This window comes from Vigna unguiculata, chromosome 8 (assembly GCF_037176805.1).
Source record: "Vigna unguiculata cultivar grain cowpea cultivar isolate G323 ecotype 2 chromosome 8, ASM3717680v1, whole genome shotgun sequence".
NCBI classification, from domain to species: domain Eukaryota; kingdom Viridiplantae; phylum Streptophyta; class Magnoliopsida; order Fabales; family Fabaceae; genus Vigna; species Vigna unguiculata.
In genome coordinates, this window is record NC_140799.1 from 12,271,894 (window position 1) to 12,343,982 (window position 72,089).

The window sequence follows — 72,089 nt, forward strand, 5'->3', positions numbered from 1 at the left end:
AACCATAACCTCCAAAGATGATTGAATAGGCGGAGTAAGGGAGTCAACAAGTACAACCTCCGGTACAATGTTTGTAATTGGTGCTAAGACAAGTTTTAGAGTTGGTAAAAAAGTAGGTGTAGTGTCATAAATACCAAAATGATCAATTTTAATGAAATCAGATGTAGTCAAATAATATGAGTTAGCCGAAATAAAAAAAGAATGGAATATGTTCTAAAAACACAACATGATGTGAGACATGCAATTTTTGACTAACTATATATAAACAATGATATCCCTTTTGACCAAGACCATATCCCAAAAGGACACATAAAGCAGACTTAGTTGATAATTTAGTACGTTCAACATGTGGTTTTAGAACAAAACAGGTACATCCAAAAGTTGTAAGAATAGCTTCCCCCAAAAGACACTTGGAACATTGACAGATAACAACACTTGTAGTCTAAACAAGATGACGATTTTTTCTTTAAACAACGCCATCTTCTTGAGGAGTATCAATGCAAGAGGTTTGATGTATAGTTTCATTAAAGGCAAGTAAAATGGTAAAATCATGAGAAGTGTATTCACTCCCAAGTCACAACGAAAGGTTTTTATGGTGGTAGAGTAATGGTTTTTCCAAAAGCATTAAATTTTTTTAAAATTGTGTGAAAATCATATCAACATTTCATAAGATAGACCCAAGTGAAACAAGTAAAATCATCAATGAAAGATACATAATATCTAGAACCTCCTTTGGTGGATACAGGAGGAGGTCCCCACACATCAAAATGCACAAGATCAAAATGAGCAAGAGAAGAAAAAATACTTTTATTAAAAGGTAAAAAAAAAATTTACCAGTTTACAATCACTATGATCAGACATATCATGATTGTCCAAAGTACCCAAGACTCCTGTAGACGCTAAAAACTTTAAACATGATGTAGAAACATGACCCAAATGAGAATGCTGCAAATAAAAAGGTGAAGAAGCAGAACACAAACGAAATGAAGATAAATCCACATTAGAGATTGTTACTATTAACTCCTTAAACTGATTCAAGACATAACGTTCACCTTATCTACGACCTATCTGAATTACTTTCTAAGATGTGCGGTACTATACAAAATATTCAAATAGCGTGAAATATACATTATATCCATTATCACAAATTTTCCCAACAGAAACAAAATTCATAACCAAATATACGGTAAACATCAAGACAAAGAAGAAGATTCATAATAAGAATCACGTTAATTACGTAAAATGTATTTAAATGCATATAAGAAAAAGCATTATTTCACGTGACAAAAAGTATATATTCATAAGAAATTACGATATGAATATATGTTTTTACTATGGGATAACCTATCCAAATTAATGACTTAATCTACTTAAATTGACAAGACAAATCTTAAAAGAGTCCGATGATACATCCAAGTTGATAAAGATATTTTTATTTTTTTTAAACATATATATATATATATATATATATATTATCTTTGAATTTGTTTAAAAAATTATTTATGTTGTTATTAAAGATATATTTTGTGTATTATTTAATATGACATTGTTTTAAAATTTGAACTATAAAATTTATTGCGTTAAATTTCATAACCATCTGACCATTGATCTATGGTCTTGGTTGAGTTAATGATCCCACCACCGGCTGTGAGCATCGCACTTTACTCCATCCAAGCCAAGCACATCAGCAACTCACATCCTCAGTCTGATTTCACATTCCCGCGTTTTTGTATACTCGTTCTTTCACTTTCTTCTCCATCCAAACTCACTCCACAATTCAAATCTCTTACCCCAAATTCTTTTTCTTCTCCATAGTTCTTCCTCTCCCACGAAAACGAAGGTGAAGTCGACGAAGATGTTGAAGACGAAGACGTTGAAGACGAAAGCATTCCAAGGCGCCAACGTGTTCATGTCGCGAAACCTCGTGCCGCCGGAAGTGTTCGACGCGCTGCACGATGCTGTTAAAGATAACGGTGCTCAACTCCACCTCTGCTGCGATCCCTCCCGTAACGGCCCCGACGATTACCACATCATTGCTTCCAGTAAACACGTAATTAGTTCCTCACTCATGCTCTCGTTCATTAATTGCTCTTTCTTTTCTGATTCCTCTATCTGTTTCGCAGGAGAAGTTCGATGATCTCAAATCCAAGGGCTGCAAGTTGCTCGGTAATTTTCCGTTTCTATTTTGCTTCGATTATGTGTTTGAAGTTGCCTTCTATTGTTAATTGAACCAGTCTGGATTGTAATGTCTGAGTTAGACAATGGCAGTTCTAGGTTTCGGTGGAGGTATACGAGAAATTCTTCCATTGTCTTTCTCAATCTTCACGTGACACATAATCAAGTGTTATTAATTTTTTTTGTTAATTTTAAAATTTAAATAAGTTATATACATTAGTTCGGACCAATGCAGTAGTTCAAAACCACTTAATGACTCCACACACTCTTTATAAGTGTGCCTTTGTGTTGGGTTATGTAGTTGAAATTGAAATTGGTGTTGTTCGTGAGCTTTGTTTCTTCTTTATTATTCAACAGGTCCTAGATGTGTTCTTTCGTGTGCCAAAGGTGGAAAGCCTTTGCCTAAACAAGGCTTCACTTGTTGCCTTGCCATGGATGGCGTCAAAGTACTTGCATCTGGCTTTGATACGGAAGAGAAGGTATTTTCGTTGTTGTCCACGTTTGTGTGTTCCTATTTTCATTGTAAATCTTCGTTTTGGATGTTATGATTGTAAAGACTATTTACTTACCACGTCTTTAAAAATCTCTCGATCCAATTCAATCCCTGAACATGAGAAATGTTCCAAAATTTTGTTATCTTTTCTTCTTCACTAGGTTTTCTCCATTGCCATTAGGGGTTAAGATGAATAAAACATTACTGCATATTATATAGTCAGGGACTAGAGGGAAAGTTTTGTAAACTGAGGGGCTAATGTGACCACTTACCATCTCAACAACCAAAGTCAGATGTTTACTCAATTGGATATCGGCAGAAGGATGTGATCATATATTCTCTTTTGACAACGGCCTTTCTAGCTCTCCTTCTTTGTCAGCATTGCCATGAACTACAATGTGTCTCTCTTTTTCCCGGAACATTCTTCAACAGAAAAAGGGAAAATAAAAAGAATCAGAATTATGAAAGGTTTCTTGAATATAACCAACCTTTGATTCAAATATTGTTACTATTTGTAGTTAAGTAGTTATGTATTTAAATTCATATTTTGTATGGCCTTCCCTCCCTTTTCATTTAATTTTAACTTATCATATTTTGATGTTTTCATTCTCTTTGTTGTTTTTGGCTTTCTTATTGTTCGTTAAAAAGTTGTTACCATTGTGCTTAAGGTGCTCTCAGTTTAGATCCTGAGAAAAATTCAATCTTCAAATAAGTAGTCCGCTAAGGTCTGTCTAACAATAGAACTTCCAGAGGCCTGCTTTCAATTATTTTGATCATGGATGTTTGTTTGGAGAGCCAAAGGCTCAGAAACTCAACAAGCAATCCAAGAACCAAGTGGTGATAGCCCAAGGGAGATAAATATTTGGCTTTTAAGAAAATATATTGAAGGAAGATAATTAAAAGGTACAATGTAGTGCTAATTTCTTTTTAGATGAGATGTCTAAGAGAGTTTGGCTGGCTGCTAATGTAGTCTTGTGAATGAAAAGGTTTTGAATTGTGAAATAAGGAATCTTGATGGTGGAATGAAAATGTTCAATGCAATTTAAGAAACAAAAGAGAGTGCTTAAAGCCTTATAATCGTGCTAAAATGTTAAGAATTAGACAAGGTATTGGAATACTTGAAAGGAAACAAGGAAACTATGAGTGAGACACAGTCTTTGAAGAGTTTTAACAAGATATTGGAACAAAGAATGGAGAATGTAAGATGTTGTTAAAAGTAAATAATGGAAAATAGGATATTTTATCAACTAAAGTAGGTTCTTCTTAGGATTCAAGACAAAATAAGGATCTGATTGTTAAGTGTGGTTGATCAATTGACAGGATGTTAGAATGACATCCCCCAAAAACGTTGTGGGGGCATTACAAAAAATAAGAATGGTACAAAATTGTTTCCACCAAGTGACGTTGTTGTGCTCAACAACCCGTTTAGTTGTGGTCTATGGCTGCATAATGTATGAAGAAGAATCTCTTATGAATTTAGAAAATAGTGAAATTAGGAGGACCAATATTCTTTTGCATTGTCAATTTGTAAAATTTTAATAACAAACACCTGAAAGGATTAATATGAAAGAAGGAAGATTCTTATTCAGTTAATTAATTTAAAACAATACATGAACTTCTATATATATAGAACTCAAACCCTAAAGTAATGATTACAAGAATCTCTACAATCTTCTAACAACTTCTAACAACTTCTAATAATACATTTAATATCCTACTAACAACTTTCACTATTGCATTTAATACCCAACTAACAACCCAAACCAAACTGATTTTGAATTTAGGTAAAAGAAACCATGAAAAATAGACAACACATAAAAATAATTTTTCATTAGAAAAACTTTAAGTACAACTTAAATAAAAGTATCCCGTTGTTAACATACTCGAATGGGGCCATAAATATCAAAGTGAGCTAAAGCAGAAAGATGACACATGTTTATTGACAAGGGACCATAACTGGTACAAGTGTGTTTGCCTTTGTCGATTGACACAACTCACACTGAAAGGGCTTAACATAAAAAAACCTAGGATTTGAAGTTAACACAATTTTTTTCTCAAAATTAGAAGAAAATAAATTCTCTTTTATTCAGTCTTATTGAATACATTAAGAAATGAATTTTAAGTTTATTTCAACCCTAAAAAACCAGTTTGTAAGATTAAGTTTGTATTCACTCATACTGTAAGTTTATCTTATATCTAGTCAATGTGAGATCTCGAATATATCTCTTATGCCGAGACATACACTTTGAGCATGAGACTAGATATTTGTGGGTGTTCTGATAGTGGCTTGATAGGCCCACCAAACAACAAATCTTGTTAAAATATGCTCTAAATGACTCTGAGTCCATATTAAGAAGTGGAGTTTAAACTTAATTCAACCATATAAAACTGGCTTGTAAGATAAGGTTTACACTTATATATTGTAAATTTATTTTATCTCTTATAGATGTAGGATCTCTGACAACATACATCTGATATATGTGTGTGTGAATAAAACCAAGTTACAACCAATATATAAAATTTAAACCAATAGTAAAAAAATTTGAAACTTTCTAAAATATCTTGACCGAATAGAATCTTAAAATTCCTAAAGTATCCCAATATTTTTCCACACTTTGGTGGCCAAGACATTGATGATCAAGAGTAATAGACATAGATGAGATAGACAATTGGAGAATGAACTGATATAATCCTGACTCATATCATATCTCCCTATTTTGCTATAATAAATTCATATCTCTAACATAATTAGATCATATCACTAACTTAATCAAATCATATCTCTAACACTAAATTTAATTATATGGGATCAAAACTAGGAAAGTGGTGGGGAAAATAACAAAGATGATATGCATTTGATACAGACGGGATGATTAAAAACGAAAAAGACGACAAGGATTATTTGTGATTGAACCAAATTTAAATGAAAGTTTTATTGTCCTACTGGATCTTTTGTTATATTCTAGGGTAGTGAATATTATGTTTCAAAGGAACAAGAAAAAAGTGGGAGTTATGGATAATGAGAAATGATAATAATGAGGAGGTATTGGTATGACACCAATTAAGTGAAAGATGGATTTTTTTTAAAGTGGTTTAGACATGTGCGAAGAACCTTACTAGAAGCTTGAGTGAGAAGGATTTTATAGTTTTTACCCTTGTGAAGAAGGGGAGATGGTAACCAACGTCATAAAAGAAAATTGTGAAGAGGGATCTCATGTTGAATAACATTTTTGTGAATTTGTTCTTTAATTAAGCTTGATGGCATCATGTGATTCTTGTTGCTGGCCTTACCAAGTGGGATATAAGATTTTGGTTGTTTGTTGTCTTCTCATATAATTCTTCCTCATTTTTTTTAATCTCAATTGGCAGTGTTTAATGTGTGTGATCTTGCAGGTTAAGATAGAAGAGTTAGTGGCTGAAATGGGGGGAGTTCTACACACTAAAACATCATTGGATTTGAACTTCGTCATTGTGAAAAATGTTTTAGCTAGGAAGTACAAGGTCTGGTACAAGTTTTTATCCCCTATTTCTAGTTTATTCTTAGTTATATCACACACACAATGTTATTGAGTAAATATTGTTGCAAGTAGGTGGAATTTTCTTTCTATCATTTTATGTTGCGTTGTATTCCTCTTCCCTATGAACTTATGTGTATGTTCTATCTTGCATCTTATTATCATCCCCTCCTATGAGATGTAAGAAATAAACATGAAAAGAGAGTCATGTGACTGAGAGAGAAAGTGTTTAGTTACAAAATAAAAATGGAGATGATAGTATTCACGTTTTGTCTGTCACAACACAAATACATAGGAGAACTTCCTAGAGTAGCGGTTGGAGGAAGTTAGAGGCAGTTACAAACTAATGTAACTGCCTAGAGATACAATTACAGAGAAAAAGAAAAATAAAATACAACAATAACAATAATGGACAAAACGGTAAAATAATAAATAACAAGCAGAAAAACAGATAACACTAATAGGCCCCTCAAACTGAAGGTGAGGGATGAAAATGGCGGAAGTCCATCACGTTGAGTATGGTATGCAGCAGAAACCAAGTGGAGGAAAGGGGCTTGGTTAGAACATCAGTCCATGGATCAACACCAGGAATGTGGTAAACACGAAGTTGCTTGAGAAAACACCTAATCACGACTAGAAAAGATTTCAATCTCCATACGTTTGACCTTGGAGTGGAAGACATAGTTATGAACGATGGCAATAACACTTTGGTTGTCACACAAAATGACGGGGTGTAGAGAAAGGAATGTGGAGTTCTATGAGCAATGCTTGAATCCACGTAAGTTCAGCAGAAGCGTGGGCTAGACTGTGGTATTCAGCCTGATTAGTGCTAGAACGTGAAGTGGCGTGTTGTTTATTAGACCACCATGAAATGAGAGAAGGCATCAACAAATGGGATATAATGGAGATAACCCGAGGTCGAGGAAACGTGAAAGGGACCCCATAAATCATCGAAAATTAATTCAAGGGGTTTTGTATAAACAGTAGTAAAGGGTGAAGATGGTAAACAATGAGATTTGGCCAAACAACAAGAAGAACAAAAATGGAGATTTTTATTAATAAAAGGAATATTACATTGAGTCATAACCATTTTAAATACATTAATATTTGGATGACCTAATCTAGAATGCCATAAATTTATGTTGGAGAAGAGGGTCAAGCAACAGTAGACATGATAGCAACATGAGGACCAAACTTTGTCAGATCAGAAGTGGAGGAGCATCATGGAGATTGGAGGGGAGAAAAGGAATAAAGACCATCAACATCAACAACACCATGGAGGAGAACTTCATGGTGGCCTGAGATTTGACAGTACAAGAATTAGGAAAGAACTCAAAATAAACACCATTATCAAAAGCAAATTGGCGAACACTAAGAAGGTTTTTAGTGATGGAAGGGACAAGTAGTAAACGATGAAGATGGAAAGTTAACGAAGTGTTTGTAGCAGGGTGGAAGGTAGTAGAACCAGAGGCAAAAACATGCAATCTTCACCATTACTAACATAGATGTTGTCAAGACCATCAAAGTGCTTGAATTATTGGATGTGTTGAGAGTCATTGGTGACATGGAAGGAAGGAAGCACCAGAATTTGGAATTCAAGGTGTGATGTTGTCAAGAGTGGCAGATGATGTCAACATAGTACTAGGAAAAGGATGGACAAGTTGTGTGGCAGTGGATAAGAGGAAGGAGTGCCAGAGGAAGCAGCAGTGGAAGAGGTTGTGTTTTTTCTGTGGGATTTGTAGTAGGATCATAGAGAACCAAAGAGTCAGGGGGTTGAAAAGTGGGGTTTGCACAAAAAATGGCTAACATTGGCAGTATGGCCATACTTGAGACATATTTGGCATTGGAAGTTGGCAAAACGGCCACCACAGCCATGGCCACGACTGTGAGGACGGCGAATGCCACCATTAAAAAGATAGGGAGGAAAGTTGGTGTGGGCTTGAGATGGAGCAACATTAGAAGTGTAATGAACTGATAGAGGAGGAAAGAGAGCCTTTTGATGACATTGAAGGTGTGCTTCATGAGCACGAAGAAGATCCTCCACTTCAGTAATGGGGGAGTCTCAAATTTGCTCTCAACAACGGAAATAACAACATACTCATGTGAAAGACCCTCTAGAATAGCATCAACAATAGATTTGATGTGGCTTAAAAATCAGTGGGAAGTTGGTGCGCACGAGCTTTAGTTTGAGTGAAAAAATAGTCATGGACTTGGTCCCAAACTTGATAGAGACGAACAACACCAATAACACAGAAGAGCACAGGTTTGGAGTCTTTGGCATTATTCGAATGGACTCTTGTAATGGTTGTTACAAAATGATTTTTAATCATTTGGATGGAGGTTTTGAAAACTTGGCTGACTTCACTTTTTTGTTTCGGAAATACCCATGAAACTCGAGTGCAATCATCAATGAATATGACAAACCAACGAGCCCTAGATAAATTAAGAATACTAGAGGATCCTCATACATCCACTTTGTAAATTTACAAGTGTCATAGTGAAACATTTGTTTGTCAATTTTTTCGAAATAAATTGTGAAACATAATTTCTAGGGTATTGAATGACGTATTACCTAAATGAAGGTGGTATAACTAGATTTTTTCTACATTGGCAAGAGTTGTTTGACATCAAAGACAAAGAAATTTTACTCTTAGGGCTATGCATCCTCTAGAAGGTAGAGCCCATTGTCTTCCTTAGCAAGTTTAATCACCGTCCCCATTCTCTGATCTTGAAATGGGCTGGTTGTAGGATTAAAAAACACCAAACGTTGTAAATCTATTGTAAGTTTATGAACAAAAATCAAATTGGTAGATAATTTGGGAACATGCAGAACATCCTTCAGAATTAGATTATGATTTATCATAATATCTCATTTTCCAGCAACTGTAATGAAAATTCCATCTACTAGTGCAATTTTTTAATTGCTTGGATAGTCTCTTTAAGGTATAACCTAGTAGATGATTAAGTCATGGGTCGGTGGCTCCATAATCAATTGCCCAGATACCTTTAGAGGAATTTAAAGTATTGATTGTACAGGAGTAATGAATATATTACCTGTAACGGCTAAGGAGCAATGAGTCTGTAGGTTTTATTAGTGTGTCCAACAATCCCTTTAATTATAGAATGTCCTTTGTGCTAAACTTTGTTGTGGGTCTGAGTTTTCAGAGTATCAGACATTTTTGAGATTTGAACCATGGCAATGCAAGTCTAGGAGGAATATAGTGGAATAAAGAAAGGATTGTGGTGTTGAAGCAATGCTGACTCAGTAGGTAAATACAATGGAAGAAAGAATGTGGTTTTGCAGCAATGTTTGCTACGCATGAGATTACACAGGATCCCAAGGAATTTAGAGTTCTGATACCATGTCAAAGAAATTGTTTATGATATCATTCATTAGGGAGCAGTTGCTCTTAAATAGAATAGATAGATATAATAATTGAATCCTAATATATGATGGATATAATCTATCCCTACAATTCTTGATCAGTGATCTTGTACAATGAATATAAAATATATTTTTAGTCTATTAATCATCGTAATTATCCTCCTAGTTATGAAATGTAATTAAATCTTCTAATTATGTCATTAAAACCGTACAAGGAAATATTAATTGCAACATAAATCAAGGGATTTTGACAGAGAAAGTAATATTAAAATTAGATAGAAAATCTTAAACCAGCTTATAATATGGTTTTGGTTTAACTTTACAAAATCAGTTTGTAAAGTGAAGATTGTCACCCACTTATAATCATATTTGGCTATATCACTAATTGATATGAAATTGCCAACACCCTCTTCCTGTTTATTAGACATCTTGAGCATGAAGTTTGCAACATTCGGCATCAGCAATTGGTTTGATATGACCCAATCATGGTGGTCCAATAGACTTAACAACAATAATTACATGCAAAATAGACTTGTTAAAAGAGAGAGAAAAAATAGACTTTAATTAATATGAAATTGTATGTGTTTATTACACAAAATGTAAATTTATATAGGCTTATTGCATTTACTATACCTAAATTGAGGATAGTTGAGATTAAAACAGACAAAATATGTTTGAGGGCTTGATTAGAATTCCCTCTACTATTCCTGATATTTATATATATGATGAAGGAGATACAAAAAAGGTGAAAAACTAAAGGCTGCAGCTAGGTGCTAGGTTAGAGGTTATCCAACACTCAACCTCCTAGCCTACACATCATGATTGCCTAGATATATTAATTACTCCTACACTCCCCCTCAAGCTGGAGCATACAAATTGTATGTACCCAGCTTGGAACAAATAAACTCAATTCGAGGTCCTCTTAATGACTTGGTCAACATGTCTGCGAGTTGGTCATTCGATCCCACAAACTCAGTACATATTTCCTTTGCCAATAACTTTTCACGAACAAAATGACAGTCTATTTCTATATGTTTTGTTCTCTCGTGAAACACTGGATTTGAAGCAATGTGGAGAGCAGCTTGATTATCGCAATACATCTTCATAGTCTTGATGTCACAAAACTTAAGTTCTTGAAGAAATTGCTTCACCCATATAAGTTCACATGTTAGTGATGCCATGGCTCTATATTCAGCTTCAGCTGTCGATCTAGCTACTACACTCTGCTTCTTACTTTTCCATGAAATAATATTACCTCCAAGGAATACACAGTATCCAGTAGTAGATCGTCTGTCCATAGGAGATCCTGCCCAATCCGCATCACAATATCCAGAGACATGAAAGCTTCCTCGATCTTCATATAACAACCCTTGCCCGGGAGCCTTTTTTAGGTACCTTAGAATGCGGATGATAGAATTCCAATGGCCAACACATGGAGACTGCATAAACTGACTAACCACTCCAACTGCAAAGGATAGATCTGGCCTTGTAATTAGTTTTCCAACCAGCCTCCTGTATCTTTCAGGGTCAGAGAATAATTCACCTTCTTCAGTTGTTAACTTTTGATTTGGGTCCATAGGACTCTCTACTGGTTTACAATCAATCATACCAGTTTCTTGCAGGATATCAAGAGCATACTTCCTTTGAGAGATTACAATGCCATGTTTAGACTGTGCCACTTCAATGCCCAAGAAGTATTTGAGGCTTCCCAAATCCTTGGTTTGAAAATGCCTACACAAGTGCTCCTTTAATTGAGATATGCCAACAATATCATTTCCTGTAATGACTATATCATCAACATATACTATTAGGTAGATACATTTCCCAGGAGAAGTATGCGAGTAAAAGACGGAGTGATCTGCCTCACTGCGTCTCAACCCAAAACTTTGAATAATGGAGCTGAATTTTCCAAACCAGGCACGTGGTGATTGTTTGAGGCCGTATAAAGAGCGATGCAATTTGCACACCATACCAGACTCCCCCTGAGCAACAAATCCAGGGGGTTGCTCCATGTAGACTTCCTCCTCAAGATCACCATGAAGGAAAGCATTCTTGATATCCAATTGATGAAGTGGCCAATGACGAATGGCGGCCATTGCAAAGAAGAGTCGAATAGCAGTCATTTTCGCCACAGGAGAGAAAGTGTCACAATAGTCAAGGCCATAAATCTGAGTGTACCCTTTGGCAACTAATCGGGCTTTGAGCCTATCAACCTGACCGTCAGAGCCAACCTTAACTGCATATACCCATCGACAACCAACTGCCTTCTTGCCCGGTGGGAGGGGCATGAGCTCCCAAGTGTGGTTGTGTTCAAGAGCTTGCATTTCTGCAATCATGGCTTGTCGCCATCCAGGATGATCAAGGGCTTCCTTCACATTTTTGGGAATAGGAACAGAAGACACTGAAGATAAAAAAGAACAATAGAAAGGCGACAATCTGTGATAACTAAGAAAATTATAAATAGGATGGGGGTTCCGAGTGGAACGAATACCTTTTCGGAGAGCAATGGGCCAACCAGAATTACCTTCATCAGGAGGCGTGGGAGCAAGAGACGAAGGAGAAGGATCTGAAGTCGAGGAGTCACCAAATTCTTGGATAATTGGGCTATCCGTCAGAGTCCTGTGTGGGAGGTCGGGACTCGGGAAGGTATCAGTAGGTGGGGATAGGGGCTCGGGAGTAGGTGGAGTAGGACTTGGGTTGACAGAGACATCTGAGATAGGGGACTCAACCACAGGAAGAGGGAGGACTTGTTGTATGACATGAGTGTCTTGAACAGAGGAAGAGAAATAAGGGGTTTGTTCAAAGAATGTGACATTGGCAGACATGTAGTATTTCTTGGTTTCAGGAGAGTAACACCGATACCCTTTTTGAAGACGAGAATAGCCCAAGAAGACACATTTGAGAGCACGAGCAGAAAGCTTATCTAGACCTGGAGACAGGTCGTGAACAAAACATACACAACCAAAAACTCGAGGAGGAATGTGAAAAAGAGGGTTATCTGGAAACAAGATGGAGACAGGGACTTTATGATTGAGAGAGGAGGAAGGCATCCGATTAATAAGAAAACATGCAGTTAAGAGGGCATCTCCTCAATGATGGACAGGGATATGAGCACCAAGCAAAAGTGTGCGAGCAGTTTCAACCAAGTGTCGATTTTTTCTTTCTGCTATACCGTTTTGCTGTGGTGTGTGTGGACAAGTGGACTGATGCAAGATACCATGTGAACTTAAAACTGCAGACAAAGCAGATGAGAAGTACTCTTTGGCATTGTCACTTCTTAAGATTTTGATTACTCGACCAAATTGGTTCTTGATTTCGTGTAAAAAAGATGTGAAGATGGATAACAATTCAGAACGATCTTTCATAAGATAAACCCAAGTACATCGTGAAAATTCATCAATGAAAGTAACAAAATACTTAAAACCAAAAGACGAAATACGACTAGGTCCCCAAATATCGGAATGAATGATGGAAAAACTAGAATTACATTGTGAGAGAGACTTTTTAGGAAAAGCAGATCTAACATGTTTGCCTAGTTGACATGATTCACATTCTAAGGTGTGGAGACCACTAAGTTCAGGACACATTTTTTTTAATTTAGACAAATGAGGGTGACCAAGTCGATCATGTAACACTTTAGGACTAGGAGCTGCAACACATGACACTCGTGGACGAGATCCAAAATGATATAAACCGCCGGCTTCATATCCTTCTCCAATCTGTCTCCCCGAACCACGCTCCTGTATAACAAAAGATTTGTGATCAAAGGTTACTGAACAGTTGAACAATTTGGTTAACTGGCTTAAGGAAATTAAATTAAAGGGACAATTAGGGACAAAAAGGACAGATTTTAGAGTGAGGGAGGGAGACAGGATGACTCGACCGACTCCCTTTGAGGAAGTTTTAGAGCCATTGGCAAGGGTTATAAAATGAGGTTTGTCTTGAAATGAAATGGTTGAGAACAAAGAGGTATTACCAGAGATGTGGTCAGAAGCACCGGAATCAATTACCCATGAATGGTGACTGTCAATGGATTGAGAAATGCAAGTTGTTGAAGTACTCGGGGCTTGAGATGATTGTGTCAGGCTGCTGGACTTGAGACGTAGGTACTCTTGATACTCGTCCTCAGTGAATTTGGACTCAGTAGTGTCAGCCTGAGAGACATTAGCAGTCTTAGAAGGAAAACCATGTAAGGAGTAACAGTTTTCTTGAGTGTGACCCATCCTCTTGCAATACGTGCATTGAGGACGTCCACGGCCTCCACGTCCACCTCCTCTAGGTCCACGTCCTCCTCTTCCTCGAGTAGCGGACATAACAGATGAATCTACTCGAGCATGAGATTCTTGAATTTCAAGTGTTGGGACTTTTGGGACACGAATCATACGCTGGATCAGGGTGTCCATGGAAGGGACCTCATGAGAGGTCAACAGTTGATCTCTAATGTGATTGAAGTCTGGATGAATGGCGCGAAGAATCATCACCATATAGTATTTGTCCAGCTTCTTCTTCATTTCATCTGAAGCGTCGACTTCGAGAAACATCCGCAGGTCTTCCACGGCTGATTGTGCTTCATTCATGAAGGAGATCATGTCATGATTGGTCATTTTCAGAGATGCCAACTTGTCCGCCGAATCATATAGGCGTTGGATATCGTTGGCATAGATATTCTGAGTCCTCTTCCAAAACGAGTGACATGTTTTGAATGCCCTAAGAGACATTAACAGTCTCGGCTCCACAGATTGCCACAACAAGGCACACAATTGAAAATCTGCTTGCTTCCACTGTTCGGCTTTTTCTTGAGGCACATGGCTTCCGTCTTTCTCAAGGTGGTCATGATGTCCTTGACCAAGGAACCACATCTCGACAGCAGCGGACCAAGAGAGGTAATTTTGTCCATCTAGTTTCTCGGAAGTAATGGAAGGACTTCCAGAGAATGAAATAACACTTCCAGAGGCCATTTCTGATCAAGGGAACAAAAAACAGAGAGCAGAAACGCAGAAACGCAAAAAACAGTGGAGATTTTTAAACGACCGAGGGAGATGTCTGCAAGGGTGACGTCTGGACCTCACTGAATCAGAGTTTTGAGGGTTGGAACAGCAGCAGAAGACTCCGGCGAGAGCTACGGAGGTGGCGCCGTGAGGTTCCGAGCAGCAGAAGGCGGCGCGTGGGCTGCACGCGCCTGTTCGCAGTGGAGAGAGAAGCGGCGCGTGGCGGCGCGTCGACGGGAGGCTGGTTCCGGCACCGGTGGGGTTGGCTGTCGCTCGGAGAGGCGCTCCAGATCCAGTGGTCGCCGGCGAAAACTGAGGTGGTCGGAGACGGCGGCCGGCGGCGAACAGTGGCGGACTGCGGCGGAACAGTGGCAGACAGCGACGGTTTTGTGAACAGTGACAGTGGGTAGCTTTGGATAGTGTTTTATGGTAGTGAACAGCTACAGACGGTGATTAACAGTGACGAATAGCGGCGGACAGCCGCGGACGATGGCAACAAGTGCCAATGGACAGACCAGACGGAAACCAGAGCGGGATCGACCCGCTCTGATACCAAGTTGAGATTAAAACAGACAAAATATGTTTGAGGGCTTGATTAGAATTCCCTCTACTATTCCTGATATTTATATATATGATGAAGGAGATACAAAAAAGGTGAAAAACTAAAGGCTGCAGCTAGGTGCTAGGTTAGAGGTTATCCAACACTCAACCTCCTAGCCTACACATCATGATTGCCTAGATATATTAATTACTCCTACAAGGATATTTTTCTTCCTTTAAACTAGAGATATATTCCTAAAGACTACTACTATTACAATAAATACAAATTATATTATAGTTTTCAATGAATTCATCTAATGCTCTTTTCCGTGGTCATGGTCCAGTATTTAATATATGTTAGGAGTTCCATATAAATTATTGTTTGGCACGTTGTTTTGTGCATGGTTTAGCATCCAAACTTTCGGTGGATACAATGGTTCTTGTTCGAAGTCCCACATTGACTAGAGATAAGACAATTTCATAATATATAAGTGAGGTGCAACGGACCACCCACTAATTTCTAGTCCCACACATGAGATGAATATACCTCGGTGTGAGGGGGTGTGTTAGAAGTCCCACACCAACTAGAGATAAGGCAATTTCATAATATATAAGTGAGGTGCAAACTTCACCTTACAAGCCGGTTTTGTGGGGTTGAGTTAGGCTTAAAGCCCACTTCTAACATGGTATCAGAACCAAGTTAGAGCCTATCCTAGCGAGCTTTCTTGGACATTCTGTTTCATCCGATATCGGGCCGCTAACGGACCACCCATTCATTTCTAGTCTCACACACGAGATGTATATACCTTGGCGTGGCGGGGTGTGTTAGAAGTCCCACATCGACTAGAGATAAGGCCAATTCACAATATATAAGTGGGTGCAAACCTCATCTTACAAGCTGGTTTTGTGGGCTTGTGTTAGGCTTAAAGCCCACTTCTAACATGGTATCAGAGTTCGGTTAGAACCTATCCTAGCGAACTTTCTTTGACAATCTGTTCCACCCGATATCGGGCCGCTAATGGGCCACCCATTAATTCCTTGTTCCATGCACAAGATGAATATACCTCGGCGTGAGGGGATGTGTTGGAAGTCCCATATCGACTAGAGATAAAGCAATTTCATAATATATAAATGAGGTGCAAACGTCACCTTACAAGCCGGTTTTGTGGGGTTGAGTTAGGCTTAAAGCCCACTTCTAATAGTTCTTAATAGACCTCATATGTGCAGTTTCTTGGGCTATGTATTGAGTTGGTTTGGCTATTTCCCGACAATGCATCTAGATGACCATTTGATTATGCAAATGTGCTGATACTAAAAGGTCACCGGCCTTTTCTGAATATGCTACTTGTATTTTAAGTTGGTAATAATTCAAAAAATCAGTTACTCTGTCTTTTCAATCTCTGTGGATGTTTTAATTGTCACATTGAACTTATGTTCATGCTTTACTATCTACTGCTTCTCTTTGTGGTTGGCAGTGGGCTTTGAATGAATTGAAGAAACCAATAGTCACATATGAATGGTTAAAACAATGCTCGGAGGAGCATCGTGTTGTTCCTCAAGAGTCATACAAGGTCCTTCCTTTCTCTGGGTTAAAGATTTGTGTTACTGGAATTCCTGCAGGTTGTAACTTAGCTATCTGCTACTATTGGTCACAATAGAATGCTTCTTTGTTGGATGCTGATGAGTTTGAGATTTTTTTCAGATGTTCGTAAAGAGATGGAGAAGCTTATTTTACAAAATGGTGGAAAATACTCCGCAGAATTGACGAAGAATTGCACACATTTGATTTCTGAGATATCCTTCTTGTTGAATATAGTGAAAATTAGATATAGGAGTAATGTCCCTTGTGTAGAAAATACACATAGGGTAATGTATTTGTAATAAAGAAAATATGGGCTAAAGCCCTAATACAAATAAATATGAAAAATAACATAATTAACATAGGGACTATGTTTCCCTAATTAACATAAGACACAATATATCTAACACTTGTCATGGTTGTTGTAAATGATTGTGTATATTTTGGACATGCAAATATTCATCTATTATTTGAGTAGAGAACATATCTTGCATTATTTTTCAGTAGTTCTGCCAAAATGGCAACAACTTATGTTTTTCTAATAGGAACTTGGATATTATGGGGTACTTAAATCCCACATTGAGTATTATGGGATACTTACTGAAATATTTAAGTGTCTGGTTCTCTCTCCTTAGTTGCTAGTTTTTATGGGTGAGTTTTCTAAGTGCTTGGGTGCTTACTAATTGATATCAAAGTTGGTGTTCAATGTCTTGGAAAAGACTACCTATTGGAGAGTACACATTGTTTGAATGTATGACATTTATTTATTTTTATTTTGTAACAATCTGCAATAATTGTCAGATTGTTGTTTTCAACACCAGCTGGCTTGGTGAAATTTTGTTTCACCTGCATTAGTGAACCTTTTGATAACACAAGTTATTGTATTTGAAATACTTTTTGGCATGCTATTCTGTGTTTTGGTTTCTCGGTCTCTGCAATTGCATTAGCTTAGAGGCTTAGGTGATCCTTCATGCCGGAATAATTCAGTACATGAGCTCAAGGATATCGTATACTTATTTAAACTTGGTGGATATTTGTGTTCTTGACTGTTCTTACGCTCCTCAAGGTGACAAGTACAAGGTAGCAAAACGATGGGGCCACATTCATATTGTGATAAGGAAATGGTTTGATCAATCAATTGCTCGAAGAGGTAACTTCTATGCTATAATGATGTTGTACTACCTTTCAGGTTTGAAATTGAATAGTAGAATGCCATATGTTAAAATATATTGTTATTATGATATAGTAGTCTCGGACTTTGGGTTTAGGCCAACTCAAATTCAAAATGATGTATGTACCCTGTTCCCATATATACACTATTTTGGCCATGTCACTTTTCAATGTGAGATTTTCGCACTCCCTTGCTATAAGGACTAGACATCTTGAGTTTGAAGTTTATAAGACTGGACTTGTGCGTGTGATCTCATTTGTGGTACAATAATGCATATTTTTGGAGGAGCAATTTGCTCTATTTATATATGGAGGCCAATGTGATTTCACCAATATCTTAGGAGGAGCGAATGAATAATTACTAGGCCAGTAGGAATTTGAAGTTAATGTTTGTGTTAGTATACAATTATTCAGAGCCCTGAATATCCTTTCTCCTTTCTATTTTCCATCTCATCTCTAAACTTTGAATGCCACTCATTGTATTTGACTTTCATCATTTATTTATTTGTATTTCTTTTCATGGATAGCATGTCTGAATGAGGGGTTCTTCCCTGTTCAGCATGGATCTGTATCTTCACATAAAGTAACTAGGGACTTAACAATGCAACATAGCCAAGAAAAGGATGTCGGGAAATTGCAATGTGCGGCATCCTCAGGTACTACAGATTCAAGTGTGCGAGCTTCTTGTGCTGAGCTCATGGATAGAGATCATGAAGCTATGCCATCAGAATGTATGTCCTCTGTTCCACAAACCCGTATATTTGCTAAGGAGGCAGATGCTGAACCTCCATTGCAGACCAGTGGTGAATTGAACCTTGACAATGTTGTTGCTGATGATTCTGAATCTGATGATAATGGCTTGTACTTATCAGAGTGCAGAATATTACTAGTTGGTTTTGAAGCTTTAGAAATGCGGAAACTAATTAATATTGTGCGCAAAGGTGGAGGCTCTCGGTATATGTCTTTTAATGACAAATTGACACACATAGTAGTTGGGAATCCTACTGAAAAGTAAGTCAACTCTGATATTATGAAGAATTTTTTTGGGTGCATTTCATGTTTATGTTTTTCTCGATAGTTTCTTAAAAATTATTTTTTATATTGTCATGCATTGTGTTTTTCAAGGGAAAAGAAGGATGTGAGGAGTCTTGCTGCTTTAGGTGTAATTTATGTTGTTAAAACCTCATGGCTTGAAGATTGTGACCGTAAAAAGAAAGAAGTCCCTGTGCTTAGGAGACACATTGCGTATGATCTACTTCATCCAAAAGGTCTGGTATTATGATGTGCATATTTGCTTTTGTAGTCTGTGTATATTATCTCTTCATCATGTTGAAGCTAGAGAGCACTTTTTAGTTAATTTATTAGATTTTTCTTAAATAATTTATGACTTGATTCTATTGAATTCATGCTTTATTTGTTTGCTTATTTCTTAATCTCAGCAAGCTTGGTAAAAGGAGATGTAACAGAAAGCACATCAATGGATCACAGTAAAAGCTCCAGCTGTCATCAAAGCTCGCATCAGGTGGACTTTGAAATTGTGAAGCCAGAATCTTTGGAGAAAAGAAAAGAAGAGATAAAAGATATGGATATAAATGGTCACTCATTCCGTAAAGCAAATTGTAGAACTATGTTGCAAGATCAACTTCCTGATAATAAATTGAGCACACAAAGAATGAGCCAGCATGACTTCAGTGTTCAAAATGAAAAATCAGCAAATGTTTTCAGAGGGAAACTGTTTTGTTTTTCAAATTCGTTTCCTGAAGAAAAGGTAAGTCATTATGATCTTAATAGCCATAAACTCTTCCTGAAGAGTTTATTTGGTTATTTGAAATCAATCCCCGCATACTTCATGGACAAGATATATTTACGGTCTTTTGTAAACAGAAAAAGGCCACAGCTTTATTCTAGCAGAACCTGTAACTTCATCGGTATTAGATTTAGTATTAAAACATTCATGCACGTTTACATCACAATTTAAGCTTTGGGGATAGTTATTTCATGACATGATATCAATTGTCAAAGGATTTATGAAAAAATAGTTGAGCTCAATCCTTGCTATCCCTATTCTTCTAATAAAAGTTGAAGCAAAAGGTAGGTCGACCTGTGTATTGGTTTTATGCTTTAGGTGCATGTTAGAGATGCAATAAAATAAACTGTTTGCGTTGCTTCACTTAACTTAAGGTTTTGGATAGTTGGTTCGTGAAAATTAGGAAACTAACGTAGCATTTCAATCAACCAAATAATCCCTTCTGTTTTCTATATATATATATATATATATATCAGTCCAAATGAAGTTTATTTTTCCACGGACCTCAAGCATTAGTTGAGGTTACTTAAGGCTGTCAAGTAGTTAGTTATCAAATTCAGCTTAATGGTGTACCAGTATTTGTTAATGATAAATTTGGAATCATATAGACATGAACCAATTATCCAAAACAGTAAGTTGATTGGTGAAGGAACCTGACTGCTCTTACATTAAACATACCGCCTCACATGAATCCTTGGTCTTGTAAATGTGGATGCACAAATATACCATACCCTGTGCTAAAACTTAACCTTTTGGCTTTAGAAGAAAGGGGCAACAGGGAACACACCCTAGATTACATGCTATAGGTGATTTCTTAGATGCTTTGTTGACTAATTTAAATAAATTACTAAGATAATCGAATACCATAGTAACTATTTCAACCACAGCCTTTTGGTGCTTGGGCTCTTCATTTTTTGTGTGCCTGATATCTGAATCATCTATTTTGATATGACCTAGCTATTTAGTGTTTTTTATGTGTTAAACAATAGGAAAGAGAGAGATATTGAACTGAAAAGGGGTTCCGCGACAACATAATATTTATATTGAGAAGAAAGAATAAATACAATAATATAAGAAAATTGACAACCTCTAAGAATAAAGATATGATACACAAATAAATATACTCGTTCCATAATACATATATAATTTAGATATGATAGGATTCTCTTATAACAATGTTTTCCTTTTTCTGGTTTCTAAAGTTGAAGTTGCTTTATAAGTAATCATAAATGTTATGCTTCACCACAGATATGCACATATATATATATGTTCATGGATATTGTTTAATTTCAGTTTCGATAACTTTTTTCAGAGAGGTGAGATTGTTCAATGGATAAATCAAGGGGGAGGAGAGGTAATTAGTGGGCAAGCAAAACAGATTGTCCACTATACTGTTGAGTGTCATGGTGTAACACCCATGTTGGCTGGTGATTCCAAGAGTTTGTATGTTTCCAGTCACTGGATACGATCTTGTTTGGAGGTAAGCCTTACTAGTCTTACAGTCGTAGATTTCCCTTCTCAGCTCTATTTTAAGATGCTTTTAATCTTCTGCATTTTTCAGGTTCTTGTTGGGCTAAAGTTCTTGATATAAATATTGAATAATTAGGATGGATTGAAGGCGAAAACCTAGAGTAGTCTTGATCCATGTGTCCCAAGTTATTATATCAAAAGTTCTATTAACAAGAATAAAATAATGATGGAAAGTTGGATCCATTTTTATATAGCTGCAAAATTTCAACACTTCAATCACATGTGATGCATGCATGTATTGTTCTCCTTATATTTTTCGGATTTTAAATACTGAAATTGGGGTTACACTTGTCTTTTTCTGATCTCTGGTATCATTTATTATCACAAACAAAAGAATCTTGAAAAGTAAGCTGTAAGGCTAACTCAATCCTATAAAACTAGCTTGTAATTTGAAGTTTTTATATATTATAATTTGGTCATATCTCCAATCAATATATGATCTTTAGCACACATGCTCATGTTAGGACAGGGTATCTCGAATTTGGAACTAGATATTTGTGAGGGGTCCATAGCAGTGTATATACTTCTATTATCGTTGTGTATGATGATTTCCTTTTCTTTTAAAAGCTGGAATCATTGAGAATATGTTTGTTTACCTACTTATACTTTGATTATTTTTCTTGAAGGCTGGATCCTTGCTGGATATTGACAGTCACATTCTTTATTCTCCACTTCCCTGTCATGTTCCCTTGCCTGGATTTGAAAGCTTCCGGTTTTGTGTTTCACAGTATGAGGAGAAAGACAGAAATCTCCTAAGAAACTTGTGTTTTGTTCTAGGAGCAAAATTTGGGGAGAAGCTGCATAAGAAGGTTACGCATTTGTTGTGTAAATTCACCAATGGACCCAAGTATGATGGTGCTCGTAAATGGGGGATTCAATCAGTTACATGTGAATGGATATTTGAATGCGTCAAACAGGTAATATTATTTATGGTGACCGTGTACAGAGCAGTGAGAGCTTCAATATATGTTAAAGCATTGACATTTTGTTTGTCATGAATGTCTTCATGCATTTTCTATGCTATGTATTATTTACTAAAATGGTCCTTACCTACATGCAACCTTTTTTTTTCCAGAATGGAGTTGTTGCCATTGATCAATTTTTACCAAAAGAAGTAACTGCTCAAGATCGAGAGGCGGGACTTTGTACCGTGAGTCAATTTCCTACCCAGGCTGCTCAAATGATAAGTGACATGCCCTCGCAGTTGTCAAGTCAATCACAAATTTTGAGAGGCATCACAAATAAAAATGTGGGTTGTGGAGTTGGTAATCATGAGACCAATTTTAAGAAACCAAGTGTTTATAGTAAAAAGGCCAGACTTGTGGAAGAGTCTTGCCTAGCTAATAAGATGCCTTTGGCATCAAATTCAGGTATTCATGCCTATGGAAAGAATTTTTCTGAAGACAATATGCTAGTAGATGGTGGGGAGGTTTATTGTACTGTTCCTGATGTTGCTGCTGCAATTGAGGACTTGTTAGAGCAGACTAGTAAGGTACAAAAGCTGCTTTTTTTTATGTTGATATTTCATTAAATTTGTTTTACTGTGCTCATGGCCAAAGTGTTCCTGCTAAACTTGTTCATTTTCTTCTCACAAAGATGCATGGTCAGAGGTCTCCAGCACAGACAGGGTGTCAGAGCGGTGTATCCTTAAAGTGTTATCAATTTCATAGATGTTCTATTTTATATTTTCCTTGATTTATTTTTGGGAGTAGTTATCCTTGATGGTAGAATAGATTTACCCAAGTGATCTTTCAGTCCTTGGTGAAGATAATTCCAATCCTCATACCGTTTTTGGGTTATCAAAACACTGGTTAAACAGGTTAGCTTTTAGTTCCCATTTAAAATTTATCATATTGTTCTCATGTCGCCACATAATCTTTCTTTGTCAGAATTAGATTGTTTTATGTCCTCGGCCTTTAAATGACCTATGTGATCACTTTATTGATTAGGATTTATTGAACACTATGTTTATCTATAAGAATTATAATGGAGATTGAATCTGGTAACCATTTTTTGATATACATTTTTTTTACCCTTTGTATCCTTATATTCGTTAACTGTCTTTTTAATTTTCATTACCCATGAAGATTAAAATTAAATAATTATAACAATTATTAAATTTGAAATATATTTTTTATTCATATTTTATTTTTATGTAACAAATTTTTATAAGTTTAATATAAAATATTTTAGATATACTTTTATGATTTCTTATAGGTTAAGATATCTTTTTGGTCTAAATTTTCGTCAAGTTTTGTCAAATACTTCCTAATCTTGTTTTTGTATTCAAATAGATCATAATTTTCGTCAACTTTGTTCAATTCAGTCCTTTTTTGCTAACACCGTTTAAGTCATTAATGATCATGAACAGTGACTTTCAGATGTCACTTTGTGGTTTTTTTGATTTTTTTAATTTTAAAAATTTTTTTTTTAAATTTTTTTAAAATTTTTTTTAATTTTTTTTAATTTTTTTCAAATGCACACCTGTCAACCCCAGTAGCATGTCACATGTCAAAGTCAATGTTCTATATTCAATTTGGTCCCTATATTTGTTATTTTTGTTCAATTTAGTCCCAATTTTGTTTAAAATTAACCAATTTTGTTTCTATCGAAGATGTGACCAAATTTAATTTTTACATCAAAGTTATAATGATGTGAAATTTAATATATTATATAAAAATATTTAATAAAAAATGTGAATTTTAATATAAAAATTAAATTTGGTTTCAATTTGGAGAGGGACCAAATTGGTTCATGTTAACAAAAATTGGAACTAAATTGAACAAAAATAACAAATATAGGGATCAAATTGAATATAGAACATTGACTTAGACACGTGACACACTGTTGGGTTGACACGTGAACATTTAAAAAAAATATAAAATAAAAAATAAAAAAACCACGAAATGACACGTGATAGTCACTGTTTATGGCAGTTAATGATTTAAACGGTGTTAGCAAAAAAAGACCCAATTGAACAAAATTGACGAAAATTGGGACCTATTTGGACACAAAAACAAAATTAGGACTTATTTAACAAAATTTGACAAAAATTAAGACCAAAAAGGTATTTTAACCTTTCTTATAAATTTCAACCACCTAGCAATTCTTCTCTCTTAACGTTTTCATGCAAATATCATATAGTACTCCGTCATATGGAGATTGGAAGTTATGCTAAATAGGGATGATTATAAAGTATTGGTAATAAATAAAAGAATAATTATAGTTATCTTAGTTTCTTGATTACCATAATTATGTAGATCCTGGAATTGGCCAAGGACCTCGCAATACATTTTCTCCGAATATTTAACAATATCCAACTAGTTACACACGGCTGGCTCTTTCATTTAATATACCATGGGTGGCTCCTTCTTAGAATTGGCGCCTCATCCGTTTTTACGTTGTCCTGTGTCTCCTTAGAATTTTTTGTTCTGCCTTTTGGAATAAGCTGGATATGCCCATTAGTGATGGTTAAAATTGAAGTAGAAAGACCTATTCTTTGTGTTAATGAATCTGCAATAACTTGTCAATCCTCTATGAAATCCTCTAGGTGCCGTTTATGCACAGCAATTATGGTTTCCCAATGGTAGTCCTTTAACTTGTCAATGGATAAGTGTACATTAACATAGTTAGTGTAGATGGATGGATCAGAGACACCAACAGAGAATTCAGAACTGAAAGAAGCAGTGGAAGATACCATGGAGGAAGAGAAGAGAGAGGAAAGAAAACCCTAAAATACCAAAGAGGTCTGATTGAATCAACAAGACCAGATCCAGAAAGAGCAGGACGAGATGATTCCGGCGCAGGTGATCGTTGCCGGAGACGTTAGGTGGCGTGCCGCCACGTGCAGCGGCGAAACAGGAGGAGGCACGCCTTAAAACGGCGTGCGAGGGAGCATCGCTGCTCCGATGGTGACGATTCTGGCGACGTTGAGGTCGCCTTGGCGATCAGAATTGTGTGGTTGTCGGTCGGAACTGACACTTCAGTGCCAACAGTGACGGAGGAGGCAGCGGTTGCAGCGACAGCGGCTGAAAAAAATACTTTAAGCTCTGATACCATGTTGAGAATAAAGAAAATAGGATTTGAGATTAATCACCCTTGTGTATAAACCACAGATAGGGTAATATATTTATAGTAGAGAGATGTACAATTAAAAAGAGTAACTGAAAAAATAGAGTAAACAGAAGATATTGTTTAATATCTAACGATCTTAATAATATCAAACAATATCTAAACAATATCTAACAATAATGTTTTTATTTAGTGTGAAAAGTGTGATAATAAAGTTCAAACTCTTGTCTATTTTAATAACAATGTAAACTATGCGAGAATGCATATCATTTTTTCACCTTTCTTTGAATCAGTACTGAGCATATATTCTTATAGAAGTGACAGAAAAGAAGATGATGGGGAGGCTTCTCAAGACAGACGAACAGGAATATACGATGGTTTTAGTGAAACACAGACAGAATCTCAGGTTAAATTTTTGACATTGGCTACTGCTTTTACTCTTCAATTTTTTCAAGTACTTGTCTGGTTTGTGACTTCTTTTTTGTTTAAACATATTTTGTTACATATACCAGTCTCTCCCTGGAACTATAGTTAGTTACCTTTTGCACTTGCTACTTACTAATGACTATTTGAGTGCATTTGGTGAATGTCATTTACTTTTGTAAAATGCAGGTTGTTGGTTATGAAGAAGATTTGTCAGGAAGGCAAAGCCTTATAGATAAATACCGAACTCGAAGTAGCACGCAGTGAATAGGATCAAGAATCTGTTTTGTCCTGATTTCAAAACATGAAAGATAAAAGAAGAAAACTCAACCTTGGTCAGCTAATGAAGGGAACATTTTAGCACATCAACAACAACTTAGTATAGGTCAATCAATTATGTCTATTTTATTATGTTATTCCCATCTCCAAAATAAAATTTCATCTTTATCTCTATAGTAACAAGTATAAATTTTTTATCCCATTTTGATCCCTACATGTTAAAATTCACGCAAAAAAAAACATAAATTCAATATGTAATGGACATACTTATACTTCTTTAGAGTTAAATATTTAAAAAAATTATAATTATATAAATTTTAAATTAGAATATCAAATAACAATTAGATTAAAGTGAAATAATTATGTAAAATATTATACAATTATCCATAAATAAAATTTTATGGCAATCGAAATTCTTATTTTCTTTTTCTAAATTCTAAGAATCTTTTCTATATATTAACAAAAATTATAATACATCACTTAAGTAAAATTGCATAGAGAATAAAGATTAAATTAATGTTGTTTGACTCGTTTTGTCATGACACAAATTTATTTACTGTGAACATGTTACATTTGTTTCACAAATTGAACCTGAGAAGTGAATGATGTTTTAAATGATAGTAATTGGATTGTTGTTATGCAAGATGAACTCAATAAATTTACTAGAAATGATGTGTGGCCTCTAGTACCTAAGAGTGATAAAAGGAATGTAATTGGTACTAAATAGTTGTTTACAAATAAAATGGATGAAGATGAAAATATAATTAGAAATAAAGATAGACTATTGGCTAAAGGGTATAATCAAAAGGAAGATACTAATTTTGATGAAACTTACGCACCCATGACTAAGCTAGAAGTTGTAAGATTATCACTTGCATATGCTTGCATGTGTAATTTTAAACTTTCTCAAATGGATGTGTAAAGTGTATTCTTGAATGATTTCTTAAATAAAGAAGTGTATGTATTACAACCTCCTGGCTTTGAAGATCACCTTTATCCTAATCATGTTTTCAAATTGAAAAAGACCTTGTATGGTTTGAAACAAGCACCACGATAGTGGTATGAAAGACTAAGCAATTTTACTTCATCAAATGGATATGCTAGATGTGTTGTTGATAAAACACTCTTCGTTAGGAAACATGAAAGTAATGTTATACTTGTTCAAGTGTATGATGATATTATCTCTGGTTTAAACAATAACTCTGTATGAAAAGTTTGTTGCAGCTATGTAGGGTGAATTTGAATTGTCTATGATGGATGAGCATAACCTACTTTCTAGGGCTGCAAGTTAAAGAACTCGAACAATGGACATTTTTTAGTTAGTCAAAATATTGTTTTGATTTGCAGAAAAAGTTTGAAATGGAGAATTGCAAAGAAGTTGTCACTCTAATTGCTACAAACTATCTTATGGATTCAGATGAGGTTGGGTAGTAAGTTGATTCAAGCAGATATAGAGGGTTGATTGGTTCTTTGGCCTATCTAACAACAAGTAGGTCAAATATTCAATTTAGTATATGCTTATGTGTAAGATTTTAATCCAATCCAAAGGAGTCACATTATAAAGTTGGAAAGAAGATTCTCAAGTATCTGAAAGGGACAATCAATATTAGGTTATGGTATCCAGGTAGTTCTAAGATGGCTCTTAGTGGATTTTCAGATTCTGGTTGTGTAGGGTGCAAATTGGATAGAAAAGCACAAGTGGAACATGTCACCTACTTGGCTCAAGCTTGATATCATGGAATAACAAGAAGTGAGCTTGCGTGGCACTCTCCACAGTTGAGGCAAAATATATATATAGCAACTAGTCATGGTTGTGCTGAAATAATATGGCTAAAATATCAACTCTTGGACTATGGTGTGAAGTTGGAAAAGGTACCCTTATATTGTGATAACATTAGTGCAATTAATCTAACTAAGAATCCAATACAACACTCCAAAACCAAACACATTAAGATAAGGCATCACTTTATTAGAGATCATGTACAAAAAGGTGATTATGAAATTAAGTTTGTTAAAACAAAGAATCAATTAGTTGATTTGTTCACTAAACCACTTGCTCATGATAGGTTTAACAAGCTTAAAATAGAATTAGGCATTCTAGATATGAAAAATGTGACTTAATACATTTCTGGCTTGTTAATCTTATTGAATCATGTGTTAATTTCACTTAAATAGTTAAATTCTGCATAAAGTGCGATCTTATAGTATTTTAATGTTGAATCTATAAACAACACAAAGATTTCACTTAAACTGCCAAATTTTGCATAAAATGTGATCTTCCAGTATTTTAACGTGTTAATTTTACAAAACAACACATAAATTTCATATAAAATGTTAAATTCTGCACTAATTGTGATTTATCAGTATTTTAATCTATTGATTTTACAAAACAACACTTAAATTTCACTTAAATTGTTAAATTATGCACAAAGTGTGATATGTCAGTATTTTAATTTGTTGATTTTACAAAACAACACATACATTTCACTTAAACTGTTAAATTCTGCAAAAAGTGTGATATGTCAATATTTAATATGTTGATTCTATATTTTTATGTGTTAATTTCACTTATGCTTATTTAAATCTGAATGAACTGAATTCAATTGATTGACCCAGTCAAATAATTCATCAATGACACTATACGTACTATGGTAACAATTATTGCATCAACTAAATCTGCTTTTTCAGATTTCATTGACCATAAAGCACTTTTATTACATGATTCCCAATGTGCATGCATTTGTTGTGATATGAAATAAGTAGATAGCACATAAAACGCCTGGAAACATCATGCTTTATGATCATACATAGATTATAATGCATTTAATTGACTCTGATTGCTTATATTGCACTGAATACGAAATCACTATGCAAATTAATTAATTGATTACAAAATTTAATACGTTGCTTTTATAAATACTAGCTTTGGCATCATGCATTTGCATTCATATTTACTAGTAAATGCCAAACCACAACACATGATGTCTCACAGAGAGAGAAATATGCAATCTGATGAGGAGATCTCCAACCCTCATACACCAACCTTTCCCGTTGATGAAAATCATGGTAGGCTTGAAGCTTGGTTTGAGGGTCATGAGGACAAAATTCAAGTGTTCCTCATTGAAATAACCCACAAACAGATAATCATCCCTAAAGTGTTTGTTTCTCCTAGTTGAGGGCTGAAAAGTTTGAGGCCTTGCATCAACAACTCAGAACACAAAAGCTTAAGGCATTTCTTGAAATTTTTGGCAAAATTTATCTGGTTCTAGTGAAAGTCTTTTATGCCAACCTCAAGTTCAATGGTGGTATGCTAAAATCTAGTTTGAAAGGTGTCAAAATGGAGATTACCAAGCCAATATGGAAGGATGTGGTTGATCTTAGACAAAGAGGTGTGCAAGTTAGAAAGGGAGAAATCACAACTATTGAGGAATTCAACAAAGTCCAATACTTTAACCAATGTGTGTGAAATTCATGGTTAACAATATATTAAATAACATAATGAACCTGTCATAGAATTCAAATTTGATTGGAATGTACTGAGCTCTTCCGGAATGTTGTGCTACAAAATCATTAGGATATGACATTGACAGATACTCCTTCAATGTTCTTCTGTTATTTTTGTAGTAGCTTCTCAATCTCAACCAAGGTCAAATTTTGCAAAGTTTCAATTCCTAGATTTAAGTTTGCAAAGAATAAAGGTAAAGTTAGGCATTTGCAAGTTGGTAAATAATGTACACACATTAGTAATGGTTTATACCTAGATTGTTAGAAATAATTCTTTCATTAAATAATATTCCATCTGAAAGCCATTCCCCTATTTTATTCCAAATGTCTTCAGGTTTGCTGACACTATTTGACATTAGTATATTCATAAACAACTTCCTTAGGAAATGTCCTGAACCCCAATCTTTTGCTTCCTTAATAGCTTTAACATATTCATTATCGTCTGCCAAAAATCCAAAAGCTAAGCAGGCTTCTCTGAATGTAGGGTATGTTATGTTCTTTACTGTTTGAAGATCTTCATAAGATTATGGACCTTTCACAACTGTTAACATTCTTCTTACATAGAAAAGTTCACCAATTGTTGGAGGAACCCACACAAGTCTACCGATTGTATTGCCCTTTTCCCTTGGTTTCCATCATCTTTATTTCTTATTATAAACATACTTAAATACGAATTGAGGTTATGTAAGAACTTGTGCTTCTAAGTATTTCTTGTTGCATTCCATCCAGATGGTAAACATGGACTCTCTAATGGTTGGTTTACCTATTATGTTATCAATATCATCATCATCCTTGAAATATATAGATTGTTCACCTGGCATATGATAAAATAATCTTTCCACTACAAGATTTCTGTCATGAATAGCAAATGAAAAAGATCCTCCAACATGTTTCACATGGAGATATATACCTACAATCCAAATATTGTTTGATCCCATATATTGGTTGACTACATAAGGATGTTTCATTATTAGGATCTATAGCAGTTGTAATTTTGTCGTAACCCTTGTTGATGTACTTAAATAAGTACTTGATGGAATTGCTACGATTACACCATTCAAGATTAATATGAGTTTGGTACTTTAACATTAATTGAACATTGTAAGGAACAACAAAACGATTATCTAATGCAATATCATTTTTTACAACATTGAAACCATTATCTCTTTGCCGATAACATGGAAAATCATCTTCTGAGAAAAAATTGTAGTATTATGAAATTTCTTTGGATAATACCAGGAACATGATCCATTTTTCATACAAGGAGATGATTTATTAGTTATTCCACAAGGCTCTTTTTCAGGACATGGGATTTCAGCTGAGTTTACCTTGTCAATATCTACTGGTGTAGGATATTTGCTAGAAGGATGCAAAAATAATAGTATATGTGGTAGAACACGTTTATGGAATTCAATACTATACAAATCTACAATGTGAAAGAAAGTTATAACTATAATAATCATAAAATACAATTAATTGCATTAGGGTTTAGGGTTTATCGTTTAGGGTTTACAAAATTATAATATGAATACTCACATGCAACAACTCGTCCTAAGATGTGTTTCTTTGTCAAATCTTTGAGAAGTTCATCAAATTTGATTCTGAAAACTTTGGAAGCAATATCTGGTCGGTTTACTCACTACAAGAAAATTACTTATTATCTACGATTGTTTTTGTAGATAATTTCATTTTATCTACGAAAAAAGTTCGTAGATAACATTAAAATTCATGGGTAGCGAAAAAATAAATTACATACGAAAATTTCGTAGATAAACATAATGAGCTTTGACAAAAAATTTTCATACGAAATGTTACCTATGAAATTATGTGTAGAAAATAAAAATAATTTACCTATGAAATTATATAAAAAGAATTTTTCATACGAAATGTTACCCGTGAAATTATATAAAAATTATTTATAAAAGAATTTACCTACGAACATAACTCGTATGTAAGAATTATAATTTTTTTATTAAACTTTTCTTTCTTGCGTTTTGCTCCCTCGCTCTGATTTCTCAACCCTTCTCTTTTACTTCTTTATCTTAGGTTTCTCTTCAAAAACCATTTACTCTCATCAGGATTTTTCACCCTGCTCACAACTTCGATCCTCTCATTTCAAAATTACTTGATCTCAAACCCACTCCCTCCCGATTTACTCTCACTCTTGCATTTCCAAATCATTTTTGTGTAACAGTTGAGTCGATTGGACATAATCAATTTTTCTAGTGTTCTTCGCTGCTTCTCTTTATAAATCTCACTTTTCGATTCACATTTGTTTCTCTCACATTTGTTTCCTATCACTTGCAATTCCATTATGGCCTCGAGGTAGTGTTATTGTTGGCTTTATGTGTGCTTCCCGTGATGGATGTGACCATTCGCCCAACCAAGAATCCTTTTTGCATGAAGGGTCGCATCTATTATGATCGTTGTCGTGCTGGTTTTGAGAACTCTGCAACCACCTACATTGATTGTGCGACAGTTATGTTGTAATGCAAAGCTTATGAGAAGTCTTCACCCTGAATGCAAGGAAGTGACCCGTGGCCATGACGAAGCCCTTGTTATTCTCACCTGCTACAATGGCATTGCCTTCGATGACAGGTATGTCAATGCCATGGGTTTCATGTCTTAGGATGTTGTTGCTAGCTGTGATGAGGTCCAGTCCTCAAGAAATACCAGGAGTTCGACAATGAGAACTAATTAATTGTTTAATTAATTAATTGATCTCAATATATTATCATTATCCACCATCGTTTTCGGTTTCCTAGTGTCTATTTAGTTCAATCTTAATGTTGAGTATTATCTCGACATTTTCATATTATGTTATATATAATATATGTATGTGGACCCTGCTTAATATTATGTTGCATCTTGAATGGTTTTCTTGAAAGAGTTTTATAATGTTTTATGCTTGCTATGATGAATATTGACTATTTGTAAGCATTCTTTCCTCGGTTGAAATAGGTAGAAATTAAACAAATCTTAAACCATTCATACATTAAACATGAATGGGCTGATCAATGGGACTTCATGATGTAAAATGTTATGTATATTTAATTTCTTCTTTGATACTTATAGGCTTATAGCTTATGTCATAGGCTCATAGCATTGCTTTGTATAGATTTTATTTCATGATTATTGGTAACTAGAATTTATACTATGATATGAACAATTTCATGCAAGAGATTTTTTTTCCTATTTATGTTTGAACATTGTTTCAACTAAATCTAGGAATTTCTCTTGCAATATATAATACTTGGACTTGCAGGTTTGAACATTGATACATAAATATTGGTTAATCACAAAAAGAAAGAAAGAGAAGCAGCAAAATAGGAAAATGTCCTTTTTTAAAAAGTATATCAAAAACTTATGGGATTGAATTAGGTTTAAAAATGAATTTAATTAGAAAATTTTTTGAACTCAAATCGGATCTTGCAGGATGCACAGGTTCCAAAAACATTTAAAGAAATTAAAACAAGTGAGAAGACCAAGATTGAGGAAACAATCCCAGGAAAACTAGGCATTGAGGTTTCAGTCCCAAAAGCAACAACAATTAATGTTGTTGTTATTGTTAAGACCACGAAGGAAGTGGTGATATTGAAGACAGAGGAAAAGGCTAGAGAAGTTATGATAGAAGATCCAACTACTGGAAAAGAATCAGCAGCAAAAGATGAGAAGGCGAATGGAAAAAAATGAAGCTTTGGTGGGCAATTGAAGTGAAATTAAGAAAGAAAATTTATGTGTTATTGCATGTCGTTTCCAACTATTAATTACTTTTGAAGGGAACCTTACTTGGCATTATCGATATTGTTTCTATGTCTGAGAATTATTCTCTCTGTATTTCCCATGATTATGCCTCATCTCAAAGCATTTTGGTCATCCTATGTTAATCATTTGAGCTTTTAAAAGCTTGGCCAAGTGATGGAACATGTTCTTCATGTAATGGATGTGAAGAGGGTTTCGACCAAGCTAGAATTTTGCAAGAGCAATAAGATGTGTGATGTGCTATTGCACATGTGTATGCTTCCTTTTTTTGTCTGAGTTAGTTGTTAGATTGTCTTTTTTTTTCAAATTGTGAATATTTATAATAAAAAATGATGATTTAGGTTCGAACTTAAGACCTGTTGAAGAGTAGGCAAATGCTCTACCACTTAGCTAACCACCGTAATTTGTTAATTATTGCATTGATTTCTATATATGGTTCCACGGATTCTAAAATCTTTTCTTTTTCATATTTAAGTTACCTACAAAAATTTTCGTATGTAATTTATTTACGAAATCTTTCGTAGATAATTCAAATACTTTTTTCACGATCAGTTTTCGTAGATAATTTTTGACATCGCGCTTTCGTAGATATCGTTCGTAGGTAAATTATCTACGAATACATATTTCGTAGATAAAGTTACCTACCAGCTCAATACCTACGCATTTTGCTTCGTAGGTAATTCGAAGGTTACAGCACATTACCTACGAAAATAGCACATTACTTACAAAAAATTAGCGTAGATACTAAGCTAATTTCTTGTAGTGACTACTGTTAATTTTAGAGTAGTCAAAATTCTACATATTTCTAGCCATTTAGGATTGCAAGTAAATGTCAAGAATAGATATGGGAATCCAACATAACCACAAATTGTCATTCCATCAAAATAGAGTTGGTCAATAAATCTCATGCCACCAACAAATGTTGATGGTAGCACAAATCGTTTTCCCCGTTGTGAGCCTTGATTGTGTGTTCCATTAGAGGATTCAAAAAGGTTATTGTACTCCTCAACTCCCAGCTTTGATTGGTTGTTTCTAGCGAAGTATAGCCTTTCTGACTCAATCATAGTATATCCATCTACGACAAATTGTTGAAACAACCTTCTAGATCTCAAGATAGTCTTTTCCTCACATTCCTTTGACTAAATTCTAAAACAAAATCATTCCCTAATTTTTAATCGGTTTCGTTTTCTATATTTGTAAGACAATGATTCCCTGTGATTTGTATCATGCCTATACCCATCTTTGTCGTATGGAAATAGCAAAGGATATTGAAAACCCAAATAACTAGTCTGCATTTCGTTTATTCTTTGTAGCTTTCGTGACCTTGTATGCATTATAATGTCTCTTGGAGAAGTAGTATCAACATCTCCTACTATCAAAGCAGCTACTGCTAAAACGGTGGGGATGTTGTATACTCTTCATCTTTTATCGTGTCAGATATAACTATGAGTTTAAAATCATCAAATGGTTGTTGTCTATATTGATCTCTTGCCATTTTGAATGATTTATTATGAACATTGTGCTTATCTAACATATTAGTTAGATTCTTTACAATTTATACATCAATGTGATTTTGGTTCCTGCAAAATAAATTGGAAGAATATGATTATTTTCGTAAGGATAACTAAATTTTTTATATATTAATATACCATGGAAGAAGTTCCTCCTATTACCTTAGAGAATGAATTCTATTGTGTGTTTCATTCTCAGTGTCATAAATGTAGAGTTGAGCAAACTTTGGACATTCTCCTTTTGGAGGAAGAAGGCTGCAAATTCTATGACATGATTGGCCTTGTATTCTCAAATTCGGGGGTCCATGTCCATTGTTAAATATGTTGTCCACTTTTGCTCCAGAAGATGTGAATGTAAACATTATGTTGTATGTTTTAATGTGTTGATAGTTTTTACATTCTTTAGAATGACATCCAAATAAAAGTCGTTGAAGCTCTTCAGGTGGTTCTTTCAACATAGGCAATTGAACCATCTGTTGCAATAACACATATGAAAGTTAGGATGTATATTATTTTTGTTTTTGTTGATTCGTTCTTGATATTACATACATGCTTTGCAATGTTTACATAAATTTATTGGATCCCATATATCCGAATACACGGTGTGATAGAGGTTCTACCACACCAAATTAAAACAGATAAATGCAATATGTGGTAACCAACCATAGTCATCTCTCAACGACCAATGTTCTTGTTCAAAACTTCATTTTCCAGACAAACACAACAACTATAACATAGGGGGTTTGACAGATTCAATTTCAACACAAAATTACTAAAATCTAATAGCGAAACTTAATTGAACAAAATTCAAAATGTATTGATTCCTTGATTCCACTGAAAATCCACCAATCATAGATTACCAAATTACTTGTTCTATTCGATTTTGCTCTCATGAACCCTAAGTTAATCAACTAAGCAAAATTAATCATGGATTCATTATGTCATTAAGCACAACAAATTTCAGGCAGCTAACACCCACAGATTTAAGCAAGATGTGACATAACCAATAAACATTAAGCATGAATACGAGCCATTAATGTGCACAAAACACAAATTTGAGATTAATCATGCATCAAAAAACGTATTTATCATGAAAACGCAACCTGAACCAGAGTCAAATCTGAACACAACCCATAAACAACCAACAATCTCATGGTTTGATTTCAATTTTTTCAAGGAATCAATACAAAAAGCTTAGCTAGACATGGAAATGGAGCATACAAGCCCTTCAAAACGGGATTCACAAAAACAAAACATCAAACCCTAACTTGGGTATTATTCAAACGTGATTTCAAGACCAAAAGAGAAATTTTAAAGCTTCAATGAAACAAAAATGGTTGTTGTCATATAAAAACCAAAAACCCCATACATGGGTGTTATTCCAAGTCAATACAATCCACAAAATGAAATGCCCAATCTAGCAAATGAGTTCAAAACGTATAACCCACATTGGGTGCTGTCAAATTTGCATAAAAACGCTAAAGATAAGTGCTAAAACATAAAAACCGCAAGAGGCACCTCCATGGTCACCACCCAAACATTCAAAATGCAAAAGTGGAGGTTGGAGAAGATGATGTTCGGCTGCCACCCTAAAAAATCTAAAAATCTCGTAGTCACATCAATTATACCACTCTTATTTACAAAAATGCCACTATGGACTGAAATTGCAAGCCCAATGACGTGGACAGAGTAACTAACATGGCGTAGACGTGGCAATGATATGGAAATTCTCTTCATCTGAAGATTAAAGTGCAAGCTCCAAAATTGCTTCACCCAAATACCTAAAAATAATTAAACACGAAAATTAGGCCAAATAATGTGAAATTAACCCAAATTTGGAACAATACCCCAATAAAGCCCAACAGATGAAAACACACTAAAGATAAACAATTAAGCACTGAACAACTATCAAATGAGTACACAAAGGCTAGTAGAATGGAGGAAAATAATGACTCATCAAAATTGACCACACTCATCAAAGCAAGGACATCACAAACAAAAGAAGAGAGACAAAAAAAGACACAAGACAAACAGACTCGAAACAGACAAATGGAAACACATCCAACACAAAAGGATTCAAAGCTGCAACGTATCCATTAACATCATCCAAGCAATTCAAAATATGTCAATTATTCACTATGCTCATATAGAGAATTGAAAGCTACATAACCTCACAAAATATTCATTGTATCATGTCATCCCAAATATAATATCTAGCATCACTCTTGAGTTTATCACATAGAGCTCTGGATGCTAGGGGAGGAAAAAGAGAAGCAGCAAGATAATTCACAATGTTAGCAAACCATGGAGAGGGAAAAGAAGTAGAGAGTGTCAACAAACTTTCATCGGGAAAGTCATCCCGGATAGGTGAAACATCATCAAAAAATCTCTTTATCCTGCTTAGGTGGTCTGCTACCAAATTTTGTGCTCCGCTCCTATCACGGATCTTCAAACCGAACTCTTGCAGCCAGAGAATCCATCTTATCAGCCATGGTTTCGACCCCACCTTCTTCAACAGGAACTTCAAAGCTGCATGGTTAGTAAACACAACAACAAGAGAATCAAGCAAATATGATCTAAATTTCTCAAGTGCAAAAACAATTGCAAGGAGTTCTTTTTCTGTTGTGGTATAGTTCGCTTGAGCAGCATCTAACGTCCTAGAGGCGTAGTAGATGACTCGAGGCTTCTTGTCAATCTTTTTTGCTAGAACAGCTCCCACATCATAATTTGATGCATCACACATGAGCTCGAATGGGGCTGTCCAATCCAGCGCCAGAATGATAGGAGTGGTGGTCAGGGCCTTCTTGAGGCAATCAAAAGCTTCTTTGCATCCTTCATCAAAGATGAAGTCAACATCCTTTTGCAACAAATTGGACAGTGGAAGGGCCTTCTTGCTGAAATCCTGAATAAAGCGCTTGTAAAATCCTACATGGTCAAGAAAAGAACGAACCTCTCACACACAAGAGGGGTAAGGCAACTATGAAATAATAGAAATCTTGGCAAGATCAACTTCAATGCCCTTACTCGAAATTATGTGCCCCAAAACTATACCATGTTCGACCATGAAATGACATTTCTCAAAATTCAGAACAAGGTTAGATTAGATGCACCTATTAAGAACTTTGTCCAAACTTTTAAGACGTGAATCAAAAGAGGATCCATACATAGTAAAATCATCTATAAACACCTCTATGTAGTTTTCAAGAAAATCACTAAAAATGCAAAGCATGCACCGCTGTAATGTGTCAAGGGCATTGCATAGGCCAAAAGGCATCCTCCTATAAGCAAAAATGCCAAAGGGGCAGGTGAATATGGTTTTCTCTTGGTCCTCAGGTGCAATATGGATTTGAAAGTAACCAGAAAAACCATCAAGAAAGTAGTAGTGGGATTTACCTGCCAAGCGCTCAAGCATTTGATCAATAAAAGGCAGGGGAAGTGGTCTTTCCTGGTTTCTTGATTTAGCCTTCTATAGTCGATGCAAACTCTCTAACTATTTTCACCCTTGTTGGAATCAACTCCTCTTTTTCATTCTTCACTATAGTGAGGCCTATCTTTTTAGGAACAACATGGATGGGGCTAACCCACTGACTATCTGAAATAGGATAGATGATCCCAACTTGAAGAACCTTGGTCATCTCCTTCTTGACAACATCTGAGATCACAGGGTTGAGTCGCCTTTGTGGTTGTATCATTGGCTTTCCTTCATCTTCCAATAATATCCTATTCATGCATGTTGATGGGCTAATACCATGAATGTCAGCCAATGTTCATCCAATCGCCTTCTTGTGCTTTTTAAGAACATGCAACAACCTCTGCTCTTGTTTAGTAGTGAGGGAGGTGGAAATGATGACGGGCAGCTTCTCCTCCTCCTCCAAGTAGACATACTTGAGGTTGTCTGGTAGGGGTTTCAACTCTAGAGTGCTGGATGTTGGTTGAATATCTGGAACCAGAAGGGAGGAAGAAATGGGTTCCATAGCCTGTACCTCGACATAACAATCAGATGCATACGTAATTCCTGCAACATGGTTAGTGCATTCTAACCGTGTAACATCAAAATCATATGGTACAACACCCAGAGAGTCAAACTCAGAATCAACATAAAAATCAGAATCATAATATAAATCATAGTCAACACCAATGCATGCAAATTCAAACAATTCAGACATAGATGCATATTTCATGCAATGCAAATGGTGGAAATTAGAAATATGTCCATCAACAGCATCATCAATGATATCAACGTGAAAAATAGAGTGATCCTCAAAAGGATGTTTCATAGCATCCAGAATATTAAAACGCATAACAATATCATCAAACTCCATGGACAAAGTACCTGCATGGACATCAATCTTGGTTCGTGCAGTTTTTAAAAATGGTTTGCCTAAAATGATTGGTGCAGAACCATGTGAAAAACCCTATTCCATATCAAGAATGTAAAAATCAGTAGGGAAAATAAATTCACCAACACGAACCAAAACATCATCAACTAAACCTGTTAGGTGGGAAACGCTTCTATTTGCCAACTGAATCACCACATTTGTAGGTTGCAGGGGTCTAAGAGAAAGAGATTTAAAAATAGATAGAGACATTACATTTATTGAAGCATCAAGATCAAGCATTGTGTTTTCAAATTTATTGTTACCTATGATGCAAGGTACATAAAATGTACCTAGGTCCTTGCACTTCTCAAGAATTTGAGGAACAAATTTACCTATTAATGCTAACACATTTCTCCCCATGTTGATCTTCTTATTTCCCTTTAGCCTCCTCTTGTGCGTGCACAACTCCTTCAAGAAATTTGCATATCCTGGGATCTGTTTAATGGCATCCAATAGAGGTATGTTCACCTCCACCTTCCTAAATGTTTCTAAGATTTCCCTATCAACCTCTTCCATCTTTTTGCTTGGAATGGCTCTTGGAGGGAAAGGAAGAGAGATGAAAGGTACAGTAGTAGAGGTGGAAGGTGTAAAAGTCACACTAGATGTGGAAGGACCAGCTGCATGAGCATCACACTTTCTCTGAAGTGTGGCAGGGTCGACTTCCTTTTCAAGTGTGTACTGAGCAATGGGAACTTCAATCTTCTTCCCAGATCTCAATGTGATAGCACTCACATTTCTGAGCCTGTGCTTGGTTTAGCTTAGTGGACATCTGCCCCATTTCATTTGTCAGACTCTGAATTGAAGCTCTAGTCTCCTGCTAGAATTGCATATTTTGAAGGGTCGTCATCCTGACTAACTCCTCTAATGAAGTAGAAGATTAAAGTGCAGCAGCAGCTGGGGTAGCAGCAAGGACAAGTGGAACCTAGGTAGCTTGTGGTGCATGTGTAGCTCTTTGTTATTGTGAGGAGGTGGCTGCACATTTTGAACCTGTTGGTTTTGCTACTGTTGTTGGTTCCCCATCTCAAATTAGGATGATTTCTCCAATCTGGATTATGTCTATTGGTGGATAAATCATGGTTTTGCTGGTGTTGTTAGGCAGCCTATTGTTGAAAATGTTAGCAGCATAGGCTTAAGGAGATTAGAAGGTGTAGAAGTTGTGGCTTGTTGCAAGGCGGGGCAAGAATATGTGAAATGCTCAACTAACATGCAAATGCCACAAATCATTAGTGCAAATTATTCGATAGAAAATGGAATCATTAACATTTCTTGTTTTTTATATCATTTTTCATATTCTTCTTCGTCTTTATTGATGTATTTGTTGGTGAAAGTTGGGCTAAGGGTACGTCTTCCAAAATTTTGAACTCAAGGATGGTTGATGGTAAATCTAACAAACATTATGACTTCTGAATTATGGCACTGCACCCAACCTCTAATTCAAAAGTTTCATCTTTAAGAATTTTCCTCTTCTTGGTTAACAAATGCTTCATGAACTTTGCATAAGTTAGCATTTGCTCCATGGCTTCAATGAATGGCACATTGATTTGTAACCTCTTTATCATATCCAGAAACTTAGTGAATTATCTTTCTTTGTCTTTTATTAGGTCCATGGGGTAAGGTAGATGTTTAACAAGGGCATTTTCTTTCCCTATAGGTTTCTTCTTCCCCTTTTCTCCCGCTCTCTTTCTTTTTCTCTGTTTTTTCTTTTTGCTTTTTCTACTTGTATATTTACATTATTGTTATCTACATCCTCCCTACTCTTCTCTATATTCTCTTTTTCTTTTCTTAATTCTCCAGACTCATTCTCATTTTCAGTTTCTTCTCTTTGCACTACCTTTTCTTTTTCATGCTCACTCTTAGTATTCTCTTCTTCTTTTTGTTCTCCTTGTAGTTCACTTATCTCACCTTCTTTACTTCTTAAATTTTTTCCACCCTTTTTTTCCTATCATTCTACTTTGTTTGGCAATGATAGACTTGCATTGTTCCTAATTATCGATCCTTGTATTGGCTGATATTGGAGCTTCCTATTGATTTGTAAGTTGCTTTGCAATCTGTCCAATTTGCACCTCAAGGTTTCTTATGGATGCCTTAGTATTCTTTTTTATTAGAAGTTGATACTTGTATGAATTGAGTCAAAGCATCTTCAATTTGGGAAATTTTGTCATGTTGTTGATTTTGTTGTCCTTGATAAGGCATCTGTGTAGATTGCCTATTGGATGTTCCTCCTTCTTGCCTCCAACTAGAATGTTGATTTTTATTTTGGTTTGATCTTCAATTGTTGGAATAGTTGTGTATTCCCCTATTATTGTTCATATAGCTCATCTCCTCTTTTTGAGTCTCTAATGTAGAATAGTGATCATTTTGGTGTTCTCTAGAGAAAAAAAATCACATCTTTGCACTTGTTGTGCTGAGCCAAGAGGTTGTGGCTCAAGCTAAAATTTCATCATTTTCTTCTTCAATTCTTCCATTTGCTATGAAAGGTATGCTTGATCCCGACTCTAGAATCTCTCTCTTGAAAGGTTGATTTCTATCATATTGAACTTGATGGTCACTAGTAGCTAGTGATTCAATTATCACAGTGGCTTCTTCAACATTCTTTAACATCATGGTCCCTCTTTCAAAGGCATCGAATAACATTCTAGTTTGGGGCCTAGGTCCATTGTAAAACATGTTATATTGTGTTATGTCATCAGATCCATGGTTTAGGCATTTCTTTAGTAATGCCTTGTATCTTTCCAATACTTCACAAAATTGTTCACCAACTCCATGGGAGAAGGTTTTTATGGTAGCTTTTAAACTAATGTATTTGGAAAGAGAGAAAAATCTTGGTAGGAACTTTTTCTCTACATCTCCCCAGCTGGTTAACTTTTGATTTGGGTGAGATTGCAGCCATGTTTTGGCCTTACCTATGAGTGAAAAACAGAATAATCTGAGGTAAACTACCTTTTCATCATCAAAGTCAGTGCCAAGAGTTCCACACAACTCATAGAGCATGGCAAGATGATTAAAGGGTTTTTCCTGGTCCAAACCAGAAAAATGGTTTGTTGTGATTAATGAGAGTAGTGCAGGCTTCATTTCTACACCCTTAGTAGGATTGACTATGCTTGAAAAATGATGTGGTCCTTGTTGTTTTGTGTAATCACCTAAAAACCTCCTTTGGTTGTTTTTTGCAACCATTTGGTCTACTGTATGAGATTCCATATTTTAGAGTTTGAATCAGCCACCTCAGCTTGCCCTTGTTGTTGCCTTTTCATGAGTTGCTTATGCTTTCTGTTTTTGCTATTGTTTCTCCTAACTGTTCTTTCAATTTCAGGATCAAAGAGTAGAACTTGATTTTTTGATTTCTTCTTTGCATACAAAATAACTTCAAACGTTGGTAAGCAACAAAATTTATACAGTAAGATTATGCAATCGTTGTTAATCTGCTTAACAAAGTAAATCTTTTTACAATCTCTACAATAATTAAACTAGTTTGAAATAGTGGTTTTCTTAACACAAATTCCTGATAATGGCACCAAAATTTTGTTCACGCTCCAATGCAATCAATTTTTCTAGAAAATATACTGAGTAGTTTGTAGTACAATAAGTGTTGTATCCACAGGAATTTGTTAAAGTACACAAAGTTTAAAAAATGTTGATTTGAATGAAACAGTGTTTGGGGGTGAACGAGAAGTGTAAGATCAAATTCAATGTATAAATAAATATAGATTTAATAGAGTGAAGATGAAATAAAACAAGTTTGAGTAAAAGATTAACTTCAAGATAGTAAAGACTTGTTGAAGCTAGATTTCACCACATTGTCCCTCTCTTGTATTGCTTCCATCATTATTTATTAAGACATAGTCTTTCATGTCTTGGGAGTTCTCTTTGAATGTAACTATACGTCCATTCCTGGCACCTAGAGCCTACGATTATCAAACTTCACTATGACTCCTCACCAACTGCTTAAATGAATCACCTACATTAAGATCAAGACTTTATAACCAGCTAGAGCCTTAGATCTATTCTAGCATAAAAAAGTGGGAGGAGAAACAGTTGGACCACAACTTGGAACCAGTTCCCACTCAATCCCAAGCCAGTGAAATAAGATGAGTTATCAGTTCATCCAACAATAAGCATAAACTAATTCATAAACATGTATAAAAGTATACTTTGATAAATATAACAATACCAATACAAGAGAGTTCTAAAGGGTTACATCTTTGCTTCAACACTTAGAGAGGTTTAGCTCCTCATAATAGATGAAGAGAATACAAGATATTAAATATTCATCCTCTCTTAAGCCCTTCATTAATGTTCACTAAAAACATAGGTAAGTGTTTAGAAAAAGTTCTCAAAGATTCTCTCAAAAGAACCCCTCAAAAAGTCTCTCTAAACAAGGGTGCAACTTTGTTTTTATGAATTGTCCAGGGTAGTGCTCAATAGTGCACTTGTGGCTCCAACTATAGAGGTTTCCTTCCTGGTTGGGTTTCCTTTATGGTTCACGCCTCATGCTCTCGTGTTGTAGCTCCTCAGATAATTTCCTAGAGAAGGAGTTTTCATAGCTTAGTCTTAGGTTGAGTGCTTAAGGTTTCCCTTTGTAATGGGTTTGCTTTTGTGGCTCAAGCCTGAACTTTGTCGCTCAGCTGTGCCAATGTCAGTTTTGCCCATAATTGCTTGAAATTCATCCATTTTCTTTATTTTTCCACTTTGACTCTCTATTGGTATTAGAAATTGCAAAACAAGTTAAAGTAGGGTGATATCTACAAAAATTCAACAAAATCAAAAACAAGATAAGTATCAAAACTATCTCATATTGGGCACTTATCAAATATGAAACTTAGGATTGGATAAAGCTAATAAAGAGAGGAAGCTTCCACTAGTGCAAAAAACGCTTTTGAAATGTGATGGCATTTTTGAACTTTTTTGCACGATTATAGACTTCGGTTCTAAAATAACTTAAGCTTATACTAGTATAGGCTTCGATTCTTTAAAGGGAGTTTGAGCTTCACTTGACTTCCATTGTTACACTTAATAAAAGGAGTTTGTGAGCATTTGAACATAGTTTTTAATTTTCCATTATTAGTTGGAGCTTTTGAACCTGATTGACATGTTCATGTATTGAACTTTATTAGATTCTCATGAAGAATTAGATGATGGATCAATGAATAAGCCTTTGTTAATTTTGATTTTTTTCATTCTTGTGTGAATTACTCATGCATGTATTATACTCCAAAACTAGATTTGACTTTTTTTACTGCTACTTGTCTGATTGCACTCGTGAAATGATCTAGGCCATTATGTTGATTCAACTACTTAGCCAAATAGCCTACCCTGCATGGTTTTCCTTTGCACCCTTCTTTGAACCTTAATTGACGTTATTTCTTGTTGGTTTCTCAACCCATTCAAAAAGCCTTGAAACTGTAAAGCCATGATTAAACCCAATCTTTGAGTTTCGAGGAGCTTTGGAATTATTTTGGGAATCCATTAAGAAGTTCAAGTGTAGGACAGAGGTTTTTTTGTTCAAAGTGAAAGAGAAAAAATAGAAAAATATAAAAAAAATAAAATAAAATTGTGTATGGTTTGAACTAGGATGAAAGAGAAAAGAAACGAAAGGGAAATTGAAACTGAGAAGAATATACAAGAATTTATTGTATCTGAGAAAGGAAAATTTGCATTTTTTTTCTAATTTTTTTTTTTTTGCTTTGTTCCTCATTTCTCACTGATTTTTAGCTCTAAACCCTTTCTTTATCATACCTTCTCCATGACCACATTACAAGCCAAATAGAAGTCCTTTTAATCTTGAGTGCATTTGTTTCAAGGGATAAATAATTAGAGGTCTTTCAAGCCTTGGCAATGCTTGCTTGCATGATGTGCTGAGTGTAAATTCTAACCTGAAACACATGATAGCGAGTGAAACACATTCCTAGAGAGACTATCTTTCATCCTGAATCTGATTAAAATGACATCCCCATTTCCTTACATGCTTCAAACATGTTCTTGACTTGTTTTGACTGGTTTTGAATGCTTCTCACAATAAGTTTTCTAAGTTCTTGCAAAATCTTAGTGGAAATAAATTTTCTAAGTTCAAGAACAATAAGGTTGTTCATCTCTCTATTTTACTTCCATTACATATGAGAATATGGTGTATTTTGATCTTTTGAACAAATTAGGTCATTGGTGTGAAGAAGAAGAAGAAGAAGAAGAAGAAGAAGAAGAAGAAGAAGAATTAATTGGTAGAATTTCATGGAAATGTAAGAAAAACTAAAATGAAAGAAATCAAATCAAAATATAGTTGTTGGAATGTAATAATTGTGCACAAATCTTCAAAAACTCCACTCTAAGCTCACTTTGTATTCAAGGAGTTGAAGAACTTGAGAGAAAACTTCAATTCAAAGGAAAGTTGTAAAATGCAGAAAATGTAAAAAAAGTGTCTATAAAGCTATGTGTAAAAGTAGCATAACAATCTTCAAATTCTAGCTTATACACAATCTAATTAACTAAACTAACTCCTAAGATACCTCAAAAAGAGAGGTCAACTAATGCTAAGAAAATTCAATTATGGTACTTCAATCTATGTGTTTCAATTGTTAGCACAAATGACTTTGATGCATAAAGATTTGATGAAGATATTGCATAGAGACTTTATGAGGTTATGAAGGATTGATGAAGATTGATGAAGACTTGATAAAGTGATAAAGACTTGAAGAAATAGTATGTTGATCAAGCTTAAAGTGTTCTTAATCTGGTTAACACATGAAGAACTTGAAGCTTGAAGATTTAAGCTTAACTTGAAGATTATTTGACATAGAATAGGTGTCTTGTGTTTGGTTGTTGTCTTTTAGTTTGTTAAAAGGGTTTTTAATAGGTTAATTAGCTTGTTGTTATAGTTTTGGTATTAACATATTCAGTCAATTGAATTATCATTCAATTAGTTGATTTCATTTAAGTCAAGTAAAATCAATAGATTGAGCAGACAAATCAATATGTTGAATAAGTTAACTGACAGACTATAAAGCCTATTTTTATCAAAAAGGTCAGTGATAAATCAACAAATTGAACAAACAAATCAACCTACTTTTTTCACTTTTAGTGCGAAATTAGTGTGAAATCTCTGAAAAACTCGTCTTCTCTAAATTACACAGTGTTACAAACGTTCATGAATTGCTTCTAACAGCCTTGGAGCCTTATTGGCTTAGTGTGGGTACCTTGAAGAAAGCTTTTGGTTGGCTAGGGAGAGCCACCACCAAGGTTTGTTCTTTCTTGGGTATTTGGGTTTTGTCTGGTGTGATTCCAGATTTGCAAATGGGAGTCTTGTTATGCCAAATTAGATTCTTATGGGATTCAAGAGTCTTGGTGTTGTGTTTTAGTTTTTCAAAAGTGTAATCTTGTAAGAATTTTGTAAAACTTTTGATATAGTGGAAAGTCAGGCTAAGGTTGCCTTGACTAACTAGATGTAACTCTGTTATGAGTGAACTAGTATAAAAATCTTTCTGCATTCGTTTGATTCTTCTTGTCTTAATTGAACTTTGATAAAATCTTCAAGAAAACCATTTTAATCAATCTTTTTGTGTAATTTTGGTGTTTTACCTTGTGTTTGGATGAAGCATTTCAACAATGCTGAGAAATTGAAATGTATTGTATTTGAATTGCTTGCAATTAAATTCCCTTCATTTTCTAAATAACTTGTTTGGATAAAGAAATTAAATACCTTACATTTCAATTTCTTGTTTTGATAAAATAATTGAATTTCTTGTGAGATAAAATTTCATTTTATCAATATTTATTTTAGGCTTAATTATGTTTTGAGTTCATGATAAATTTGGAAATGGGATGATCAGACTTGTCAGGTCAACAGGTCGGTCAGGTCGTTGGGTCTGCCCGACATGACTGGGTCATTAGGCCCGCCCGACACCTCTAGGTCATCTAGCCCGCCAAACTCATGTGGGTTGTCGGGCTCGCCCATCCTGCTCTGGCCATCAGACTCACTGACGTGTCTTGGTTGTCAGGTTGATTCAACCCGTCTCTGTCTTCGAGCCCACCCGGCTCGTCTGGGTCATCAATCCTATTTGGGTCGTCGGGCCTACTTGGGCAATGCGTGTTGTCGGGCTTGACCAACCTGTTTGAGTTGTCAAGCCTGCCCGACCCATATATGTCATCAAGTCACCCCCGTCCGTCTGGGTCATCGGGCTGCCTAATCCGTCTGGGTCATTGAGCCCGCTCAACCCATCTGGGTCGTCGGGCCTGCTCGACCCGTCTGGGTCACTGGGCTTGCTCGACCAATTTGTGTCGTTAAGTTGGTTTGATCCGACTGGATTGTCTGTCCAGCCCAACCTGTCATGGCTGTCGAGTTTGTCGGGTCTGTTTGGGATTGAGTTTAGAGTGTGAGGTTGAGTGAGAAGAATTTCAAATTCCACCTATTTTTAGGGTATTTGAATTTCTTCTAATTTGTCTAATTGAAATACTTCAACAAAATGCATGCATTTTAAATGCTTTTTAATTTCTCTATCCAAACAAAGCATTTCATTCCAAAGAATTTTAAATTCTCCAAATAAATGAGTCACCCTCTTGAATTGACTCATCCAAACACACCATTAATGTAATCTATTGTGAAAACATTGCTTATATTGTGAATTGGAATTAATGTTGATTGGTAGTTTGATCAGATTATATGTTTTGTGTTAATTTGCGTTTTCTGCATAATTTTTCTAGTTTTTTAACTTGTTGATCATGTTTCTTAATTTGTTGAATTATACTGATCTCATAGTGTGCTTCTTTGTTAAGTGATTTCAATCTATTGATTCTGTTTTGAATCGGTTAAAATGTATGTTTCAGGTGTGATAGATTGCTTGAAACTTGGTCAGTTGAATTCAAACAAGAGATTTTAAAATTGATCCTAATTTTTAGAAAGAGTTAATTCAACCCCCCTCCCTTTCTTGGCTAAGAACATCTTTTATATCTTAAATTAATTTCTTCACACAACTCTTGCCAACTGTGTTTACGTTTATGTAAACATGTGTCTAATGGAGTCATTCATGTGCCAACTTGTTAATGTCTAGGTCAGCCTCTAAATGTGTTAGCGTAACCGTGAAAAAGCTATGTAAGCTTTCATAGAGAAACAACAATGGCACTTCCTTTCTATAATGTAAAAGAAGTGTTTAGCCAAGAAGGGGTTGAATTGGCCCTTACTAAAATTTATATTCAATTTTATACTTGTTAAAAACTTTTGTTTGAATCTTGTTGACTAAGTTTTTAGAAATCTATCACTTCTGAAACACACATTTTAACCAATTAAAAACAGACTCAACATATTAAACATACTAATAATGAGTGTACAGATAAATCAACACAATTCAACACAATTAAAATAATGATAGTAACTAACTATAAAAAAAAAAGTCAATTAAATTAATTAAATTTTATTCTAAAATCATTTTAACCATAAAGACAAAACAATAATATTACAATATTATCAATTAAAATAGTTTTTATGTATTACATATCATATCGTTTCCATCTTTTCCTTCTCTTTTTTTCACTTTCCACCCTTCATCTCTTAATTCAAATAATTTTACTTACCACTCTTTTTTTTTTTCAAATCCATTATTTTATACTCTCTCAAATTCATCTTTTAATATAAACAAAGGCTTAAATAAATTTCGTTCAACATATTCTAAAATTGTTTGTTTATGTAGACTATATATAAACCATTAAAACTACAAGGCAAAACTTATTTATTTTCTAAATATACAAATCAAAATCAACTAATTAAACTATAAAATACAGTTAGCTCTTCAATTGCTTTCTGTGTAATAAATCAAGAGTGAGATAAAGTAGATGTTGTCTCATGACATGGCCCAATGAAATCTGAGAAAGGAAAATGGATAATAATGAAAAAGAAAAATAGGAAAAATCCATATAATAAGCATCACATCACATCAAGATTCAAGCACAAACGGCAAATGTCATAGACCGGACATGTTGCCTCCACCACCAAAATTATTATTATCCTCTGCCATTTTCCAACCACAATTTTTCTCATTTTCCATCTCATTATCTCTTTTCCCTAAATATCGATACAAAAATAATAATAATAATCAAGGAACAGATTTTTTTAATATTTTAATTATTATAAAAACTATATATACAATATTCTTATTTTGGAAGATCGTGGCGAACTCCGATGGTAGCATGCATCGACATGGCATTCTCGGCGGACATGGCCGCTGCTCTGTCACCTTCGTATCAGTGTTTCTTCAAGCCTCCTCCGTCGTTCTTGGGCCTGGGCTTGGGCCTGGGCCTGGAGTTTCAGAGGAAGGGAAGAAAGCTCCGTAGACACTTCAACTTGGTCATCAGCGCCCAACTTTCCAACTCCTTTTCCTTCAGCTTCGGTCTCGACTCTCCGGTTCGTAACTGTTTCTCTTTTTCAACTTGTTTTCTTTTTTCAGCTTATGATACACTACTTTCAGCTTTTCTTTCAGTTGATTTACTCGAATTGGCAATTCTGATGCGAGTACTTGAATTTGATAATGGTTGTGAAAAAGTAATTAAATTAATGGTGATGTAAGTGGAAATGTGCTTTTGAAATTATTTTAATATAGTTTTTTAATTTTTTTATTAGTTGTGCCTGGTAGACACAATATGTTGTCGGACAAGTTTTTTTTATGTGGATTACGGTGCTCGGTGGCTTAGATTTTATTGTAAAATATTGTGTTTGATGTGAGAGTGTATTTGAAGGGTAGATGATGCTTTCTACGTGATGGAGAGTTTAAATAATGCTATGTTTTTTTGTTAATTGTTGTCCGGTGTGATATTAGCTAAGAAATCGATGTGGAATGTATTACCCTGTTTCGAAATGTATGTTCTGGGAAATGACATAACATATATGTACACGAAGTCTTTTGGTGCTGTTTTCAAGAAACTTCAATTGTGATGGGAGAACATTACTTAAATAGTTAGGGAACTGCATCTGAGTTTAGTTTAGTTCTTTAAATAAGTGGTCATGGGTATAAGAAGCTTAGATACGGAGCTCAGTTTCACTTTGATGTTGGTTCACATGCAATAAAGACTGTGTTTGTTTTAAATTTTAACAGAATTAATTTTGAACTCTGGTAAATGAATGGTTTTGAAAGAATCGATTTGCTTTTGGAAATAATTTTGTAAAAGTGAGTTTAGGGTAGAGAGAGGAATGGAAGGAAGAGGAGAGATTTTGATTAGATATCCTGTTTAGGTAAGAGGAGGGGAGGGAAAGGAGTCATTTTCTTGTTTGGATCACAAAAAGAATATAAAAAGTTACAAAAACTAATTTACTTTTATAATTTTCGATTTCGAAATTAAATAATTGTTTTTTTGTAAAAATACACTTGAAATGTTTTAAATCACCTCTCTTGTAAATTGTTAAGTATTTGCACCCCTCCCCTCTCCCTGAAAATTGAATCAAACAAGAAAGGCATAAATAAACTCCTCCCTTTCTCTCCCTTCCATTTTCCTCTAACCAAATACCTTGTACAATAATTTATTCAGTTCGGAAGTAAAGTACTATATCTTTACAAGTGTAAAATATAAGTGTTTTTTGTATGTTTCACTCATAAAATCAATTCTTATTAACTGAAAACTAAAATTTTTACTTCTCTGAAAATCAACACTACTCATGGTAGAATTGATTGTGTACCCAAAATCTAAAACTAAATTATGTACCCTCAATGTCAAAAACATCCTCGCTATGTACTCGTATGGGAGAGTCATTTTACACTGCCTTACCTAAAATCTAAACCGAACTCTTCAATTTACTATTGAGGTCCATTTTTTTTATTTTATTTTGAAAGTGTGCTTTAGCATCTTGTTGTTAGTGTGTGTCATCTTGTTGTTCTTTGTTTTTCTTTTGTTTAATATTTCAATTTACATGCATTAATGATTTAAATCCTGTTATTCATGTCATCGACTGACATCCATCTTTCAAATTTGTTTTTGATACTTTTCTTTATAGAATTTGAATTCCTTCCAATCCAATGATACATCACGGTTGTCTTGGATGGGTCCAGTTCCAGGTGATATTGCTGAAGTTGAGGCGTTTTGTAGGATCTTTAGGAATTCAGAAAGGCTTCATTCTGCATTAATGGATGCATTATGTAACCCATTGACTGGTGAGTGTAGTGTTTCATATGAGGTTCCATCAGAGGAGAAACCTCAACTAGAAGATAAAATAGTTTCTGTTCTTGGATGCATGGTATCCCTTGTGAACAAAGGCAGGGAGGATATTCTTTCTGGAAGATCCTCAATTATGAATTCCTTTCGTGCTGCAGATGTCAGCACAACAGATGATGAGCTCCCCCCACTAGCCCTTTTTAGGAGTGAGATGAAAAGGTGTTGTGAGAGCTTGCATGTAGCTCTCGAGAATTATTTAGTACTTGATGATGATCGAAGCTTAAATGTATGGAGGAAACTTCAGAGACTGAAGAATGTCTGCTATGATTCTGGTTTTCCTCGTGGGGAGGGTTTTCCTTGTCACACGCTATTTTCAAATTGGAATCCTGTGTATTTATCTGCTGCTAAAGAGGACATGGAAACCAAAGACACAGAAGCAGTCTTTTGGACTGGTGGTCAGGTAACAGAAGAAGGCCTGAAGTGGTTACTGGATAAAGGATATAAAACCATTATAGATCTTAGAGCGGAGACTGTAAAAGACAACTTCTATCAAGCGGCTTTAGATGATGCCATTTCATCTGGAAGAATTGAATTGGTTAAAATCCCAGTTGAAGCTAGGACTGCACCTACAATGGAGCAGGTTGTGAGGTTTGCATCTTATGTTTTAAATGGCAGCAAAGGGCCTGTCTATCTTCACAGCAAGGAAGGAGTTTTAAGAACATCTGCCATGGTCTCTCGATGGAGGCAGTACATGACCCGATCTTCATCACAGATTGTTTCTAATCCACCAGTTACACCCTATGACATGTTATCACGTTATACAGATGGGTCTGCTAGACTTCGGGATTCTTCAATAAATGCAGAGAGATCCTCCCTGGAAAAAGATGTCAATTCATTGCCAGAGAATTTGGACTCAACACATAGTTCTGTTAGTGCATTTGACAACGGTGAAGCACAAGGTACTGCAGTCTTGAGCGAAGTTTCTACTGATAACAGGGAATTATCGGAAGCAACTGCTGCTAATGAGGAAGGATCTTTTCCAAGTGACTTCAGCAAAATTAACCCTTTAAAATCTCAAGTTCCTCCTTGTGATATCTTTTCCAAAAGGGAGATGTCAAAATTTTTGGGAAGCCGGAAGATCTCACCACCCTCTTATGTCAATTATCAGAGTAGAAGGTTGGAAGGCTCTCTGCAACAGAGGAACATGAATAAAACAAAACAACAGGGAGGTGTGGGTGTCAGCAGTAGTGATAATGCCATACCTAAAATAGTAGGTCCAGAAAGTTCAAATGGATCAGCCCATGTGGACTATCTATCTAGAGAGTCCCAGATTACAGTTGATGGCAATTGGAAGTTAGTGAACGGGAATACTTCTAGTTCTGTTAGGACATCAGTAAATGGATTTAGTGAACATGAATACATGACTAATGGCAATGGTTCCAACATTGTGAATGATGATTTTGATAATGTCGCAGCTAACTCTCGAAGGATTGAAAATCATATGGTTAAAGATAGGTTAGCATTAAATGATGATGACTTGGGATCCATTGAAGGAGATATGTGTGCTTCTTCAACAGGAGTTGTAAGAGTGCAATCAAGAAAGAAGGCTGAGATGTTCCTAGTTCGAACAGATGGATTTTCTTGTACCAGAGAAAAAGTGACCGAATCTTCTTTGGCTTTCTCTCATCCTAGCACCCAGCAGCAGATGCTTATGTGGAAGTCTACGCCGAAGAATGTATTATTGTTAAAAAAACTTGGGGATGAACTAATGGAAGAAGCAAAAATGGTAAGGATTTTCTTAGGCTCCAAAAAGCATGAAAGTGGTTCAAAGAAATGGTCTCCATATCATTAGAGTGTTTAGAAACAATATTTTTGCAAAAAGATTTAGCATTGAGCATGACAATCATTGGCATTGTTTCCATCTTCTATGCCTTTAATTCTATTGTATCTTTGGTAAACCTTATATACTCATGTCCACCATTATTTTGAAGAACCAGTTGTTCGATTGTGGTTGTGCTTAGCCTTTTAGCCTTTTAGCAAGAGGCGGGCTTGGTCTGTCTCATGTAGTAAATAAATTTATTTAAGATAGCAATGAAACATATTTAAAGAAACAAGCCTAGCTTGAGAATACTCCTAGGCTTGAGTATTCCTGTAATGAAATATAAAAAAAAATGTTTTATAATTGTAGATTATATTGTTTTAGTATTTAATATATATAATTTTATATCTATATAAATATTTTTCATATTAGTTTGCAATTATATAATTATGTAACAGATATTTATGAATTTTTATATGGGTTTTCATTAAAAGCTTGTGTTGTATGAGATTTTATTTAAGATTTGGACTCGTTTAAGGTTGAGTTCTTTTATATGTGCTCATTATATTAAACGATTATTTATATTGATAGATTTTTATCATTCATTAATCATTCAAGCATAAAATATTTTGAATTCCTTGAGGATGATTAAAGATAATTGTAAAATCCAAAACTGTAGCATTTTGTTCGAATACAGAAAATTGGATGGATAAAAAATACTGGTTAATTAAAAGAACAGCATTTAGATGTAAAATATAGAAAATAGGATACTCAAGTTTTTGCTTCACAATGTTTTGGGGATGGTATGATATATATTTTCAATAATAAAGAATGGACCAAAAGGTATTTTAATTCTACTTCCTTGTCTAATAAAGATTTGGAGGAATTTAGGAATAAAATCCGTTAGGCAACACGAGACTGGAGTAGTTTTGAGTTTGAATAGTATAAAGAGCATATGGTTGTTTTCACTTCAAATGTTAATTGAGTATTTATTATGAACTTCTATAAATAATTTCACTACATATACTCTCAATATAATCTGCAGGTTGCCTCATTTCTTCACCGCCAAGAGAAAATGAATGTTCTTGTGGAACCTGATGTGCATGACATATTTGCTAGAATTCCAGGCTTTGGATTTGTTCAGACCTTCTACAGTCAAGATACCAGGTGCTGGCATTTGTAAATTGTTGTGAATAGCTTCAGAGCAGTTTTTTCTGTTCTTAAAACAGTGTTACTTTCCTTTTGTTTAACATATAAAGTGTGTTTGATTCAGTGATCTACATGAACAAGTAGATTTTGTGGCATGCTTGGGTGGAGATGGCGTTATACTGCATGCATCAAATCTATTCAGAGAAGCGGTTCCCCCTATTGTGTCATTTAACCTAGGCTCCCTTGGTTTTCTAACTTCTCATGATGTAATCTTTCCAAATTCATAATTTGTTTTACTATAAAATAATATATATATATATATATATATATATATATATATATGTACGTATGTATGTATACATAGCTTTATTTCCATTTTTTAACTTCTGTATTGCTCTCTCTGCAGTTTGATGATTACAAGCAAGACTTACGACAAGTCATCCATGGAAATAATACACGAGATGGTGTGTATATTACTCTCAGAATGCGTCTCCGATGTGAAATTTTTCATAAAGGTAAAGCAAGGCCAGGGAAAGTATTTGACATCCTCAATGAGGTTGTTGTTGATCGGGGCTCCAATCCATACCTCTCAAAGATTGAATGCTATGAACATGATCGACTTATAACCAAAGTGAGTTTTATTCTGTCTTTATAATATGCCTTCTCAATATCTATTCATTTTTTTGTTATATTTTATTAAACTTGAGGAAAGAGAGAACCATTGAGCTAAAACCAAATTGGGTGTTTCCGATGCAGCATGGATGGTTTGTGTATGTTGAGAAAAAGGAATCAATACAATAAATAGAGATTTGATATCCTTTAATGACAAAGTTATGATACGTGAATAAATAAAAACATTCCTATTGATACTTGTATAATCTAGATATTCTTGCCATCCTTCTCTATGACGAGTGTCATGTATTTCAGGTACAAGGTGATGGAGTCATCGTGGCCACCCCAACAGGAAGTACTGCCTATTCTACTGCTGCTGGAGGTTCCATGGTAAGTTTGTGAGAGTTTTACACTTTTACTTACAATGGAATTATTAGATATGTTGATTTGATATTCTTGCTTTTGACATAAGCTTCTCTGTGATACTTTCTGTGCACGAGTGGTAGACTTTGAATATTGCTTTGTGTGTTCCATATTTTACATCATTGCACTATAGGTGGAAACAATAGAAGATAGGCTAAATTACAATTTTCATCCCATTTAATTTCTTCTTCATGGTCTTGGTTTTCCTATTTCATTTCTTGCAATTTTTGTCTGCAGATTTTAGAAAACCTACAATTTTCGTCTAATTTTCAACTTCACATACATTTTTTACTTTTATTTTATATGTTAATTAAGTTATTCTGTAGGTATCTTAAATGAAATGTTAAGTTAGGGTTCTATTGAACCAAAATAAAAAACAAATAAAGCATGTGCCAATTTGAGTTCCTGTTAGGTAATACGGATGGGGCTTTTCTTATTGGGTTGGGACGATGGGATGTGATCCTAGTACAAGGGTGATGAGTTTACACTGCTATTTGGGGTAGAGGAATTTAGGCTTTTGGGTTGATGGGTTTATGCTATAGTTTGGGTTTGGGCCTCGGGCTTGAGTGGTTGGATCGCTTACATAGTTGATACAAGTGGGAAAGGCTTTTTCATGCTACACCCACATGATTTCTAGCTGCACTCGCATAATTTTTAAAATGACCATTATACCCTTCCATAAAGGTGACTTACGAATTACCTGATCCGGAACATGATTTCTTTCCAGACCAAAATTTCTGGAACAGGACTTCTAGGACATGCTTTCTACAATGCATTTCAAAACGATCTTTCTGGAAAAAAAAAATCATAATGAGCTTTTCGAAACATATTGTACCTTCGAGAACAAGCCTTCTTTCTATGACAAAAGATGTGTCGTGGAATGAACTTTTTGGAAGATTAATGTTACCTTCCAAAACGGGCTTTTCAAAACACACTTCTCTTCTTCCTCCTCTCAAAGAGGCTGCAGTGGAGAATGAAGGTGCAGTTGGAGGGTAGGTGGTGGTGATGACAACGACAAAGGTGGTGTGGTGTAGAGAAGAGGGTATTTTGGTCTTTTGATGTTAGTATGGGGTGTAGTTAGTAATCATAGTGGTGCGAGAATAAAAAATCGTAGGAAAGGAAGAGTTGTTATGCTTGGAGAGTTGAAGCTAAATGGTTTATGAAGTATCATGTCAAGGTGGGGTATGTGGCTTCGAGAGGCGATTGGTGTGGTAGGTGGCATGTAGACATTGTTTGATGGGTGGGAAGGGACGATGCGTGTAATGGAGATAAGGGTAAGGTGTTAATGTTTTTTGGAGAAGTATTAGGTTGGGAAAATGGCACAACCACTTGTGTGGTTTCAAAAGAAGTGTGTTGGTTTTGGGAGAGTGAATTTGGGTTTGTGTTTGGAAAGGTGGGGGTAGTGGGTTAGTCTAATGGGTTAAGAAGGGGGATGATCCTTGGTGGGAACAATCCATTTTAGGGGCAAAGGAAGGAGATATGAAAAATTGGATGTATTAGGTCTAAGGGGGATAGATCTAGTTTGTACATACAATGCCTCTCCTATGTGGCAAACCACTAATAAGGGGCTCACAGAACTTGTGAAAGAGATTATTTTATTGATGTTGGGGGGAAAGGGAACTTTGTCGATGAGGGTGGACACAAAGGAGAACCATGTTAGAAATTGGACTTTAAACCTAACTTAATCTCACAAAACTGACTTGTAATATGAGGTTTGCACTTTCTTATATACTATACTTTGATCAAATCTCTAGTCAATACAGGATCTCAAATAGCTAATAAAGTAGAGAAAGGCAATAAAGTTAGTAACTAAGATACTAGTGGAGTGAAGTAAGTATTGAAATGGTGGAGGAAGACCCAAAAGGGGTGATAAGAGAGGTATTATAGGTGGAGACAAACGGGGTAGAAAACTCAGTTGTCATTTGGGCCTAAGGATTGTACAAATCCATGCCTAAAACAACGTCATCCCCTTCAATGGGGAAAAGGTAAAACGGTATGGTAAACAAGTGGGATTGGATGGAGAGGCTAACTTGGGGGTAGCAAGAGGAGCATTAAATGCACTCTCCATTGCCAACCATAATAGAGAATGGGGTGGTGGGGATGGTGCATAGGTGTAAGTGGGATGGGATGTCAACTTAGGTTGTAGGATATTGCGGGAGTTACCCGTGTCTAACAAAATGGTTATTGGTAGATATTTAATGTGACCTCGAAATCTGAAAGGTATTGTTATGGCTTGGAAGGATAAATGGAAATGTAGAGGATCATATGGTTTAGTGTGATGTTGTTTGGGTGGAGGTTGTGTTTGGTTGTGAAATGGAATCATCTCCCAACAAGAGGAGGAAACAACTATATGTACACTTATGACTAGGGTAGAATTTTTCATCACAATGTAACAATGGAAGAAATAGGGCAAGTTGTGGGTTGGAATTGGTTAGGACGGGGCTGGTGGTAAAAGGTTTAGTGATGATTATGGGAGGGATGGAAAATGGCTTGAGGATTTGAAGTCTTAGATTTTGAACTCCACTAACTTAGCGAGACCAAGGGCTTGAGAGATAGATGTTGGTTGTGGTTAGTGAAAGTTGATGGACCAAAGGTATTTCTAAAGCCTCACCGAAAGTGGGCCAATTACGTAATTGGTGATTTTGGTACGTGCACTTAAACCACATTGAAGTATCCCATGCAACGGCAGACCTTCATGGTGACAGAAAGGGGCCTTCCCCCCACCCCACCAATTTTTTATATTTATATAAATTAATATATAATTTAAACTATTTTTTTTGAAATTTTAATATATTTTATATATTTGGCACCCTTAAAAGTTTTTACACATCGATATAAAGATTTTGGCACTCCTAAAACATTTGTTAAAGATATTCCATTGATCCCATACATAAAGAAAGCATTTATGTGGAAGCAAGACTCCCAAGGAATTTGGTAAAAGTGAAAGTACTAGTCACCTTGAAACCACAAATGTAAAGGATTTCTCCCTTCAAAAAAGAATAGTTGAAATTGTTAGGGATGTTAGGAATTCAAGGTGAATTGAAAGTTCCACATTGGGTAAAAATGAGTAAGATGACTAATATATAAGTAGAAAGACCCATAAACCTATTACCTTAAGGTTTTTGGTTGAAAGTGGTGACCTGATCTCTTATAAAGGCTTCTTCACGACTCATTGGTATTGAATCTCCTCAGTTTGAAAAATCTCACAGTTGTATCAGAGTTTATGGTTTGTCCTAGTGATGGTTTGGACGAGTATGGTATAAAGGTAGATGAAGAATCTTGTGCTTGAGAGGAAGGTGTTCCAATGAGGAGAGACTCGTACTTGAGAGAAGACTATCAGGAATTCAAGGTGAGTTGGAAGTTTTACATTGGGTAAACATGAGAGAAGACTGTCAGGAATTCAAGGTGAGTTAGAAGTTTTACATTGGGTAAAAATGAGTAAGATGACTAATATAGAAATAGAAAGACCAATGAACCTATTACCTTAAGGTTTTGTTTTGAAAGTGGTTTAGTCTCTTATATAGGCTTGTTCACAACTTATTGATGTCGAATCTCCCTAATATCTCCCCTCAAAAGACCTTAGGGGATGGGGTAGTGGAAGAAGGTAACAAATCCTTTAGGGCTTTGTTGTAGTCGTGGTGGTGATGGTGATGGTGATGGTGGCACTAATAAATGCCGGTGAGAAAGGAATGGGTCAGAGGAGGCCGTAGATGTTTGAAAGGGTAAGGTAACGGAATGGTTTAGGGCTTTGTTGTCTACAGTAAAAGGTTTGGAATAGGTGAGGGTATCCAAGGGATGTGAGAACATGTTGAAGTTGCTCGTTTCTAACCTCTAGGGAAGATTGATGAGCTTTCATGGCAGATTGAAGGGCTGAATGGCGGGTTTCACGTAGGTTTTTATCAGCAGTGAATTACGTTTGCAGATTGACTAATTTGTCCAGGATAATCTGGAGGGTCTCTTCCATGTCTTTGTTTGGTTTGGGGAGGCATGGAAGAAGGTCAATAAATGCTTAGTACGAAAAACTCAACAAAGGAAGGGAAAAGTAAAGAAGAAAACTAAAAATATCTAAATAACGTTCTTCTTTACCTTTCTTCTTATCCATGGTGTTCTGTTGGTCTTAAAAGGACCAAAATTACAAGAAAACAGTACATGTATGGCACCTGCTAATTAATCCAACAGAAAATATTCTTAGCAGACACGGCTCATGATAGGTCAAATGTAGTCTCTAAGCCATGAGGGTTTCCTGTGATGAGTTTGTGCAGTGGGAGTCCCACTATCATAAACGTACAAGTCATCTTGTATGTTTTTGTCATAGAACTTCTCAAATGTGATATATGTACATCGTCTAATGGTGTGGTATCCCCGTGTTAGTACAATATATTGACCAGCTTTAGTTTATACTAGCATTCATAATTGTTTTCCTTGATGTTTTAATCTAATCTCAGAAGAATACTTGCAGGTCCATCCAAATGTTCCTTGCATACTATTCACTCCAATCTGTCCACATTCACTCTCCTTTAGGCCAGTTATACTTCCAGATTCTGCACAATTAGAACTAAAGGTGAAGTTAATTTTCATCTCCTCCTAACAGAATCACATTGGATATTGTTATTTCACGGTTTATGATGTGTCACGAATGTGAAATGTCTTCCCTTTTGAGCTAAGTTGAGTTGCATCACCGGCTTGTGTTAGAAAAAAGGATGCATGATGAATAGACTTACGCGTTCGTTTGTGTTCAATAATTTAAGGTTAAGTAAAAGGATGTGAGTTGCATACTTAAATAGGGTTTATTCATAACAGATTCCAGACGATGCAAGAAGTAATGCATGGGTTTCATTTGATGGGAAGAGAAGGCAACAACTCTCGAGAGGTGATTCTGTCCGAATATCTATGAGTCAACATCCTCTTCCAACTGTTAACAAGTTTGACCAAACGGGTGATTGGTTCCATAGCTTGATTCGGTGCCTAAATTGGAATGAGAGGCTTGATCAAAAGGCTCTGTGATGCATGTGAAAGTGAAGAACAGATATGCATTACCCGTATCAGGAAAACTCGTATAATTACTGTACAGCTTGTACATTGAGATTACATACGTTAGATATATAGCAGATACCTCCACATTATTACATTGGCTGCCATTGTGAAGATAGGGTTTGCCAATGGTTTTTCAACACGTTATAATGGCAAGATATTGTTGTATATACATTTTATAAGTAGTAAATTTTGTATCTTCTTTAAGTCCTTGGGCAAATATGAATTCTACTTGACATACAACTATATTTTCATGCAACAATATAGGAAGCAGAAGCTGCAAATCTTTCACATATATGTCAACTGGCGGTATGATTTTGTGTTTCAGGAATCATGTTTCGGGAATATTACATTTATGAATGATATTCTCGAAAACATGTTTGGTACAATTTATAAAGAGAATCCTAACCGATATCTTTAGAATACCAATTAAGAAATAATTAACGTACGATCAATTTTATATTAAAAATTAAAATAATTAATTTTATTAATTAAATATAAATGCACATAATAGATTTTAGGTTTAATTATTATTTTGGTATCCTAATTTGTTGGTTTGGTTTATTTTGGTTCTCTTTATTATTTTTTGGTTTGATTCTCTAATTCTGTAAAAAGGTTTAATTTGGTCTCTCTTGTTGAGTTGATGTTAACACTATCTTCGTACATGCCACGTATCATTTTGTGAAATTTTCAATTTTCTTTAATTTTTTTTAATTTTTTATTTCTTTTTTAATTTTTTTTATAAAAAAAAAATAAACTGCTATTTATTGTTGTGACATGTGTCAATTTGAGAATTTTTTATTTAAAAAAATATACTGTCATGTGGTAGGTCACAATTGTGTCATGTGTCAAGCTAACATTGGTTATTTTCAATTTAGTCTCTTTATTTAAAATTTTGATTCAATTTAGTCTCCCATTTTTTAAAATGATTCAATTTTTTCCTCTTCAATTTGAGACCAAATTATATATTCATGTTAAAATAATTTTTTATCATTTATACATCAAATCACTCCCTAAATACTCATGTTATTTTATTTTTTACATTTTTTCACTTGTAATTTTTTACACTTGAAATTTTGTACAAATGTAAGAAAATAATAATTTGAATAGTTAGGTAGAGTAATTTGATCTATAAATATATTAAAATAAACATTTTAGAAATTTTAAGGTCTCTACTACAAAGTAAGAAAAAATAACTCTTTAACATATTAGTAGTTTTATGTATTTATAATTAATAATGTTAAACGATGTCTAGAGGTGGTAAAAATTATTTTGTAACCTTTATAGATGATTATTATAGATACACCAAAGTGTACTTAATCAAACGTAAGGATGAAGCCTTTTATGTGTTTTTAACTTATAAAGCAGAAGTAGAAAATCAATTGAATAAGAAAATTAAGAGGATTAGATTAGATAGAGGTGGTGAATATGTTTTATTTAATGACTTTTGTGTGAAAGAAGGTATTATCCATGAAGTAACCCCACCATATTCACCTGAGTTTAATGGAGTAGCTGAGAGGAAAAATAGAACTCTTAAGGAAATGATGAATGTCATGCTTATTAGTTCTAATGCACCTGATAACCTTTAGGGAGAAGCCCTTCTCACTGCATGTTTTTTACAAAATAGGATATCTCATAAGAAAACGGGTAAAACTCCCTATGAGTTATGGAGAGGGTATCAACCTAATCTTAAATATCTGAGAGTGTGGGGGTGCCTAGCTAAAGTAATGTTACCTGATCCCAAGAAAAGAAAATAGGCTCTAAAACCTCTGATTGTATGTTCGTGGATTATGCTGAACATAGTGCTGCCTATAGGTTTCTTGTTCTCAAAAGTGATGTGATTGAACATAATACTATTGTGGAGACAAAAAATGTTGAGTTTTTTGAACATATATTTCCTTTAAAGGTTAGTGATACATTTGAACAACCTATAGATACTTATAGTGATGCCATGAGTGACGGTCTAAGAAGAAGTAAAAGGCACAGGAAAGAAACTTCTTTTGGAGATGACTTTTATACTTATCTAGTTGAAAATGATCCAACAAGTTTTTTAGAGGCTACTAGTGCTCTTTATGCAAAATAATGGGATAAGGCTATTAAGACTGAAATTGAATCAATTGAGAAAAATAATACTTGGACCTTAGTAGATTTGCCTAAAGGAGCAAAATCCATTGGTTGTAAATGGATCTTTAAGAAAAAGTATCACCCTGATGGATCCATAGATAAATATAAGGCAAGATTGGTAGCGAAAGGTTTTACTCAGAAACCCAACATAGATTACTTTGATACCTTTGCCCTTGTGACTAGGATTTCCTTTATTCGAGTTTTGTTAGCTCTAGCAGCTACCCATAAGCTAGTGATACATCAGATGGATGTTAAGACTGCTTTTCTGAATGGTGAATTAAAGGAGAAAATTTATATGACTCAACCTGAAGGGTGTATTGTCCCTGGTCAAGAAAATAAGGTGTGCAAACTTTTAAAATCTCTGTATGGGTTAAAACAAGAACCAAAATAGTGGCATGAAAAACTAGATAATGTGTTACTTTGTGATGGTTTTTCACCTAATGATGCTGATAAATGTGTGTACTCTAAATCTGAAAATGGTGAATGTGTCAATATATGTTTGTATGTGGATGACATGTTAATTTTTGGTACATGCATTGATATAGTCTCTAGAACTAAATTGTTTCTAGGATCTAAGTTTGAAATGAAAGACATGGGTGAAGCTAATGTGATTTTAGGTGTTAGAATCATAAGGAAGGGAGATAGTATATTACTATCCCAGGAACAATACATTGAGAAACTTCTTAGGAAGTTTGGATATTATGACTTTAAACCTGTGAGTACCCCTTATGATGCTAACTCTAAATTAATGAAAAATAGAGGAGAATCTATTTCTCAACCTCAGTATGCCCAGATAATTGGGAGCTTACTGTACTTAATGAGCTTTTCAAGACCTGATATTGCTTATGCAGTAGGTAGACTGAGTAGATACACTCAATGTCCTAATCAAGAGCATTGGGATGCACTTGGAAGGCTTATGAGATACTTAAGAGGTTCAATGGATTATGCCATTGAATATAGTGGATTTCCTGTTGTACTAGAAGGGTACAGTGACGCTAACTGGATCTCTGATTCAGATGAGACAAAATCCACTACTGGTTATGTATTCACACTTGGGGGTGGTGCGATTACATGGAGATCAGCCAGGCAAACAATTATTGCAAGATCAACAATGGAATCTGAGTTTGTTGCTCTCGAAATGGCTGGTAGTGAGGCTGAGTGGTTGAAAAACTTCTTAGCAAACATTCCTTTAGGAATGAAACCAACCCCATTTGTATCTATACATTGTGATTGCCAATTGGCAATAGCTATAGCTAAAAACAAAAACTATAATGGAAAGAATAGACATATACAATTGAGACATAATCTGGTTAAGCAGCTGCTAAAGAGTGGAACTATTTCCATTGATTATGTGAAGTCAGAACGGAATCTAGCAGATCCTCTGACAAAACCCCTGGTGATGAGTGCGTATTTTTGCCCTCATTTAATGTTTAATTATGGGTATTTAATTGAATTTGTGTGCTTAAATAGTGATTTAATTGATAATTATGATAATTAGATTGTTTGAGCTTGTCTGATAAAAATGTCTTAAAAAGTGATTTTTAGCTGCATAAATTATTTTTGGATATTTTAACGTTTGTTGATGCAGCTGAAGTTAAGTTTTAAGCTCATTTAAAGGTGACAAAATAAATTGATCGAAGTTACAAAACACCTTTGAATAAGGCTAAAATCAGCAAGTTCTGAAAAAATCACTTTTGCATCCCAGTTTTTACTTATACACTCCCTTCTTTCTAAATGGGTCTTACCAAAACCTATTTTGCACCCCCTAACATGTCTATTTACACCCATCCTACCACTTAAACTCAACTCACTCAGATCATGCCATGTGACGATCTCTAACTTTCAAATATGTCCAACCACATGTTGACATGTGTCATGACCCAACAATTCAAAATTTGGCCAATCAACTGATGCCACGTTATCATCTTCAACCCTAGCTTCTTCTCTTGGAAACGCTAGCCGCCACCATGCCGGCAGCCACCACAGCCACTGCCCCGTCACCACCTTCACCGTCCACCTTGTCGGAAAACGTAACAGCAGCGCCATCAGCCGCGGCAGCCGCCACCTGCTCGCAGCCACCATCATCCTCGTCCATCTTCTCGCGCCGTCCGCACCGCAACAGCAGCGGAAGAGCCACCGCGCCACCATCTTTCTCCACACGAATCTGCAACACACCTTCATCATTTCATTCACGCACAAGCAGTTCAAATCGTCGCAGCACCACTAGCGTACCTCTGTCCCGCTGCCGCCATTGCGTACCACGCCGGAAAAGAGAAGATCTGAAACCTCACTAGAACGGCATATCTGCAGCAAAAGAAGAAGAAACGCGAGTCCCTCGTACTGGTTGCAGAACGCCATTGAAGCCACCATTGATGGAAAACTCGCGACACTTGGAGCAGCACCACGTCGGAACAGCACCGTCCCGCAGCCACCATGAACGCACACAAGACAGCAGCTCGGAGCAGCTTCATTCTGCGGCAGAAACCGTAAGGAAGGAGAGAGAAATCTGATTTGGAAGAGCTGACACGTGGCAGTCTCTCAATGGACACTAAAATGGTCAAAGTTGGTCAAATCTGGTCAAAGACTGGTCAAATGAAAGGGGTTTAACTGCAAATATTGATATTTTTGGATGTCTCTGCAAATTTGGACTACATGATTAAAAAATGCTTATTGAGAAAATTAATGCAAATATTATTTGTTAATAATTTATTAGATATCTTTAAATAATTTATTTATTTAATTTTATCATAAATTATTAACCAATTATATTTGTCAAAATAGTCTATATCTCTCCAAATATTTTTAAATATTTATCTTTATCTTTATTGTAAAAGATATTTGAGAGATTTTAGCAACAGAAAAACCCAGACCAATTCCTATATAAAGAGACCAAGGGAGAAGCAGAAAGAACAAGCTCGGCACGTCGGAATTTAGGAACCCTTAGGGGGACCTAATTTCTTTCTTCTCTCTATTCTTCTCTCTATTCTTCTCTCTTTATTTTGCATTCATGGAGTTCTAAACTTCTTGGGTTGATTCCATTTTAATTTCATTATGGATTTTGATGTTAGAATGAATTAATTTCTTTGTTCTTTTTATTATTGTTGAGGTTTTAATTCATCTATGTCTTTTATCTTTGAATCACGTAAAAAGTAATGATTTTAAATCTATATGCATGTTGATCATATGAGTTCAAGGGTTTTTAAATTTAATTGAGACTTTACTTTGATTTTATTTAGAAACTTTCACGTGATTGAATGAGTTTTTACCAATAATTGAGACTTTACTTTGATTAAAGGTATTTACTCTAACTAAAATTAATTGAGACTTTACTTTGATTAATTAAGCTTTTTATTTGGTAGGAGATAAAAGAATAGAGATGATTAGGCATAGTAAATTTGATTGAGACTGTACTTTGGTTGAATTTACTGTGGATAATCTAAATGTTCTCACTTTTAATTGAGATTGTACTTTGGTTAAAAGTGAGAACGCAAACAAATTAATTGAGACTTTACATTGATTAATTTGTAAATCTATAACAATAATTAATTGAGCAATAATCTTTAGATAACCGATGATGAATCTATTTTGAAAAAAGCAATGGAATCAATCTATTTTCTTTACTATTGTTTTTATCTTTTCTATTTCTTTCTTGTTTATCTTTATCCCTCATATTTTTATTATTTGATTTGACTAACTCTTTTGTATAGTTTTATAAGAACTAATTTGTTAAAAATCAATTCCGTGTTCGTTGGGAGATGACTTTGGGTTACTTTACCTTTTCTATTTTCTTGACTACTATCTTAGCAATACTGAAGTTGCTATAGTTTAGTAGTATTAATTTGATCGCGTCAACGACAGCGTTATCACCTGGGAAGAAATATGATTTTAGAAACATCGAGGGGAATGAGACTTAAGCCACTTGCAAACAAACAAGTGATGGTATCCCAACCTTTGTGATTGGAGATCCCATGAATAAGGTTCATATGGGTAAAAACAAGTCACTTGTTAGTTCTGATAGCACTAAATTGATTTTTATCAATTATGTCCATTCTTATGGTGTATGTGAAAGTGCTAAAGACTGCATTATTGAGAGGTTAAACTTTGTAAATTAAAATTTGTTGTGGTATAAGAATTTTAGTTTAAACAAAGTTTTAATGATTTTCATATTCCTTACGGGTGGTGTATGATTTGCAGCATACACTTGATGAAATCACCTATATGAGTCTCAAGTGGGGCCGCTTGTATGAGATCTTGGCATGATCTCTAGAGCACTCATGAATACCGGGCATGCACATGGCCTAGTAAGCACAACACAATGTTAACAACAAGGATTGTGGGGGTGTATTGTGATTGATAAACCACTAACACATATCAAGTGTCTTTGGTTCATATAGCTTGCTATACCAACTACACTGTGTGTTAAGTTTATTTGTCTAGGACTGGTTCATATAGCTTGCTATACCAGCTCCGATGCATTACATCTTATGAGACCCAAGTTTTCTTTCTTCAGTCTTTCCTTTCTTATCTTTTGCAATGAGTGGGGGATTGTTGTGAAGCAAGCGTTACAAAACATTTCAAAAGATATTAACGTTGCCTCTAGCTGTAAATTCTTCATAGCTGCAGTTTTATTTTGATGCAATCTCAAGCTTCCGTTTTGATTCTCAAACGTGAAAGCTTGGCTGTCGTTTTGTACGTTGCAGGGAAATTATTTTACAGTTGCCATGCATTGAATTTTTCTCCATAAATGCTATGGCTTTCAGCCTTTCATCATTCATCACTCACACCTATAAATAGGTGGTCTTGGTGCTCTCCAAAATACACCATCTCTCAATCTTCTCCTTCATTCTTCAAGCTTGCTTCTCTCTCATATTTATTTTCTTCTATTATCTGGGTTAAATACTCTTTCAAGAATACTTGCTTGCTAGTTCTGAGATCCTCGGAAGATCCGAGAAGTTCCTATTGTATCCTGGGGGCTTGCGCAACACACCGCGGATAAGTCCTTAAGGGTAGTGAATTTACACACCTTAGGAAGTACCTTTTGTTCGTGATTTGTCAGTTATTTACAGTAGTTGGTCCAAGTCGATGGTTGAGTAGAGTCAGCCCAGGTCAAAGGTCAGTTTGGGCCAAAATTTGAGCCGAGTCGATCTACATCAAATGAGGAGTCGAGTCAGTAGAGACGAAGTTCAACCGGTCCGGGCCAAAGGCCAAGCCGATCCAATTCCGACTGAAGGTCGAACTGATCCAACCCCGACAATAGGCAAGCTGAGTTGGCCCGAGACGAAGGCTGAGCCGAGCCAACCCCGACCGAAAGTCGAGCTGAGCTGACCTTATTTGAAATTGTGTGATGATTTGTAGTGTCTTACTTGAAATGAAAATATACTAAGTTTCTTTGAGATTGTGAAATATAAAGCAATCTATATCATTTTTCCCAAAGGACACATATTCGCTATATTCAATTTTCAGTATTTTTCCATACACATTATAATTTGCGATTTAGGGATCGAAGATGCAAAGCATAAATTGAAAATTGTAAATAGAATTACAAATTGAAATGAAGTATATCAAAAGGGATCAAACCATATATTTAACAATCAATTAATCATCTTATCATGACTCTCTAAAGATTCCATTTCAAGATTGAACAGTTATCCAATTCAATTAATCATCTGAATTAGTTATACAAATAAAATCAAAGTGTCATTATCTATAATCCATATTTAATACCCAAATAAAGATTCAATCAATTTTTAATTTGATTTCTAAAATAAAAAAATGCAATTTACCATCACAAAGAATAAAATTGAAATTAGAAAATAGAAGAACAAACTCAAAGCATTAAATAATTGGTTAAAAGCTCGATTCGACTTGTTTGATCTTGATTTCATGAATTGATTCTCATAATTTAGTTCTCCATGGATGAAGAATGCCAAATGCACAGGAGAGAATAACACAAAAAGTTAAGAACAAAAATGAGATAAAATAGAGAAATCGAGATGAAGAGAAAAATCCTTAAACTTTGAAATTTTGTAAAATGTTTTTTTATCTATTTAAAGCACATTTAGACTATCTAAATTATTTGAATTTTGAAGCAAAAATGGGCCTAAATGGACTCTAATTAGGTCCACAAGCCCAATTACAAATTTTATGCTAATATAAAGAAAAACTAATCCACATTGATTCCTTTACACAATTTCAAAAAATTTGCCTTAATATTAAAATTAAATGGTAGAAAATAGTAGAGAACTCCAAATATAGCAAGAATATATATCCATTTTGAAGTCCTAAAAATTTAAAATCCAATGTAATTATAACTAGTTAAAAAGAATATCTGAAAAAAGTGTTATGAGCCTAACAATGAGAAAAGGTCAAATAAGTTGAAAATACAAAATTATGAAATATGTACGTAATTTATTACCAATTGAAAGGAAATGACCTAAAAAAAGTGAAATTAAAGCATATGAAATTGCATTAATTGTACCATAAAGTTATAAATGTTTGTACAAAATATATGTCATCATGTGATAATTAATATAACTTTCTATTTGGCAAAGGCTAGAGTTTAGTCAAGAATAATTTGACTACTATATTTTCTACCAAGAGATTATGTAACTCGTACAAAATAGACTTGTTTGAGCTATCGTATGAAAATGTCTCTTGCTTAACATTTTTTTCAAGAAAAGTATTAGGTGTGACACAAAATGGGACTACGTTGAGATTAATCTAAAAATTGTAAAAGTTGAATCTCGTAAGAGAATTACCTAATCATCATTCAAAGACAATATTTTCTATTAAATGTGTGTTATGGGAAACAAAAAAAAATCCTAGTAATAATTTTGCTTCATTTAAGGGTGTCTTGAACTAATGCATATTGATCAATTTGACCAAAAATAATTGTGTTTTAAAGTGGTCTTAGGGGTGTGTGTTGAGTGGGTAGCCTTTACAAACTTTGTGTACTTAGCCTTAAGGATTTTGATGGTTTAACTTTGTTCTTTTGTTAAAAATGCATCTAAAACAATCATGAAGAATGTATGATTTACTTTCTAGGTATCATGAGTATCAACCTCCCTAGGTATCACAAGTTTCAAACTCTCTAGGTATCCCTCTCTAGATATTTTTCTCAATCTTTTCTTGAGATCGAGAACTCTCAATTGGAATAATCAAATTCTCTCTCAAAGTAAAAGAGTACAATTGAAGCTCACAAAGTAAATTTCACAAAAATGAAGATTATTACAATGGTTGATCTCACATCCAATGTCACTCACAACTAATAGAATTTAACTCTATAAGCTCAATGCTTTTCCTTTGAATCTTCTTGACCTTGTATATTGATTTTGTTCACATGTGTTTTCTATATTTTCCACAAAATCTTCATCTAGGTCTTCAATATTTATATTTATATTGAATAATATGAATGTTGATGTGTTTTCATCTTTGCATCTTTTCTCTTTAATTATTTTAAAATAAATATTTTCATCTTGTTATGCATAAGGAAGGCCTTGATATAATTTTCAAAGTATTTTGTTTCCTTGAATTATTCTTTCTTTCCTTCTATGTATTTTGTCTTGAATTTCTTCACCCTTCAATTCATATTACCATTATAGCTTTGAATATAACTCTCCAAGATATTCTTCATATATTTTGTAATTTTTCCTTCTTTCTTCAGAATACATGTTTGTTCGTGATCCATTCTTTGATTGATGAATTTTAATCATGTAGGATATTCTTCAAGATTTGCAATCTTCAACCAATTCTTAAATCAAATATTCAAATAACCATCTTTCCTCTAACTCTTGATTTTCATCATGAAGAATTTGATACTTTGTTTGTTGATTTAGTCTTCCTTTTCAATGTACAAATTTTCTTCACTAATATGTATCAGACTCAATTCTTTGTTTAGTTTGATGCTTTTGTGGACTTGTCTTAGTTTGCATTGCTTTTTTGTATTATCAGGTCAATTTACTATTGGAACATTTGGTTAATGTACTCGTTTGGTCATTGGTTTAACTTTCACATAGTCTAATATTTATTGACTCCTCTAATCAACTTTATTCGTCTAGTCAATATGACTCATATGGTTGTCTTCACTCGTTTGGTGAATGTTTGTCAGCTTTGACTCATCTGATAATGCTCTATCTTATCTCATCTAATGGTCACTCTTTGACTTGTCTCGTCTACTATACTTTTGATAATTCTTGCTTCAACTTATGAGCACACGCTAGACATAATAAAAAATCAATTATATGCTACATTAATTCACAACGTCTAATCACATATTACCCAATAGCAGTTTTTTTATTGACATACCTTAGATAGCTTCTAATTGGTATATGGTCTAATCTAGTGTAGTCCTTGCACAAGTATATTCTATTTATTTATTGGCTAACTTGGGACTTAGATACTTAAATCTTTCTAACTTATGTTTTCACTTCTTTGTAGATTTTGTTATCAATAAAACATCATCGTCTAATGGGGTTTTGTAGTGAATGGTTCTAACGAATATTACAAATCTAACAAAGTCACTAAAGACAACATAAAAACATTATATCAAATGTCAAATGTCCAAAGTTGAAACCTATAGAAAATAAAACATTATCAATTAAGCTTTAATTGTAACATTTCTTTGCCTTTTACACACACAAAGAAATTGGCATATGGTATAATAATTCAACAAAAAGAAATACATAATTTAGTATAGTTATAATTAGAAGTTGTACATATCTAAATAATTGTCTATCGTTTTTTTCATATTTTTGAACTCATCAATAATTAAATCATAACTAAATTTTTCAGTTATTTTGTTTTCAATGTAAATAACCATATTATTTACAAATATTCATCTTCCATTCTATTAATGTACATAGATTCATTCAAAAGTCTTCACATACTTTCATTTCATTGTTATGCGATGAGAAACCATATTGTTCTGTTTTCATCTTCATTGATAGTTTCTTTTTTATCACTTTTAAAAAATGAATTTATTCTTTTATTTTTCATCAATATACATATTTAAAAAAATTTAAACTAATTTTTTTTATCATAATCTAATAAAAAATTGTGAGACATAATTACTAAAAAAAACTATGATAATCAAGTCACAATTAAAAACTAATTATGAAAAATCACATAATACATTATTATACAAAAAGGTCATGGGATAAAAAAAATAATGCTATATATTAAATAAATGTTTCACTATCATGTGAGACAAGAGAGAGTTACCTCTATTTTTTTTATAAAAAAATGGAAGAGAAAATATAAAGAATGAAGACAAATATAATAAGTTTGTCTAACCTTTTTATTTATAATAACAAAAAGAAAAACATATAAACATGAGAGATGAATACAATATATCAAAAACTAAAAAAAGAAACAATAAGAGAGAAAATAAAAACTATCTTAATAATTTTTTTTCTCTGTTATATTTAATTTTATTTTATTAAAGATTGTACTTTATAAAAAAATTAAAAATATCATATTTAATTTTTGTTAATTTTCAATATATTATTACCTAATTTTAAAAAATACATATGATTTAAAAAATTTAAAAATTTAAAATTTAAAAAATTTAAAATATATGTAATTTAAATTTTTTTTTAAAGTCAGGGGTCGTGGCCCCCTCCCACTACTTAAATCCTCTGTCATTGTATATAAAGAAGCTCTATTTGAAGAACAAATGTTGTTGATGACACTTACAATCTTT

General features: G+C 34.7%; 3 protein-coding genes across 5 annotated transcripts; 2 read left to right on the forward strand and 1 right to left on the reverse strand.

Annotated features, from left to right (window-relative positions):
- The first annotated feature begins 1,586 nt into the window (after window positions 1-1,586).
- On the forward strand, window positions 1,587-26,157 carry MEI1 (transcription coactivator). Of its 3 annotated transcripts, none has more exons than XM_028082866.2 (18): window positions 1,587-1,703; window positions 1,816-2,050; window positions 2,124-2,166; window positions 2,533-2,654; window positions 6,062-6,169; window positions 16,572-16,716; window positions 16,799-16,890; window positions 17,732-17,825; window positions 18,373-18,856; window positions 18,971-19,113; window positions 19,285-19,613; window positions 20,965-21,132; window positions 21,809-22,099; window positions 22,258-22,674; window positions 22,779-22,823; window positions 22,916-23,001; window positions 25,569-25,659; window positions 25,866-26,157. In XM_028082866.2, exons 1-18 carry the CDS (start codon window positions 1,612-1,614, stop codon window positions 25,941-25,943), a joined length of 3,063 nt encoding a protein of 1,020 aa, XP_027938667.2. In that variant the 5' UTR covers window positions 1,587-1,611; the 3' UTR covers window positions 25,944-26,157. The 3 variants fall into 3 exon arrangements, with proteins under 3 accessions (XP_027938667.2, XP_085521677.1, XP_085521678.1); XM_085665551.1 differs by having other exon boundaries at window positions 25,572-25,659; XM_085665552.1 differs by lacking the exons at window positions 25,569-25,659; window positions 25,866-26,157 and adding an exon at window positions 24,733-25,501.
- Window positions 26,158-49,222: 23,065 nt separating this feature from the next.
- On the forward strand, window positions 49,223-60,472 carry LOC114195207 (NAD kinase 2, chloroplastic-like). The gene is made up of 8 exons (XM_028085601.2): window positions 49,223-49,492; window positions 51,074-53,017; window positions 54,096-54,217; window positions 54,324-54,465; window positions 54,606-54,830; window positions 55,127-55,201; window positions 59,694-59,795; window positions 60,035-60,472. Exons 1-8 carry the CDS (start codon window positions 49,271-49,273, stop codon window positions 60,236-60,238), a joined length of 3,036 nt encoding a protein of 1,011 aa, XP_027941402.2. The 5' UTR covers window positions 49,223-49,270; the 3' UTR covers window positions 60,239-60,472.
- Window positions 60,473-64,041: 3,569 nt separating this feature from the next.
- On the reverse strand, window positions 64,042-64,908 carry LOC146884156 (uncharacterized). Its single transcript, XM_085665473.1, has 2 exons — window positions 64,622-64,908; window positions 64,042-64,553 (listed from the first exon to the last, which is right to left on the reverse strand). The coding sequence occupies exons 1-2, from the start codon at window positions 64,757-64,759 to the stop codon at window positions 64,323-64,325; spliced, it is 369 nt and encodes a 122-aa protein (XP_085521599.1). The 5' UTR covers window positions 64,760-64,908; the 3' UTR covers window positions 64,042-64,322.
- Window positions 64,909-72,089: the final 7,181 nt, after the last annotated feature.

What these genes read in the sequence shown, in the direction of transcription:
- LOC114195207 (XM_028085601.2), top strand. Translation starts at nt 49,271, where the DNA reads ATGGTAGCATGCATCGACATGGCATTCTCGGCGGACATGGCCGCTGCT. An exon ending in TAATGGAAGAAGCAAAAATG is followed by an intron (nt 53,018 to 54,095) that starts GTAAGGATTTTC and finishes TATAATCTGCAG; the next exon opens with GTTGCCTCATTTCTTCACCG. An exon ending in GTTTTCTAACTTCTCATGAT is followed by an intron (nt 54,466 to 54,605) that starts GTAATCTTTCCA and finishes CTCTCTCTGCAG; the next exon opens with TTTGATGATTACAAGCAAGA.
- LOC146884156 (XM_085665473.1), bottom strand. Translation starts at nt 64,759, where the DNA reads ATGGTGGCTTCAATGGCGTTCTGCAACCAGTACGAGGGACTCGCGTTT. An exon ending in ATGGCGGCAGCGGGACAGAG is followed by an intron (nt 64,554 to 64,621) that starts GTACGCTAGTGG and finishes GGTGTGTTGCAG; the next exon opens with ATTCGTGTGGAGAAAGATGG.
- MEI1 (XM_028082866.2), top strand. Translation starts at nt 1,612, where the DNA reads ATGGTCTTGGTTGAGTTAATGATCCCACCACCGGCTGTGAGCATCGCA. An exon ending in TTTTAGCTAGGAAGTACAAG is followed by an intron (nt 6,170 to 16,571) that starts GTCTGGTACAAG and finishes TGTGGTTGGCAG; the next exon opens with TGGGCTTTGAATGAATTGAA. An exon ending in TGTTAGAGCAGACTAGTAAG is followed by an intron (nt 22,675 to 22,778) that starts GTACAAAAGCTG and finishes CTTCTCACAAAG; the next exon opens with ATGCATGGTCAGAGGTCTCC.